At 37.1% G+C, this 66,111-nt stretch overlaps 2 protein-coding genes and 1 long non-coding RNA gene across 4 annotated transcripts; all 3 read right to left on the bottom strand.

Moving 5' to 3' along the window:
- Positions 1 to 4,306: 4,306 nt before the first annotated feature.
- LOC129426153 (C-C chemokine receptor type 3) lies at positions 4,307 to 5,893 on the bottom strand. Its single transcript, XM_073863812.1, has one exon. The coding sequence runs from the start codon at positions 5,811 to 5,813 to the stop codon at positions 4,743 to 4,745; it is 1,071 nt and encodes a 356-aa protein (XP_073719913.1). The 5' UTR covers positions 5,814 to 5,893; the 3' UTR covers positions 4,307 to 4,742.
- Positions 5,894 to 15,458: 9,565 nt separating this feature from the next.
- Positions 15,459 to 55,725, bottom strand: LOC129425573 (uncharacterized). Of its 2 annotated transcripts, XM_055181615.2 has the most exons (21): positions 55,603 to 55,725; positions 53,436 to 53,489; positions 53,172 to 53,225; positions 53,025 to 53,078; positions 52,726 to 52,779; positions 51,884 to 51,937; positions 50,880 to 50,933; positions 39,469 to 39,522; positions 33,627 to 33,671; positions 32,516 to 32,569; positions 31,749 to 31,802; positions 31,342 to 31,395; positions 31,140 to 31,211; positions 30,182 to 30,217; positions 28,326 to 28,370; positions 21,051 to 21,083; positions 17,625 to 17,771; positions 17,352 to 17,406; positions 16,465 to 16,650; positions 16,307 to 16,384; positions 15,459 to 15,855 (listed from the first exon to the last, which is right to left on the bottom strand). In XM_055181615.2, the coding sequence occupies exons 1-21, from the start codon at positions 55,708 to 55,710 to the stop codon at positions 15,722 to 15,724; spliced, it is 1,479 nt and encodes a 492-aa protein (XP_055037590.2). In that variant the 5' UTR covers positions 55,711 to 55,725; the 3' UTR covers positions 15,459 to 15,721. The 2 variants fall into 2 exon arrangements, with proteins under 2 accessions (XP_055037590.2, XP_055037591.2); XM_055181616.2 differs by lacking the exon at positions 21,051 to 21,083.
- A 501-nt stretch (positions 55,726 to 56,226) lies between these two features.
- On the bottom strand, positions 56,227 to 60,559 carry LOC129425736 (uncharacterized). The gene is made up of 4 exons (XR_012368146.1): positions 60,434 to 60,559; positions 57,663 to 58,274; positions 56,588 to 56,761; positions 56,227 to 56,290 (listed from the first exon to the last, which is right to left on the bottom strand). It is a non-coding gene; the product is annotated as an uncharacterized lncRNA (long non-coding RNA).
- Positions 60,560 to 66,111: the final 5,552 nt, after the last annotated feature.

Genomic DNA, 66,111 nt, shown 5'->3' on the forward strand with positions numbered 1-66,111 from the left:
GGTGTGTATTAGTAACCAAAAGGTACAAACCCCAAGGTAAACGATGATGCGGGTTATACGTAAATCTCTTTCTTGGACTACTGTACAACAAACACACAGATTTTTCGTGGGCCTGTTGATGTAGACTAAACTGACATTATCATAAATCTTTGTGCTTGCACTTACACCCTGTAAGTTAACTCCTGTTAGCATTGCATTTTGGGCGAATCTTTCAAACATGGTAAGGAGGGCACATTTCCAGCTGACGTCAGAGCTATTCAGCCAATCACAACGTACAGATTAGTTTGCCAATCAGGGACTCTGCGCTTTCAGATCGATACGTTTTGTACAAAATCAATACGTTTAAGGAAGGCATGATATATGGAGCTACAAAAATGTGCAAATAATGTTTTTTAACCATAAACCACACATAACACATTGTATTTTATCAAATACACAAAATAACGTGTTTAATAACAAAATAGGTGCTCTTAAATTTATAACCCAGTGGTTGAGTTTGACTCTTTTTGGGCCTGAAAAAAAAACACAGGGTTTCCTGGAGTTTAGGGTGCGGAGGGATTGGTGCACTTTAGATTTAAGGTCAGTAGTGATATTACAAAATTTAATTTGCAAATGCATACATCAAATACCAGTCTGTACCAAAACATCTCACATAATTTTTTTTTTGTATGAAAACGGTTGCTATTTATTTTTTATTTGGGTTTTGGTAACTCTTTTTTATGTTTCATGCACTAACTGTTGTTATACTGTAATGTACAGTACATGCATTAGAGCTATAGCAGAAACCTAAATACTTATATTAAATATTTTATTAATTTAAGAGATTAAACATTCATTGTGTGGTTTGTTTTGAAATATGTCAAAAATAAGAATAATATTTAAAATCTATCTATGCATTATTAAATCCTTGTTCTTTATTCACCAATTAAACAAGGAATTCTTTTTAAAGTACCATAGACCTTGTACACTTTTATACTCCAGCCCCATATTAGTCCTCATTTATTTTAATATTTCTTGATCATAGACATTTTACCTTTGTCTTATTTTTTCTTGCCTAGAGGACAACTTAATAAGAAACAAAAGAAATGGCTTCATCTTCCCACACTCACCCCCACACTAATTTCCAGCTCATACAGTAAATGACTATGTGTCATTTGGTGCTGTATTTTAACCAGTGACTCACTCTGATCTTCTTCTCTTTTCTCTCCACAGCATTCCCATCATGCTCGCAGATCCTGACTCTTTGGTTCTCTGCAAACAGGCCGAAAGCTCCTCGGGCTCTGTATGCAATCACACACTGCGGCGTGTTTGGACACCCCCAGGAACCCGCTGATAATCGCATTATCGGGTTTCCTCAGCATCTGCAATACAAGGCAGCTAGATGCCCGATGAAGGGGAGAGGTTAGCACTTGTTAAAATGGTAACTTGAGGTTTTAGCCATATTTACAGCGATTTTTATTTAAAGGGACACTCCACTTTTTTTGAAAATCTCCCCTAGAGTTAAACACTGATTTTGGAATCCATTCAGCTGATCTCCGGTTCTGGCATTTTTAGCATAGCTTAGCATAATCCATTGAATTCAATTAAACCATTAGTATCATGCTCAAAAATAACCAATGATATTATGCAGTGCTCAAAAACAGTCCCCTTGGTTACTTTCAATAGCAGGGGACTATTTTTGGGTGCTGTGTTATATCATTGCACATCCTGCAGCCATGTTACAGCAGCAAAGTCCTTGATTATTATGCCAGAATGATATATAGTATTAGCCATTTCTCCCTAATAAATAGCAACTTTTAATTTTCCGTCGGTCTTAGTACACGATGTAACTACAGAAGAGTCAAGTTTTAAATAGAAAAAATATCGAAAGTCTTTGGTTATTTTTGAGTATGATGCTAATGATCTAATCAGATTCAATAGATTGTGCTAAGCTATGCTAAAAGTGGTAGCGCCAGACGGGAGATCAGCTTAATGGATTCCAAAACAATAAAAATCAAACGTAAACCCTGTAAAGCTCTCGTTGTAATAGTACAACATCAGTTTAAGATCTAATAAAATATACCTGTACATGTTTTTTTTCTCTTTAAAACCATATTAACACAACCAAAACGTCATATTGTTTAATCCTACAATGATTTTGAATGGTAGACTTTGTAAATATGTATGTTTTCCTGGCCTTGAACTTACAAAACTTGCAAACCTGCCTTTAAGAACATGACCTTTTTTAACTGAACTAAATAAATCAACAATCATGTAAGTAAAATGCCTAATTTTTTTTCTGTGATTGGTTATGTGTCTAGATCATGTAGATTTTAATATACAGCTGAATGTTTTGATTATATAAGTTTTTGAGCTTATGATGTCAAGTTGTAATATTACAACGTTGGGTCTGTAGGGTAGCAAACTTGACCTGTGCACCTTGCACATTACATGAATTAGCTGTACTTCTAAACTCTTAAAATCTACTTTTTTAATAATTTTTTGGTATCAACAAAATATAATATTTATTTTAAATATCTTTGATACTATTTTGAGTTTTAATCAAAGTTTTAAGATTATTAAATATGTTTTTAGGAATTGAATTATTTATTTGAGAATTTGAAAGTATTTATGTAGCAATATTTTAAACTACCTGTATCTTTTTATTTATAAAATATACTTTACTGATCCTGTTTTCTTGTCTGGCCTTTGTTTGCACAACAATCTGTTTTCTGTATGAGGGCCAGGTAATAATGTTCTGGAATGTGGGTTGGGGGTATAGGTGATATTAGCATTATAAATGGAGGCCAATGGCAGGCATTATTGTGTGAATTCTGTGGAATGGGTGAGTCATTTGAAATGTATAAATGGGATTGGAATTGATTTGCATCGAGATTAATAAACATCTAAATAATCAGTGTGTTTTTTTATTCCAGAATACTACTAGCCAGGACTGTCTTATCTACAATGCGTAAGGTGTCACATATACATATACATATACATATACATATACATATACATATATATATATATATATATATATATATATATATATATATATATAATCCAAATTTGGAAAAACTGACTTTATAGGCTAATGTTATTGGGGTAAATAAGCAGTACACCCTGCAGATGAACTCTTAGATGTCATAAACATTTGTTCAGAAAGTAAGAGAAATCACAGCAATTCTGCTACTTCATTTCTGCATTAGAGGACTCCTACAACAACATATAAAAGGTTAAACTTTTTTTTCAAAGTTTTTTTTCTATATTTGGGTCTTACTCCAAGGGAGATGGAAAATTAGCGATTTATTTTTAAGAATGTCCCTTTAACGGTTGACATGCACTGAGAAAAATGTGGAAATGCATTTCGGGGTTTAAAAAAAGGAAACGAATGTTTAAGTTGTATGAGAAGTATTTATTATGATATTTAATTCGCATACATTATCTCCAAAAGCAGCTGACCTCAGATGTGATGTTGATGTAGATTTCATCCACATCAAAGATATGCAAATAAGACATGGGTATGCAGTCCAAGATAACCATTGAATTCATTCATTTTCACAGTAGTCATGATCACAAAAACATACACTCAGAAGAAGAATTTGAAGCGAAGGAGGCAGTGTGAGTCATTCATTTGTGCAATAGCAAGCAATGAAGCAATACAGTCCATAACACAGGAACTTAAAAAATGATTGCCCAATACTTTCAAACAAGGTGCTCTGACATTATTCAATAATACTTCCACTCTATTTTCTTCCTGTATTTTGGTGAATAAAACAGACAAAGAACTTAGTTTGTTGAATAGTCTTAATATATCAGAAAATGTGTACAACAAAAATGCATGCGTACATACAGTACAGTATGAATTAAAACGATATCACACTGCTTTTCGAATATATACATTTATAAGCATCATTTTAAACATATATGTGACCATGCTGGCAAAATGCCAATTTTCTCTATTTTAAAAGCTCATTGATCATTACATCCATACCTTTAAATCACTGATAAAGCAAACAGATTTAGCACACACACAGTCGAAAACAATATCTATTAGAAAAAAATATGTCCAACTTTTTTTCTTTCTTTTATTATTTGACTGACATTGAGACAGACAGCTTTAAGATCAACTGCAAGGATCTAATATAATGTTACACATCAAATATTTTTTTTCTCAACAGTTAACCAAACAATCACTTAAGACATTAACAGATTATATATGGGTGAATTATTTTTAAAACTGTAATAATGTGTTTTTGTATATATATATATATATATATATATATATATATATATATATATATATATATATATATATATATATATATATATATATATATATACATCAGAGTTGTGAGCTTGTGCATGCCTCGGATCTGTCAGTCAGTGCGAGGAAGTTTGTTTTCATGTCTTATCGCCCTTAATAACTCTTTTAACATCAATCAGGTCCCAAACTTTATCTCTCTTAACAGCTATTTTCTATTCCTGCATACAAATGCATACAAATAAAGATTATTTGATATTTTTGTAAAAGTTCAATAAACAGATTTAACATAAAAAGATTATTTGAGATGTTTAATGACTATTAATTAATGTACTTATTTCTATGAAAACCTCAAATTTGACCAGAATCGACATTTATATTTTCTTTTGCCTCTAGCTCAGAATTAAACGGTGCACATTGTGACTCAATTAACCATCACAGATTTACATGATTTTTTTTACATTGACCAACACTAGTTTGTCTAAGCACTTTTGTCCTAATGTACTCTTTGATTGAAGGAACATGGTGTATTGTCTGTCCGACCGGTTATCTTTAATGAACTGTTTTGCTGCTCTGCACTGGATGATTCATATTGCGTTAAACACACAAATTTATTCGCTAACACTCGTCTCACATGGTTCTGAAACTTCTTCCCCAGAAAGGTGTAGAAGAAAGGGTTAATACAAAAGTATAAGCGGGCAATATTGTTAGTAATGCGCAATGGATATTCAAGACTGTCGTCACACTCTTTAGGATTTTTGTTACTATGTATCAGCAATATGATATTATACGGGCTCCAGAATGCAAAAAACATCAAGACAATAATAAAAATAAGCCTCACCGTTCTGTGTTTACCTACTATTCGTGTGGAGATGACTGTTATTATTATCCTAGAGTAGCAGTATACAAACACAGCCAATGGGAAGAGAAAAAAAAGCACAAATTGTTTGTAAAGTGCAAACATTTTCCAATGACTTTCCCTCGGGTCTTCACAAACCAATCCGCCCATCTGATTATCCTCGTTAACGGTGAAGTGGACGAAGAGGTCGAGGCTCGCAGCGAGACTTACGCACCAGACGATTACAGACAACAAAACAGCATAGCAGCTCCTGCGTTGTCTGTTGGCTACTACGCTGTGGACCACAGCCAGGTAGCGATCAAATGTCATGAGAGTGAGGAAGAGGATGGAGCTGTAGAAACCGAGATAGGAGCAACCATTCACCAACTTGCAGAGCATCTCACCGAAGATCCATTCATCGGAATGAGAAACGGCTTGGAATGGGAGCGTGAAGGTAAAAACTATGTTGGAAGCTATCAGGTTGAGGAGAAAGATATTTGTGACCGTGTTGAGCTTTTCAAACTTGTACATGATACACAGAACTACTCCATTGCCGACCAGGCTAATGATGAAGATGATGTAGTACAAGGGAGGAAGATACGTTTTGGAGAAATCATTCAAGTCAATGATGTTGCACATAGTTGAGTCATCGTAGTCTGGTGTTGTAAGTGTTTCCATCCTGCTGGTCATCTTTAACCTGCAAGATAAAACTGTTTTATAAATTAACATAAAACTGATTTAAATTATGATTTGTTCAAAGTTTTTTTCACTTACCCCAATGCACTTCCAGGAGCAGTGCAAAACTGATGTGTCGCTGATGAAGTGTGAATCATATCTTAAAACAATCTCTTACTTCCTACTTGATGACCTTAACATTTTCTTACCCACCCTTCTTTCATGCGTATGTATTCACACCTCAACATAAAAATCTGTCTTCATGTAACCACAGAGAAAAACACCAGCAAGAAGTTTAATTGTATTGTTTTGTCGAACAAAACAATCATTATAGCAAATTATAAAGCGTATGATACATTAGTCAAAACATCAAAATCATTAATAATAATATTATTTCCCAGAAGCAACTTTTTGATCAGCAATTGCAGTTGGTGACCAACACAAACAATGTACCAAAAATTATATGAAAAAGAAATACAAAGCATATATTTAGCTTTAATAAAAAAGTTAGAAATTGTATAAAGCTAGAAAATAAATCATATTTCAATCCTTACAAAGCTTTCATTTCATATTTCATACTATTACACTTTTACAAAGTGTATTACATTACTAGTAGGGGTGCGCGGTGCAAAAACCAACGCGGGGTTAGTTGTTACAAGGACCGTTTACATTTTTGCACAGGGTTGAATGTTTTCATGCTGCCAAAAGATGATCTCCCACAAATTATTGGAAATGTATAATGTTTTTCCATAGAGTTATTGATGAAATAGTGTTTTGGTGGCAGGTAAGTACATTTTTTCATCATATGTTATTTTTTGTGGTTTCTAAGTTGAGTGTGTAAGATACCAAATCCAATGTTATGTTATCCTAATCAGTGTCTTGTTGACTAAAACATAGCATCATTTTGAAATATGTCTGCAGCAACTTTTTTGGTAGGCTTGAAAATATTTTGACCCAGCGCGGTTAATTGTAACACTGTGTTACAACCAGGGACGGATTATGGCGATGATGTGCCCTGGGCACGGATGTCTCAAAGGCCCCCCTTTACCAATTTTTTGGGCAACAGCGTTGCACCTGTATGCACAGGGCTCAAGTGTTGGTTCGCCTCTGCCTGTATGCCCCATTTTACAGGATTAACAATGGCACTAATACGCGGGGAGAGAATGCACACAATATTCTGTACTTTCACACCACAAATTGGTTTATTTATATCTCATCTGACAGCATACTGTACAACATACTCAATCAAAAAGCCCGGTTGCATGAAAGTCCTTAAGATAAGAAATCCCTTAAATATAAGGTTAAGGGTGATCTTAATAAAGAATGGGTTGCAAGAAAAAACCTTAAGTGAACCTTAAGGCTGTCAATAAGTATTTACCCTTAAATGCTAAAGTATTACCTTAAGTTCTGTTATGCGTTGCTACAAAGTCCTTAAGGGAATATAACAGGTCCCTTAACCTCACACGCGATGGCTGATTTTATGGTTATTTAAGAAAATGAAGTACCAAAGCGCATTTCTAACGTTTGGAATAATCCCTTAGAGAAAAGTGATGCGCATTTATTAGGAGAATAGCGGTTTGATCGTCCGTCAATCTAAACAGTTTCCAGTTTGAATTACTTTCAGGTTTTAACCCAGCCAACATTGCAAGGTGGGGCCCATGTGGGCCCCATATGGGCTTCCTATGTGGGCCCTATATGGGTTTGTCCATGGGTTCCACTATGGCCCCACGTGGGTTGCCCACATGAATTTGATATAGAAACTGAGTGGGGCTTATGTGGGGCCCAGCTGGGCAACACACATGGGGCCTATATGGGCCCCATATGGGCTTCCAATGTGGGCTGTACATGGGTTTGTCCATGGGTTCCACTGTGGCCCCACCTGGGTTGCCCACATGAATTTGATATAGAAACTGAGTGGGGCCTATGTGGGGCCCACGTGGGCAACACACATAGGGCCCATATTGCACCCACGTAATGAAGCCCACGTTACATATCAGGGCCCAGAATGGATTTTTAATGGGTACTGGACTGGTCTCTTATTATGAAATAATTATACTTTTAATGCTTAATTGTAATTTAGTTAAATAATATATTTGTTTTAAATTGAAAACCGATAAAAGCAAATAATTTTAGTTCGGTAAATATCAGATTTCAGCATAAATATTCAACAGTTCATTCATCTGTAACATCACAAAACATGAAGGAGGTGCAATATGAGAAATCAAATTAAAAAACTGTAAAGGTTCAATATATCAAAATACTTTATTGTCAATTTATAACAATACAATGCTAAAATAATCATGAACATTTCAAAACTGCTAAGGCAGGTAATGACTAACAATTTAACATAACACTTAAAATAAGCATTGAAAGAAGTCAAACTCTTAAAATACTTCGAACTCAAAAACAACACAAACATTGCTCACTTTTCTGGAGATGGTCTTCTGATCATCAATTAATCTTTGCTCAAACGTTTTATGAAGAACTTCCAAAGCATCCACAGCCAAACTCATTAAATGTCCTTGCACGTTTGCTTTGATTCATCCCTGTGCAGTCTGTGAACTTGTACCGTAGTATTACATTTTCTAAAAACACAACTCAGGATAAATTACAAGTGTAACAGTTGTGAGAGACTCCTGCTGCTCCGATAGAAACCGTATCCTTGCGCCTGAGCGGAAATTCTTGTAGTTTAAATGTTTATCATCTTTATAGTTGTAATTTTAAAAGTCTGCCTATTTTAGCAAAGATTATTTAAAATATGATATTATATTATGTGATAAAAATCACAATTAAAAACATTTGAAGCAGCACTACTTTGTCAAGCGTAATGTGTCGTTGCAGTGAGCAGATCGTAATGAGGTCTCCTTATATGAAACACCTGACTCCACTAATCAGACTCCTTTCAGAATGTTTGAAACATTTCTTTAATTAACACACTTATCAAACTGATGAACTTTCTGACATTTCTTATTTTCACTCATGCTCAGCTGTGCAAATTAAAATTAATAATTGTCAGGTAAACATTACAAATATCACAAATAAATGTTAACAATAATGCATTTTTATTTAAAATGTTTTATACTGATGATATCCTATCTGTGATATTATTTGCTCTTTGTATAAAAGTGACTATAAACCAAAAGGTATAATTTTAAGAGTTTAAATGTATATAAAATGTATTTTAAGCATAAAATGTTTTGCCCACATAGGTGCCATGAGGGCCCCACATTATTATCCCACATGGGCAAACCTATATGGGGCCCACATAGGGAAACCCACATGGGACCCACATAGTCAACCCACATGGGACCCATATATATTGCCCATGTTAAGCCCATGGCCACATAAAACCCATGTTGCCCATATGGGACCCATGTGGGGCCCACATATCAATGTTAATTAAATGTAAAAAATAATGCATTTTTATTTAAAATGTTTATACTGATCAAATCATATCTGTTATATTATTTGCTATTTGTTTAAAAGTAACAATCAACCAAAAGTTATTATTTTAAGATTGTAAATGTATAAAGATATATTTCAAGAATTTTTTTGCCCACATAGGTGCCATGAGGGCCCCACATTATTATCCCACATGGGCAAACCTATATGGGGCCCACATAGGGAAACCCACATGGGATCCACACATAGTCAACCCACATCGGACCCATATATATTGCCCATGTTAAGCCCATGGCCACATGAAACCCATGTTGCCCATATGGGACCCATATGGGGCCCACATATCAATGTTAATTAAATGTAAAAAATAATGAATTTTTATTGAAAATGTTTTATACTGATCAAATCATATCTGTTATATTATTTGCTATTTGTTTAAAAGTGACAATCAACCAAAAGTTATTATTTTAAGATTGTAAATGTATAAAGATGTATTTCAAGCATAAAAATGTTTGCCCACATAGGTGCCATGAGGGGCCCACATTATTATCCCACATGGGCAAACCCATATGGGGCCCACATAGGAAACCCACATGGGACCCACATATATTGCCCATGTGAAGCCCATGCCCACATGTAACCCATGCTGCCCAGATGGGACCCATGTGGGGCCCACATGTCAATGTTGGCTGGGAAACATGCGGCACTTTACAGTCTGTTATTTACGATGTTTCATTGTACACAAATCCGCAGTCTGTTGAGCTGCGTGGCACGCAGTGCGTGCGTTGATTTGTTTACGCTGTGAGATTTTGTAATTATAGCAACCGCTCCTTCTCTGCTGTCTTTTGGCAGAGCCTATTGTAAAATACTTAGAATAGACACAAGGGTGACAGTTAAGACCTTTGTTGCAACGCTCTTAAATAAATGCCTTACCTCAGAGATTTTTTTCTCCCTCAGGGAAACCCTCACTTAAGGAGTTTCATGCAACCGGGCAGGCACACCTCTCCAAATCATATCACAGGAGAAAATTCTTATTTGAAAAATTGGAATCAATTGAAAACATGCGCTGGCCGCGAGTGTAAAAGCTTTGTGTGTCCAGCCCCTTAAATCTTAGAATAAAAAGTTGGTTTAAATTTACCTTAGCTTCCACAACATCATCAAAATCCAGTTCCCTCACAAGATCGCATTCAATGGCCATTAAAGACAGTGAATTTAGACGTCCTTGACACATTTTGCTTCTTAGTTCGTTTTTTACTCTTGCCATTAGAGAAAATGAACGTTCTACTTCACAGTTGCTGACTGGCAAGGTGATGAAAAGCTGTCCTTTTTGTGCTTTCTTATCACTCATCCACTTGGTTGTGGTTTTAAACTCATTTTTGTTTTGGTTTTTGAGTAACCGTCTTCTACGCGTGACTTTTATATTACGCAATGCTTTTCACTCGCCTCTAGATGTCCCTCTCAACAGCGCAGCAATACATAAAAATTATTTATTTGATTTATTTACTAGTTAATACTTTGCAACTGCAAAAAACACATTCCTCAATATTTAACACAATTTTACTGAAAATAAAATTAAAATAAAAATATTTATTTGAAAAGAATAGACACAGTAAATTTGACAGGGCCCCCTGGTGGCCAGTGCCCTGGGCAAGTGCCCAGTAGGCCCGTGCGTTAATCCGTGCCTGGTTACAACTAACCCCTCAGCACTTATGATATGAAAACAGCTAACATTAGCATAATTCTTGCAGTTGTTTTAAATAGGCTACACACGCATGATTGCTGGCTGCCAACAAAATAAATGAGCCTGTCTTATCAAAAATCATTTATTTTTGTTCATATCTTTAATATTGATTGAATAAGGTCACGTCAAAGATTGAAATCATAATAAAATGAATGGCTAAAATCAGACTTTGATGCTCATTATCTCAGAATTTGATTTTAAAACTTTAGTATGGTTTTTACAGCCTGGGTCACATATAAAAATGTTTTTCATCATAATTGTGCTGCTTTTTCTCAGATATAGACATTTGTATCTATTTATCATTGTTAGATGAGAGATAAATAGTATAAATGCCTGTCTATAGACCCCTTCAAAGTTTGTAAACATTGAATGACTATCGAGTGCGCGCGCAGCATGGGGTCAAACTGTTCATACCATCCAGGCTTTATAATGTAATCTAACAGGGCTGAAAAACTATGACTTACCTCAAATGAAGTGAACACAACAATACACAAGCCTCTGTGATATTTGCATTGTTCCAGTCTGCACGTTAATTGCTTGCAGCTGCAGATGTTGTATTTTGTTTGTTTTTGAGGTTCTGCATGAATTGCGAAAACTTAACGAAAGACCTGGTGCGATTTTCACAACCCACGACGTAAGTAGGCATTTTTGACGATACCGAATAATACGCAACTCTATCTGCAGTAATGGCTTTTCTGACCCTGACATGCGCAGTGGAAACTGCCTGTGACGTGAACCGTGAAGGGGTCTATTATAGACAGATATATAAACAATATCCACTTCAAGTATATAGACAAAAAAGTTTTGAAATATTTGCCTGCAAACTTAATTTTTAGCAAGTGTTACAACTAACCCCCTGCCTGTTACAATGAACCCCACCTATTTGCACTTCTGTCACGTTTGGTGTAATTGTCCAAGAATGGTAAGTAATAGAAACAAACTTCAAATGTTCATTTGTAGCAGAGATGTGTGTATTGCTTGTGTAAAATATAATAAATCAAACTAATTTTTTTTTTTAATGATTGAGCAAAAACTAAAAAGCGTTAGGGTGTTCCCCGCGCTCCCCTACAGAAAAACAAATTCACAAGTTCCCGAATATACACCATGGAATAAATACTGTACTTTATAATTGGTCCTATTTTCATATTATTTGAAATATAACAAACATAAGTAGTAATCGAGGAGTTCAGATGCAAAACCCTTTAAGTGCGTCGCACATGTTTTTTTTTGTTTTTTTTGCAATTTTTTTTTATCAGATTCTTATGTTTAAGTTCAGCAATTCCATTTTAATGCAATAAAAAAGGTTATTAGTCAGTAATAAAAAATACCCTATTTTCACAAATGTCACTTGAGTCATTTCATTGCTAGCAAACAAATCTGACTGTCTTTGAACTGCATGCATGCAAAAACTTCTAAAAAAAAAATCCACTTATTTTGGCAAGACATAGTAAACAGTTCAATAAAGATGCAACTATGTGTTAAAACAACACATTAGTGTTGACCCTGGGAAAACACACACTGTAAAAAATGCTTTGCTGCCTTAAAATTTTTTGTTGAATCAACTCCGATTTACAAGTCATTTCAACTAACTATTATTTATCTTGACTAGAGATGAGTTGTTATAACTACAGGTGAGTTGTTATAACTTATAAAATTAAGTTGACTTTTCTCAACTATATTTTATAAGTTGTGACAACTCATCTCTGTTGACATGACTTGTAAATCTGAGTTGATTTAACAAAATATTTTAAGGCAGCAAAGTTTTTTTTACAGTGCACTAAATGCGTTGTCCCAGAATCCACCCATCTCTGTGTTATTATTGAAACAACACATTTTAACACAACTTGTGTTATATTTTAACACAAAATCAACACAAAATTACACATAATGTGTTAAAAGCTTAACACACAAAGATGTGTAAAGCTTTTCTAAGAGTGTAGAAACATTGCAAATGATAAAAGTCAAAGTATAAAAGTGAAAAAACTGAACCACAGATTAAGGGGCGCTGTGATGCACGTGGCTGCCACATTTGGGTCTAAGTAATAATAAGTGAGAGCAAAGTTAACAAAAAAAAAAAACAATTTAAAAAGGCAATTTTTGAGACCGAGATATATTTTTGCTCTGGTCAGTAACTCACAAGTGTGCTTTATCAATATCAGGTGGAATTTTGAACAAATGTAAAACAACTTTAGTATAATTTTACTTTGAACATAAGTAGCGCATTGTTACTTTTGACCCTGTTAGCTGGGATGAAAGTAACACACAGGTGGGTCAAAAGTAACACAAAAAACAAGATAGATTTTTGTGTTACACGTTTTTAGTAAATATACATCACTATTACCTTGTTAATATGTAACTGCAAACATATTTTGTCATTTCTCTTTGTAAAAAATAATGAAATTACATTTTTATTTTAAATTTCAGTTTTATTAAATGATTCAAAAGCAACAGACCGTACAAACTTGAATTGTTGAGAATAAAAAACAGTATGACCACTATGAAAATGAAATTAAAATTAGAATAATATCATTTTTTCAACATATACAACAATATTAGCAGCGGGACAAAAGAAACAATTGTTACTTTCGTCCCGACAGGATCTCCACACATTTAAATTCAATTTACTTTTTTTTTTAACTCTGAGAGGTCAAAAACCTATGGATTGATCAGTATTTTAACACATAAAACCAGAAACACAACGCATTGTAAGACAAAAATTAACTTTACTTATGATGGTTGAAAAACGCATTCTGACACTCTTAGAACAGATGTGTTAAAAACAACACATTAGTGTTGATTCTGGGACAACACACTAAATGCGTTGTCCCAGAATCCACCCATCTTTGTGTTATTATTGAAACAACACATTTTGTGTTACTTTTAACACAACTTGTGTATTATTTTAACACAAATCAACAGAAAATGACAAATAATGTGTTATAATTACTTATTACACGGCTCTCTTGAATGCTTGATTCTGATTGGTCAGTGAGACATTTGCATGTTCGTTCTTTTCAAATAATAACCGCTCCAAAGTAATAACGCATAGCCGGTACTACTTGCACGATTAAAATCGCTCCGCGCCAATAAAGATTACTGTTTGGCGCCATCTTGTGACAAACACTGGACAACCACAATTAAGAATGGAAAATTTTGACATTAATTTTAACATGTACGGAAAAAAACAAAACATTTAAACAGTGGATAGAAGAACGAACAACGACAAGACACAGAGAGCTTACTGAGACTGAACTTGACAAAATAAAGAATGACAGCTACGAGGCCAACACTCAAAAAAAAACAGAATGGGCATTAAAACTTCTCAAAGACTGGCTAAAAGAGAAAAAATGGAGACAGACAAGTATGAAGCAGAGGATCTTAATAAGGTATTACGATCATTTTATGCATCTGTGCAAAGTTTCGCGGAAGGATAAAAATTTTAATTTTAAACAAATATGCCAATAAAATGTTTCAAATTCATATTCATGTCCAGTTTTTTTCTTATGTGGCAAGTAGCCGTGTAATAAGCGGGATCCTGATCACACTGTCGGGGCTTATATCCCGATAACTACCGGCTGCCTCTACATTATCCCTTACACATAATGTGTTTGTTTATTTTTGATTGTTTGTTTGTTTTATTTATAATTAACATTAATTTAATTATAATTAATTTATAAATAATAACATTACTGTAAATTTGCCAGTGTTAGCCAGCGGGCTAATTTTCAACTGCAGTCCTTTGGCGAGATTTTAAAAGCTTAACACAAAAAGACGTGAAAAAAATTAACACATCCTTTCTAAAGGTGTACACGCAGAAAAGGATGAGTAAATAATGCGATATTTGTCAGGTCTGTCAAGGGTTGCGTGCTAAATATGCTGTCATAGTTTGGGATACAAATGTACAGTAATCAGTGCTCGGAGAAAATCGCTTTGTTACTTTCATCCCACGTTACTTTCCCCCGCTTCACCCCTATTTCTAAATGGCCCAAAATTGAAGCGAAGGTATTTGATTAACATAAAATGCGTACTGCGAGCATTTGGTTAATATTATTATCCCATGTTTGACGTAGGTGGTGTTTAGCGGCCACTAAATTGTTGTTTTAGATCTAACCAACACTGTTAATAATTCAGTTCAATAAGAAACTATGATTGTTGTTGTGACTTAGTTATTCAGTCTAAATCTTTCCAGACAAATCACAAGGAACCCATACAGGAACTTCCTGCAAACAAATGGAAATGTATAGATTTTTTTCCATGTTATTTTTAATGCATGTCATTGAAGTAATAAATGAAATTTGTTACTTCAATTAACTGCCAAAATATGCACTACCTATTTTTTTTTGCGAATTTAAAGGTTTGGTAATTTTTTGTTATTGCACACATACAGGAAACTGCAAAAGTAATACAATGAAAGGTTTCAAAATTAAGCTATGATAAATTTGCCCGGTCTCTGATAATTGTTCACATCAATTATGCAATTATTTGGTATTAATAAGTCATACTAATACATATGTGAATTGATGGTAATATGCCATAAATGTGTCGGGAACATGCATATTACCATACCTGACATATTTTACATCTATTCTAATTGTTAACGCAAACTCTATTAAAAGTTTCTCTTCTTGAAATGTTAATATAATTTTATCTGAAGAATGCTGATATAACACTGCATCATGTCAGTGCGCAGAAAAAAGTCCAGAAGCATGTCAATCAATTCCTGTGGATTTACTGTGACGCTTCTTGTGACCTGCAAGCTGAGCCCATGTGTTTCCTGAGTGTGGGTTGGAAATCAGGCCCTTTTCTGTAGATTGTAGGATTAGGGGCAGATGGACATGTCGCACACACCAGGTGACCCAGGAGGACCTTGCGTCCCTGGAAAACCTGGATTTCCGGATTTACCCGGTGGACCTGGTATACCACTACCATCACTACCGCGAGGACCCTGGATCCCTGTGGTTTTCAAAAGAAAATGCAAAAGTCTTAAAATAACAACAATCTTTTATCACATGCTGAATACCCATCTATGCAAATCGGATTTGTAATTTAATTTAAATTGTTATCTTTTAATATACTCTATATTATAAAACTGTCTGCCGTCTGTAATTTATATTTTATGCATTTGGCAGACACTTTTATCCAAAGCAACTTACAGTGCATTAAATATATAAATTTTTTTTCAGCATTTGTGTTCCCAATGCAATGCTCTACCAATTAAGCTACAGAAACAGTAAAGTTATTGGAAATACAGAGGGTAAACAAAATCCGAATGTCCTAGTCTCAAACCCGTGGCCCTTCGTGTGAGCTCAAGGGCTCTAATGTGTTTTGACAGAGCCTCTTAACACCCATGCTCTTGAAAGCGAATCAGATGCCTCAGCTATCTTATATAATAATGGCACTGTACCTGTGTCCCCTGGAGGTCCTGGGTGTCCTGGCCTGCTCTCTCCTTTACTGCCATTAATTCCACGCAGACCTCTGTCTCCTAAAAGAATGCCAATCACAGTATTGAAGTAAAATTCAAAGTCAAATTCCAATGCTTTGCACAACTCGCATCTTTGTCACCTTTGAGTCCTGGGGGCCCTTGGATACCCGAGGCTCCTGGGTAGCCCTGAGAGCCAGTCCTGCCGGAATGACCAGGAGGCCCACAGGAACCTTTAGGCCCTGGTTGTCCCGGGGGTCCTTTAACAATTTCAGAGGGATCGCAACAAAACTGTGGCACCATTACCTTCAGTAGCGGGGTCAGCTGATCTGGAAAAAAAGTTGGAGGTTATTGGACACTCCAAGATGCCATAGAATGCATTGAAAATACATTGATCCTTAACTGATTTTAAGACATTTTTGTATGTTTCTGGAGAAGGCAAAAGTGACCCTGTCTGTCCAGGATAAAGTCTTATAATCCAATGATGAGCTTAGTTGCATCAAATTTAGATTTAACATTGATTTCATTCTTTGACATGACCTCACTCGATCTATATATACAGTATAAAGATATCAAGGTTATATTTTCACAGGATTATGTAGGATAATTTTATGTAGAATTTTTTTAGAGTTTTTTACAAACAGGGTCAACACATTTTGGGTTTTGCTATTGTGGTTTCATTGTTATGATGTTGTGTATGCAGGCGATTAAGTTCTGAAGCAAAGCCTGTAAGTAGACCACAGGGAAAAAATACAATGATAAAAGAATGTATGATATGACCCCTTTAATACAAAGCAAACTGCAAAAAAATGTGAAAGCTCAGCAAATGTGCTTAAAAATAGCTACTTTATAACACACTTGGGTTTTATCAGCGATAACAGCTTTAATTGGTTGTCTCATATCAAGTTCTTTATGCATTAAACTTATAAAAATACATCTGACGTCATATCAACGTTATATTATAAATAGAACAAGAGGAACTGCCATGGACATTCACAAGTATCGACCTTAAACAAGGTCGTATACTTACTTCTCAAAACGTCCTCACAGAGTTTAATCAAATGCTCATCAGACGGCGGTATACCCTGGAACACAGATTCAGTGACTCATTACATTGTGTCTGTACATGAAGCTTTTAAAGACAAGGTTTCGTAGATAATAGCAGAAGAAAGTCTGTGTAGGCGAAATTGCGCAGTCTGTACTCTAGCCCCATCCCACGCCAGACTTTGTGTTTATTATTTGGATATTTGTTGTCAAAGAAAATACATGATGAGTATATTATAAATTTACTAGATGGACTTACAGGTTCTCCTTTATTGCCTATAGTTCCAGGTTGCCCCTTTGATCCATCATGACCCGGATTCCCACACGGGCCAGTTGCGCCAGTGCGCCCCATGTCCCCCTTCTGTCCATCTGTACCTGGTACTCCACCGTCACCTGACATACCTTTCTAAAAGATAAAAACATATTTGAGATGAATGGATTCCAGTATGTGAGGTTAGATACATAAGATGTATTTAAAACTTACTACAGTTTATATGAACTCAGTTATTACATTACATGGCAACAATAGAGGCCAATATAAAATGTATGAATACTTTTACGAATTAAACATTTTACAATGTATCCGATATTTCATAATAACTAAACAATTTTGTGAAAAATAAAAATTTATATAATTTAATGCAATTAGATTCATCTTTCTTAAAGAGATACTCCAGCCAAAATATTAAAATTACCCATTAATGTACTCACCCTCAAGCAATCCGATATACACATGTCCATCATCAACACATTTGGAGTAATTTTAGGGGTTGTTTACATTTGGTATTAAGATGTGTTTTCGTTCAATCGGATCACAAGTGGACGAGAGAGACACATTACGTTTACACCTGGTATTTATATCCGTCACTTTTGACCACTTCTGTCCTGAATACTGTGCGGTCTGTCGAGACTTTGGGTGAGTCTCTCCGCTGTCATTTAAACGCGAGCAGGAGTAATGATGAGTTTATATGGACGCGAACTAATATTATGTCGGAGTCTGCGTGTATGTCTAGCAAGTAAACATGCTGCACAGTGTTTTGTACATGTATATGTTAGAGCTTTCTCTGATATTTCAGCGCAATTGATGAAATAGGATCGCACAACTTTCGCATACTTGCAAAATGAAACTGCGGAGATAAGCCGCTTTAGTTTTATCAATGAAAAGCTAAAAATAGCGCTGTACCCCATGTTCACACCAGAAGTCAGAAAAGACATACCTCAGTACCTCAGATTAGATAAATGGGCGGAGAGAAGGCGGTCCGTGTGGCTGTTCGAACACATTTCAACCACATGTGTGTTTACACTACAAAAGTGTTTTGAATGTGGTTGAAACTGGACAAGCTCAAAACATTTTGAACACCATTTACGCCTGGCATTAACGTCATCCACTTGTGATCCAATTGATGACCAGTGTTGGGCAAGTTACTGAAATTTAGTAATTAGTTACAGTTACTAGTTACTTCTTTTAAAAGTAATTGAATTACTTTACCAGTTACTGTATATCAAAAGTAATTAGTTACTAGGGAAAGTAACTTTTAAGTAACTTTTATGTCTGCTTTTTAAATGTAAATATGAACAGTACTGAACAGTCAAACAATAAATTGATATGAATGGGCTATTTTACATACTGTAGGAGCCTATTTGAGCGTTTGAATATTTTTGTTAGAAATTATTTTAATATGTAAGCTTTATTTATGTATATCATTTAGACCATTTAGACAAAAATTCTGTATGTTAACATTGAAAATATAAAATGTTTTAAAATTGTGTACTGTCTCTTTAAGAATTTGGAGTCAATTGTGTCAATGTGTCATATTTTCTCAAATAAATTATAATTTTTCTGATTCCATATTTATTTTAATAAGCCAGAAACGTCTCCGCGATGTGGCCGTGCAGCAGCTGACGCAAATTATGGGTCCTCCGAAGGTTAGACCATTTTATTTCAGTTCTTTTCGCAGACTTCTGAGGCTTCCACCTTGAAATACCGAGTGCTCACTTTTAAGGTCGCGTGCTTAGAAGGTCGCAGCCCTTGAATTGGGACACAGCTTGTGAAGCTTGCGGCGGGTAGTGCGCTCTTTGGTCATTTATTGTTTGTATATGTTTTATGTTTGATTTAAATGATACACAAGATTAAAGGCGGAGTCCACGATGTTTGAAAAACGCTTTGGAAAAGACGACGGGCCGACTACCAAAACACACTTATAGCCAATCAAATCAAATCAAATGCCGGGTTGCGCATGTGTGGGGCGGGTCTATCAACAGAAGGTCCAGAGTCTATTGGGGTAGGGGCGTGTTTGTTTAGGTGATTTCAAATATCAACATTGGCTTTCAAACATCATGGACTCCACCTTTAAAGGAAGATATTTAATCAGAAAATGGAGTACGTGAATTGTTTTGTCGGATGGACACAGAGCGAGTGGATTGTTTTGTCGGATACGGAGCGAGTGAAACCAAAACTAAATGCGCACTCTCATACTGTGGAGTTTTAACAGTTGTACAGCGTAGTGTGAATATGTGTAATCGCTGATCATTCTCTTCCATGAAGGCCGATGTAAACATCTAAGAATATATTAAGATTTCTCAGATTTATTGCTTTTGTGGACTACAAATGCAAGTTGATGTCATACTGGGATTGCTTGGCAAAGATAATTTACAAACCAGATGGATTATGACTTGCACACAATTTTTAAACAAAGGTATGTAGTCCCGTTTAGATTTTTCATGTTCATTCTATACGCACTGTCAGCCATGATGAAGTTTAATGATTCATTGCGCCGCCTACAACGGTCCTGCGACGTTAGATCAGAAATGTCCTGTCTGCTGTTATTTTTTTACAAAATAGAGTAACGCGAGTAATGAACTCATTTAAATTTCAGTAATTGTAATTGTGTTACTTTATTTAAAAAAATACTTCGTTACATGCTTGTTACTGCTAAAAGTAGTGGAATTACAGTAACGCGTTACTTTAATTACTGTTGATGACAACGCATTTTAATGCCAAGTGTAAATAGCCTCTTGGTAAATGCTTATAATAGGGGAAATAGGAAACATCTGACTTTAAAGTCCAAAAAGTGCATTCATCCTTCACAGAAGTAATCCACACGGCTCCCATGGGTTAATAAATGTCTTTTGTGGGTAATCAATGTAATATTGTATGAAAAATATCCATATTTTAAACTTTATAAACTATGGTAACTAGCTTCCGATCACTACATGATCATGGGGTAACTTTGATATTTGGCTGGAGTATCGCTTTAAATACTTGATGGGTCACTGTATTATGTACACTGCACTGTACTTGTAAATCTATTGCATCTATATGCATAGTAAATATATTGCATGGAAAATGTAACAAGCGTGTGTTAATTTTCTCTTTAGTAGTAAAAATTTGTGTAATTTACTGTAAACAGTTTTTTTGCATATGTCAGGTTTTACAAAAGCATAAAATGACTGTCCTCTAGTTTACACAATAATATCCAGTTTGCCTGTGGGGTTTGACTCCATGCAACCAGCTTTGTATAACTGTCAAGTTGTCAAATGTAAATGCTTTGTGGTCATGCTTCAAATGGCTTTCAAGCTCTCTGCCGTCCGATGTCACTCTCTTAGCAGGCGGAGACGATTTTGTTTGTTGTGTAAAATACGGTGGAATGGTTTAAATGTGATGGAGCTCTGCAATTTTACAAACCTCTCCTTGGTTACCTCTGGGTCCAACATCGCCCTGGTTTAAAAAGAAATAGAGACAGCAGAAATAACTTTTATGACAATATTAGGGAGAAGAGACTACTTTAAACATAGTGGCTCAATATTCACAGTGTGTGACAGGAGAGAAAGACAATGATTCCACTTCAAACTGATGCTCCCCCTGGCTAAAGGAAGACCCTGGAAATGATTTTTTAAATCCTGCATGTGTTTGCCAATGGACTAAAGATATAAAGCACATGCTGATGGATGTCTAACTTTGAAGTTATTTATTATTCACAAAATCTTTAAGGAGGATAATGCTTCAAGGGGCAAAGCTAGTTCAGGTTCGTATGCAAGCATTGTGGAGGGATCACTAAATAAAAGTAGACACTTTTAACTTTTTTAAAAAAGGTTGTTGTAGTACATCCTCGAAATGTGACCTCTATATTTAACCCATCCAGTGCGTAGTGAACACACACACACACACACACACGCGCACGCACGGAGCAGTGGGCAGCTATCAATGCAGGGACTTAATCCAGGAACTTTTGGGTTACAAGCCCGACTCTCTAACCATAAGGCCACAATTGTAGTACAGTTAGCTCCAAAATAATGCCACCCTTGGTAAATATAAGCAAAGAAGGCTGTGAAACTAAATCTGCATTGTTTATCCTTTTGATCATATATTCAAACATTTAAATAAGAATTATTTAAATATGAATGGGATTATGCTCCAGAACCATTTTAGTCATAAGAATTTTTAGAGGTGCCAATTAGTTCCAGCCAAAATTTCTTGGAGAACAAAATGTATTTTATAACTTACATTTTTTCTGAATGTTGGATTTGTGTGTGGTTTTTATTTTTAATTATAGATCAGATGGATACCCAATGCAGATTTATTTTCACAGCTGCGTGCCAATTATTTTGGAGATGACCGTACATCATGTTGTGTTGCATGATGTACGGTCATGATGTACAACAGCAGAGCAAGGTGAAGAAATGATGAAATGCTGTCCTCCACAATGTCCCGTATCAAATTGATTCAAGTAAATTGGTGAACAAATGGTGCATCCAGTAAACTGGTTCACATCTGGACTCTTCGTGTTAATGAACCAGCTAAAAATGATTCAGTGATTCATTTTGTGCCTTCAGAGAAGTCGATGTGTGCCATTTAGCACCATTTTTTTATGCAGCTCATTATGTTTTCGACCCAGATGTATAAACGTCCAATGCTATCTCTCATGTCAATTTGTATGTATTTTACGAGGTGGCTAATTCGTATTAATTTATACGACCACATTCCTACATTTTTGTACGATTTGCCTTTGCCCCCGTGGCGTTGGGGTTAGGGGTGGGGTTTCGTGGTTGTTGTTTTTATAAAGGTGCAGTGTGTGATTTTTAGAAGGATCTTTTGACAGAAATGCAAAATAATATACAAAATTATATTATCAGGGGTGTATAAAGACCTTTCATAATGAACCGTAATGTGTTTATTACCTTAGAACCAGACCTTTTTATCTACATACACAGAGGGTCCCCTTACATGGAAGGCGCCATTTTGTGCTGCCATTTTTCTACAGAAGCCCTTAAAGGACAATTTTTTTCTAAGTTGTCTCTGACGATGACATGTTTGTCCAGTGGCGGCTATCGTAGCTTCTCTATGTGTTTCAAAAGCGAGAGTTGAGCAGTGGACTGAGCTGTTGGTTGCAATTCGCAACCGCACCACTAGATGCCACTAAAATTTACACACTGCACCTTTAATGATAATCGAACAAAAAATTACAGAGCACCGTTTACCTCGTCTAGTACAAACCTTATTAACATAAAATTAGAACACAATACATTAACAGATGAAACTCAAATGTTAAAATTTGGCCTTCTTAACATTAGATCGCTTACCAATAAAGAACCTATTATCAATGAAATAATTACAGACCAAAACTTAGATGTGCTCTGTTTAACAGAGACCTGGCTTAAAGCAGATGACTACATCAGTTTAAACGAATCCACCCAACAAGGCTATTATTATAAACACGTACCTCGTTTGAAGGGGAGAGGGGGTGGTGTAGCTACAATATACAACAAAACATTTAAAGTAAACCATAAATCCGAATTAAAATTTAATTCATTTGAAATTATACTGTTAAATATGGAAATAAATGATCGTAACAACAAACAGCTTTCATTCGTTTAGCTACCATCTACAGGCCTCCGGGCCACCACACAGATTTTCTTAAAGAAATAGAAGATTTCATGTCTGAGCTTACAGTCACTGTAGATAAAGCTCTTATCGTTGGTGATTTTAATATCCATGTGGATAACCCAAAAGATGCATTAGGACGTGCGTTTATGGATGTTCTACATTCTCTCGGCATTATACAAAACGCGTCAGGGCCCACGCATACTCGTAATCACACACTAGACTTAATTCTGTCACTCGGACTAAATATTAATGACATCGAAATATCACCCCAGAGCGATGCAGTTTTTAGACCATTACCTTGTGTCATACACGATACTTCAGGATAGGATCGCTCAGTCTACAACATGCTACAAATTAGCCAGAACACTAATTTCCACCACTAAAGATAGCTTTATTAGCACTCTTCCAGACCTGTCTCAAATGAAGCATGTAGCAGATAACTGTGAAGATCTGGATATTGTAATAGACAGCTTGAACAACGTTTGTTCTAGCACGCTGGATACCGCTGCTCCCATTCAAAAAAAGAGAATCAAAGAAAAAACGCCAGCTCCATGGTATGACCATCATACTGCAGCCCTTAAAAAAGTAGCTAGAAAAATGGAACGAAACTACCGAAGCACAAATTTAGAGGTATGGCGTGCAGCTTGGAAAGAGACTGTTCAACACTACAGACGGGCTATAAAAACCGCCAGATCTACCTATCTTAGTACGCTTATTAAAGAAAATCATAACAACCCTCGTTTCATATTTAACACAGTTGCGAAACTGACTAGAAACAAAGAAACAAACAGAAACCAATAGTAAACTCCAACACAATAGTAATGACTTCATGAACTTCTTTACTAACAAAATTACGGTTATTAGGGGAAACATAGAAGCTACGCAAGCAGCCACCACTCGACCCAATAGTACATTTAACACTAGATTACCATATGAACATCTTGACTCATTTAAACCTACTACAATAGAAGAGCTCTTTAAATTAGTAACATCATCTAAATCATCATCCTGTATATTAGACCCCGTTCCCACAAAACTACTTAAACGAGATATTTCATGTACTGTCAGACCCATTACTAAATATCTTTAACTCATCGCTAGAATTAGGATACGTTCCAACAGCTTTCAAACTAGCAGTTATTAGACCGCTCATTAAAAAAACTAACTTTAAACCAGAGAGATCTTAATAACTTTAGACCAATCTCAAACCTACCTTTTCTTTCTAAAATATTAGAAAAAGTAGTGGCAAGCCAGCTACGCACATTCATAGTGAATAATAGTACATATGAAAAGTTCCAATCAGGATTCAGGCCCCAACATAGCACAGAGACAGCTCTGCTTAGAGTTACAAATGACCTCCTTTTAACATCCGATCATGGTGAAATCTCAATCCCTATATTACTAGACTTTAGTGCAGCTTTTGACACAATAGATCACAGAATCTTACTTAATAGACTAGAAAAGTATGTTGACATCAGTGGTCAGGCATTAGCCTGGTTTAAATCATATCTAACCAATTGCTATCACTTTGTTTATGTAAATGAGGAAGAGTCATATCGCTTCCCGGTTTAATACGGCGTACCACAGGGATCAGTTTTAGGCCCTATCCTATTCTCGTTATATATGCTACCTCTAGGAGACATTATCAGGAAACATAACATAAGTTTTCACTGCTATGCGGATGATACCCAGCTGTACATCTCGTCACATCCTAGCGAAACCCACCAGTTTTCTAAGCTAACAGACTGCATTAGTGATATTAGTGACTGGATGGCACATAACTTTCTTATGCTAAACTCCAATAAGACAGAGATACTTATTATTGAACCAAATCGCTCCAAACATAATATGTCAGACTACAAGTTGCCCATAGAAGGCTGCACAGTGGTGCCATCTTCCACTGTTAAGAACTTAGGAGTGATGTTCGACAGCAATTTATCTTTCGATAGTCATATCTCCAATGTCTGCCGCACAGCATTCTTCCATCTTAGAAATATCTCGAAAATACGCCATATGCTGTCTGCATCAGATGCAGAAAAGCTTATTCACGCATTTATGACCTCTAGAATAGACTATTGTAATTCGTTACTCGGGGGATGTCACGCAAATCAGGTAAACAATGTACAGCTGGTTCAAAACGCTGCCGCAAGAGTGCTTACTCAATCAAAAAAGTATGACCACATAAGTCCAATTCTGGCATCTCTACACTGGCTGCCAGTTAAATATCGCATACAATTTAAATTATTACTAATCACCTTAAAGCCTTAAATGGCCTAGCGCCCTCGTATATTAAAGAATTACTGTCAGAATACAATCCATCACGTACACTGCGATCACAAAACTCTGGCCACTTAATTATCCCTAGAACATCAAAAGTGTCTAAAGGTGGTAGATCCTTCTCCTACTTAGCCCCTAAGCTCTGGAATGATTTACCAAATAATGTTCGAGTGTCAGACACAGTCGATCAATTTAAAACTAAACTTAAGACATTCTTCTTTAAAAAAGCATTCACACAAAATGTCCAGTAAATATACTTATCCCGCAATAGTTAGTTTGTCTAGAACAAAGCACTCACATACCTCATATTGGGTAATATACTTATGCCGCAATAGCCTGTCTGGAACCGAGCTGACTTAAACCACTATACTGTATGACACTTGCATTACATGTGAACAGCCCCTACGCTAAAAAGATTCTGTTTCTCTCTCCCTGTCTCGTCCTCGACCCTGAGGACAATGAGACAAACAGACCCAGTTCCTGCAACCGTGAAGGTCATCACACTGTTGATCTACCAGGCCCGGATTGGCCATAGGGAGAACCGGGAGGATTCCCGCTGGGCTGGTCTGTTTTTTTTGGCCACGAGGGCCGGTGTTGTCATGCCACCGGGATGATGCGTATTTGCGGGTGAGAGATGTCCTCGCTGCTTTATGCACAAGTTGATTGTGTCCCGAGTCCCGACCACTTATTGGAAGAATTCTTGCATTAGGGTTCATTGACATCTAAAACGCATGGGAAAGGCAGGACGTGCCGCTGTCTTCTGGTTTTCAAAGCGCTTACTTGAACACGAGTTTTGTTTCAGACGCGTCTATATTGAGTGCGCTTGCCGGCCGCGCGTCTATATTTAAAATAAACTTGAGTGCGTCTTTTGAGTGCACTTGCCGGCCGCGCGTCTATTATATTTTAAATAAACTTGAGCGCGTCTTTTGAGTGCGCTTGCCGGCCGCGCGTCTATATTTTTAATAAACTTGAGTGCGTCCGGCCGCGCGTCTATTATATTTTAAATAAACTTGAGCGCGTCTTAATACAAACGGGCTGGCCTCTAAAAGGAAAAGAATTTACAAAACGTATTTTTTTATCCAAGTCATAGATGAATTCTCTATGAATAGTCATTATTCATCGTTTATTGCAAGAGGAACAAAAATCTATTTGATGCAAAACTCATTAGTTTCAAAAGTATATCCATGATGTTTCCTTTTTTTAACACAATGTAGGCCTACGTTATTTAGCAATAGACATGATCTAAGTTCTAAAAAAAGATACAGATTTTTTCCATTTGTTTCCAATGCATACTTGATAAATCTTGCTTGTGTATTGTATATCAGGGGTTTCCAAACGTTATCAACCCAACAGTTAATCTCAAGACTCACCATTTTTTAGAAATAGAAATATAGAGGAAAACACAAACACATTTGTTTCCTTTAGTTTTTGAATAAGTTTACTTTAGTAATATTATGGTCTTATGGTAGGGCTGCATGATTATGGCAAAAATTATAATTGTTTACTGCATTTGCACGGAATATGAAATTATATATTTGAAAAATACAGTGAATTGCAAGGCTGCAGAGAACAGTGCACTACTGCAGACTTATACTACTGAGGGTTTAAAGATATTATTTTAATAGTCAGTCGTGAACTAAAGTGGGCTGGTCTAAGGCATGAAACTCCAGGGCTGAAAATGAGTCCCACTCCGGCCCTGTGATCTACTGACCGTCCTTCTACGAGATGCCCAGCCGGTCCTGACCAGCGACCACCGTCGGAACCAGTTTAATTCGCTTACCCATTCACATACCCTGATATTCTATGCTTTTCTATGCTTTTTCTACATCTATTAATGTAAAGCTGCTTTGAAACAATTAACTATTGTGAAAAGCGCTATATAAATAAAAATGAATTGAATTTAATTGATTGTTAAAATAATAATCATGTAATATGAAAGTTATTCTCACTTAAAAAGGTTAAAAGTTAAGATAAGTACTATTTTTTGATAGTAGTGTGGCTATTTAATTTCATTGGATAAATAACTTCAGCAGTTACAAAATGGTAAGCCACTGTTCATGAAAACTACAAATGATATTTTATCTTATTTACACGTTTCCTAAGTTGCGAGTGATGAAAGAGCTACTGTACAGTGTCGTTTTGGAAATCAATGTCTGTGAGTCAGATTTCTTTGAAGATGTGCTAAGCAGTAATTCCAAGAAATTAGGACCACATCCTCTCCAAATTTACTTTATACTGTATTTCAGGAGAAGTGATGAAAATAGGAGTTGAGGTTAAATCTCCCTTCACTGAGCCAATACACATATTGGGTAACCGGTTTGAGTTTAATTTTGATCTTGAGATGGCAAATTTGATCCATAACTCTAATATGATTATGAATTAAAGATTGCTTTGTAGTGGGTCGCTTTGGATCTAAATGTAAAGTTTGACAGAATTCAATAGAATGCTAAAAAACGAATAGTTTTTTTTTTATTTAAGCTATATACAATATAATTATTTATCATATAAAATATACAAACTGCACCTTTATAAACATATTATTTACTTTATATTATTGTTTAATTATTGCATACTGTATAATACTGCACGAAACAAACCAAAGCGATGTTCATTTTGTGCTAAATGTAAATATTAAAGTACATTTTAATGGGTTAAGAAATTGAAAGTACTTGTTATTGATATATCTAACTGGTTTATCAGAAAAATATACTGCAAAAAATAAATAGGCAAAATTATCAATGTTGAGGGCAGTGCCATAACAAGAGCCCCCTAATGGATGTTAGGTGTATGTGCACTTACTGAAGAACCAGTTGCTCCAGGTAACCCATTGTTGCCATGCTGACCCTGCAAAGTTAAAGGTGTTCTGTGTTAGCTAGGGTGTCAAATGTTATCATTAGCATTCAATATCAACAGGAGGTTCCCTAAACCTAGGCTTTGGCACTTCTGTATAGATGGTTTCATCAGTAACAACATAAACAAGCCGCTGTCGCGGTCCGCACGTAACTTCCGGTAAACTCCGCTAATAATAAATAACAACAAAGTACTTTAAACGTAGTTTATTTATATAACAATCAAAAAAACAACACATAGATTACATAGGAAACCAAAACATTTGTTATTTTCGACGAGGAATTTTTTTCTAGAGATCAGTTTAGCAACTATTCTACAAAAAAAACGAAACCGGAAGTAAAGTTCAAATCCAGATGTGTATCACGTGCGTCCGATCAAACCACCTGTAACTGGGCGTAGGACTGAACTGACTCAGTCGGGGTTATGCAACCCACAGGGATTGTCACGATAAAGTACACAAATCATAGCAGTAGCAGCTGGCCGTGTAGTTTAACAAAGCAAAACTCATTAATATTCAGTTATTAAAGTGGGCAGCGCTGGATCACTATACAAACATGTTATGTTTACTAAAGCTATTAGCTGATAGCAGACATTAGTCCCTTTCACACAGTATTTACTGGTAATTTACTGGTAAATTGCAGTTAACATCAGTGCTCCCAATTTACCAGTAAGACAGGTTGTAAAATTACTAGTAATTTACCAGTAAGCGCTATGTGTGAACGAAAAATATAGGATTACCGGCATTTAGAACGGACGATATCAGATCGCGCTGACACCTTCGGGCCAATCAAAATGTTTTAATACAGGTGACGCGTTTACCCCCGCACTGTTTTACGGACGTTTCCACACACACATGCTGCTTGAAAGTCGAGCACACCTGAAGATTACGTCCACACTTGTTCTTAAAACAGCTTATGCCGAATTGCCGACGTCCTTAGCACGCCCTCTGTGAAGCCTAAAGTGCAAACAGTACTGTTGTTTAAAACGCATTTTCGGTTTGACGTCGCCTCATGCAATGTTGTTTGGTCATGAGCAACTTCGCGACTGTCAGAGTTTACCACAAACGTGAAATCAACAAAATACGGACCGACCGTGGATATAAACTACGTGGAGTATACGTACACCGGCGCCGCCCAGCTGTGACTCAGGAAGTTGTTCAAATCCCTATCGCGCCACACAGCGCCACTCACATAGTTTAACATTAAATAACATCATATGTGTCCCAAATCATTAATGATTAACATTGGCTGCTAACGTATATTTTGCATTTTGAAGTAGATGCTATCTGATGAAGCTCGCGCTATTTAATGTGCACTTCTGGTTTACAATACCTCCGAGTTGTCCTATACGCGACTCGACGCGGCGTGGTGCTGAGCTGCGTGGCCGGTGTGCGATCCCCTTTAGGGGGCGTTTAAAGAGGACACAATCTTGCATGCATCTGTGCTTTATTGAAATTATTGCTCTGTGTAAATTTGCACAGGATTGATGTTGCAAAATGCCTATTTTACTTGTTTATTTTACTTCATCTAGTTGCTGTATCAATGTGAATGTCTCTTGTGTGATGACCCAAACAATGTGCTTTTGATGCTTTGGAAGCACACAGATTGCCATTAGACAAAGCAAATATATAGTTATGATATTTGTAATATTTAGCAACATTATTTTATCTTTAATGGTTGGTAAAGTTTTGAGATCTGAGATAGATTTGAATTTGAGTTGAAGTCTCAATCATTTTTATATAGCTCTGAACAGTTTTAATCATTACAGAGATCATAAAAAGCACTGAAGGAAATGCAGGGTTTTACCTGATTGCCTTTGCAACCAGCTTCTCCTCTCCCTCCCTGAAAAAAAAAACACATAGACATCAACTCACCCTTACTCCTCAGTAACAGAGGAAGATGGTGTTATGTAGCGTGTCAATCAAAGGCTAAGTGTCAGATATGAGCTGCAAAATCACAGTTATAGATCAGATATTTTTCACACAAGCAGTTATTACCAAACATACTCAGACATATTAATAAAATGCATTTGTTCCAAAAACATCCCTCCTGAATAAACCTGGGATTATGTATATTCACACAAGAACAATAGCATAGATGATCACGTCTTACTGTCGATCTTACCGCTTTCTGCCAAGATATTTGATATCCTATTACTGTCTATCACATGTGTGTCTTTAATTAAACTAAAACTTTCCTAGTTAAAAGGCAGACTATGTTTTAAAACCCAGCTGCCATCATAAAACTGGATTTTTTCATTTGGGGATTATCATGTACCTCTCCAGATTATGAAGTCCAATATGATCAAACAGATGCTAAATATACATTAATTTATTCATCAGATGCTTTTATCTAAAGCAACTTATGAAAAATTCAAGGTAGCCTTATACGTCTTCATAAGATGGTGTGTTATCTTTGAATTAATGGCTTTGGCATTGTTAGCAATATATCTTTAGCTTTAAGTCAGTTGGTTAAAGGCGGGGTGCATGATTAAAAAAAAAACACTTTGGAATACGTAGTCAGGCCAAGTACCAAAACACACTTGTAGCCAATCAGCAGTAAGGGGTATCTCTACTAACCGACATTGTTGCCTGGGTTGCGTATGTCTGAGGCAGGTCTATCAAAAGAAGGTCCAGATTCTATTGGGGTAGGGGCGTGTTTGTTTAGGTGATTTTAAATGTCAACATTCGCTTTCAGAGATCATGCACCATGCCTTTAACTCACTAAGCTTGTTATGTTTTCATTGATCATTCATCAGAATTACCTTGTGTCCTTTAAATCCAGGAAGGCCCACAGGACCTTGACGTCCTGGAAATCCTAATCCACCCTCGTCACCCTGTAAAAGTCAGAATACCTCAAAAAATGTATCTCATCATCCTAATTACATTTATGTAGGATATTAATTGGCAATTGTGTAAAAACTGTCAAATAAACCAGTGAAAAGAACCATAAAACTTAACTATTACCTTTAGACCTGGAGCACCAGAAGAACCCGTACCTCCCTTATCACCTGCACAACCCTGAGCACAGACAGAAAAGTGTGTGAATTTAGAAACAAACGCACACACGCATGCATAAAACAACAGACTATTTCTCTATTTTAACTCGACCAGAGGCACCCATTGGTTTCCAGACACTGATAAAAGACTATTACTCACATTAAACATTAATGAAGCCATAACGAAAAAACTATAAGCTATTACAAAACCAGCAAGCTTGGGTGAAATGGTTTCTTAAGCATTCTTTCATAATCCATTAGATAAGAGCAGAATTCCAGGAAAAGAGCAAATGCAATCTCGGCCCGGCTATTCCCAACAGAATCAGGTCGATGTATTAGCATAATTGCTAAAGGTGATGTTTGAATCAGACCAACCTTGGGGCCGACAGGTCCATCAGCTCCGGAGGGCCCTACGAGTCCTGGCGTGCCCTAAAGGATTTAAGCAGAAAGGATGCAGAATTAAATAACAGCTGACTGAAGTAGCAAAAACTGATAGCATGGCCTCCTCTGTGGACTACAAATAGAGTTTCCTGAAAAATAAACAAGGGTCACTTCAATATCAAAGTCTAAGCACTCCAAAGGATCACTTACAACACCTGTCTGATTGAGTTTTTCTGAATTTCTGGGGGTTTATTATTGTTGGTTGAATATGCTAAATGGGGAACATCATCAGTCTTCACCTCGACTAATTGTTGCATCTGTTTTATGTGCTATGTTAGAAAAAAAAAACTTATTCAAGAAGATTTAAGTGAATGTGGATCCTTCATTTTAAAAATTTTCAAAAGTGTCATTTCCTTACCTCTGTGACTCTCAATATCTAATGCACCACCAGGTGGCAGCAACACATCCTGTGAAACAGATTACAGAAGAAAGCCAGCCAAATATTTGTCTCTCACCAACAGAGGTCAGCCTAACATTGTTTACCCCACTGCTCTGTTATACAGTTTCTGCACTGATCACTGGTTAACTTTTGCCCTTTTTCCTTTTTCACTCCATAGCTGCAGATCTGATGAGCGGCTCTACAGCTGCACTGGATACGTTCCAATCCAATTTCTCTGAAGTATCCAATTTTACCGGGTCAGTTGACACAATAAAGAGGTAGAAAGGTAAGCTTGAAGTATCCCAGAGAGACATTTACTCACTGAAGATCCTTTTGGTCCAGGTAAACCTTTTACGCCGAAAGGTCCTCTTAGCCCCTAAACCCCCACAAGATAAAACCAATAAAATCAGTGTAATGCATTGTGTTATGATTAAAGATACAATGTGTGTAGACATAGCTTTTTGTCTCTTACCTTTGTAGAGTAGTTATAGGGTTGCTTGTTGTTTAAGTTTATGGTGTTTATTGTATTTATTTGATTGCTAATTTCATATACATTTTAAGTGATTGTTTTTGAGAAAATTATATATATTTTACATTGAAAGTGCTTATGGTGATTCATTGTTTTCTATATAAAATCATTGTACATAATGTAAAAAATTAAGATAAAAACTAACCTTGATATCTTTAAAGGAAAACTTATCATACCTATCTTTTATCAATGCCCGCACTTTTAATCCCTGCACAGCACTTCCCAAACGTGCCAGCATTCAGCCCAGCCCCATCCATTCCAAAAGTTTAATTTTGTGCCACCATACTTACTCGTACTTACTACCACTAAATGTTTTCTCTATTTACTCATGTAACAGTATTTAAATAGGGAAAACATGAAAGTGTTTGGTGGCTTCTAAATTCATCCCTGTTTGGATCCTAAAGAATGAATGGGGCTAGGCTAAATGCCAACACGTTCACAACGCGCTGCGCAACGACCAAGTGCACACACCGAAAAAAGCTAGGTATGTATTAATTCGTCTAAGTTGAGGTACAAACATAGTAAAATATTGAAAAGCGTGGTATTTTCCTTTAATATTGACTGAGTAAGGCCATGTCAATGATGGAAATTTATGTGAAATCAAACTTTGATTCTCCAATCTCATAATTAGATTATAAGACATTAGCCGGGATTTATCCCATATTATAACAATTGTCCTAAAAACACCAACATCGAAATTTATAGAGCATTGTGCAAGATAATCTAAGGTCCTGGGTAACAAAGTGATTCAATATGTAGCAAGACTGCACTGTAAGCCATTGAGGATAAAAGCGCCTACCAAATGCATCAATGTATATGCAATTTATTCTGTAAAGTGTTATTCTGGTTAAACTTATAAACAAAAATGTACGTTATACACAATGTGTGAGAGTTCATACAGTACCTGTAGTCCGCTTGGCCCCACCTCACCAGGAAGCCCATGGATACCCTGGAGAAGACAATATACGTCATCGGCATGGTTCACATAGCTACGCTTTGATTGACAGGACAAGTGGAGTTAATGACCTTGTGTTGTATTCAGTACACAGAGTGAGGTTCATGGACCCATTGAAATGCCATCATTTATCATGTTCTTCTTCTCCAATTACTGTTATTACACCATTACCAAAATGCCACTCAATTAATCCTATGCTTTGGCAAAGCTATAGCTAAAATGGTAGCCTGCCAAGACCGAGACACAATTGACTTTCTGACATTCACACATTTTCACTGTCTGTTTTTCTAGTCTACTAAATGACTTTAATTGAGATCCATTAAGGACTTCCTCCACACATCTGCTACCTCTGAGGGTCTATTAAGTGGCAGCGATGCACCTCATATACTGTAATGCTAGAGGAAACGATAAGGTTACTCACGTAACCCTGGTTCCCTCAAATAACGGGAACGAGCATTGCGTCAGCAATTGAAGCCTATTGGTTAACATCCAAATTACAGACCTATGGCGTTCGAGCCCGCGAAAGGGCGCCATAAGCTCACTTGCATTCGACCGAAGCGCGTAGCTGAATAAAGTTTGCTGCATAGGCGTTTGTAGCACCGCCAGCTACGCAATGCTCGTTCCTGTCATTTCAGGGAACCGGGGTTGCGTGAGCAACCTAAGTGTTCCCTTTCAATACGGTTCACTTCGCATTGCGTCAGTTGCTGACGCTATGGGGGAAAGTAATCCCATCACACCGTGCATACACAACGGACTGAGGTGCCTTACCGGAGAGACACTGTATGTGGCCCTATATCCAGCATATTCACAGCTTTAGTAAACAAAGTGTAAAGCACCATATAAAATGTTAACGCGCATACGGTGGGGTTTAATGCACCAGGAAGCACATAACATAACACAGGAGGACGAGATCACCGAGCACACCGCGGGTATGCGAGAATTAAGTAAGTTCAGAGTCACGTTGGTGAGCTCACTGAGCGCACCGCGATGTAAAAGGCGCCCAGTAGAGGGGCCCTAGCTTCCATCAATGTGTCTAAAACTCGTTCTGAAAGGAGTGGAGATTGCCGTTTAGATACCATACGTGGAGGTTCCATAACTCTGGCTGCGGATGCCAAATCGTCCCTCTCGCTTGAGAGAGGAGGTCTTTCCTCAGCAGAACTTTCGCTTTTAACCAAAACTGAAGCCGTCTCATGTACAGCATTCCCAATGGTATGGGGGGGATGCTGCTGCCATAAGACCCAGCATTTTCTGAAATCGTTTAAGGGGGAAACATGTGCCCGCTTTGAACGATGACGCTGCGCGTTTGACCATGAGCGCGGGTTCCGGTGTTAGCCACCCTTGCGTCTGTACAGAGTCGAGTGTCATGCCTAAGAACGCAATCCGCTGTGTAGGGGGGAGGAAACTCTTTTGGAGGTTGATTTTAAACCCTAAATTCTCCAAATGCTGGAGTAGTACGGATCTGTGACCAAGAATTTCTATCTCCGACTGGGCTAGAATAAGCCAATCGTCGAGGTAATTCAGTGTGCGGATGCCGCTCTGTCTCAGAGGGGTGAGCGCAGCATCTGCACATTTGGTAAACGTGCATGGTGCCAGAGATAATCCGAAGGGCAGAACTTTGTGTTGGTATTCTGTCCCATCGAACGCAAATCTTAAAAGCTGCCTGTGACGAGGGGTTATCAGGATGTGAAAGTATGCGCCATGAAACCAGGGTGGTCTGCGAGCGAACTGTAGCGAATAACCTCACGTTTAGAATCCAGTCCGGCATGCTGGGAGTGAATTGCCAAGCGTGAAGTTTGACGGCGAGCGTCGACATGCTTATGGACGTTGAGCCGTGTGTGTGGTGCATAGAGGAGGAAATTTGCTCTTTTTGTGAAAAGTAAAAAATGTGTTGCAGCAAAGGGGTGTCCAGCGCCCGAAGGGACTGAAACACGAGAGACTTTTGGGGGCAGGCCGGCCGAGGCGTAACCTGAGCCTCTGTTCCTCCTCGGACTCTCTTCAGGGAGGTGGCGCTTGGTCCAGCATAATCCTAGGGCGGGGACCACGGCGCAGAGGGGCGCTAGCCGAGCATGCAGGGCGTTGGCGCTTAACCTCCGGTTCGTCTCTTTGCTGCTGGGGTTGCGCTGACGTCGGTTTAGAGCGCTGAGCAGGCGGCGGTTTCGGACGGCCGGTTTCAGGTGTAGAGGCAGCTCGTTTCAGCAGGAAATGACGCATGGCTTGAAACGATTTCTGTGCTTCAGTGAAGCGCTGGGTGAAGCCTTCCACCGCAGAGCTGAAGAGTCCCGACAGTGACACAGGAGAGTCAAGAAGGGCAACTCGATCAGTGTTCTTGATGTCAGTCAGCGTGAGCCACAGATGTCTCTCCAAGATGACCAGGCTGGCCATAGCTCTTCCTACCGCCTGGGTAGCAGCCTTGGTGGCACGAAGGGCCAGATCAGTTGCGCTGCACAGGTCCTTGAAGGACGGCGGGTATGGACCCGCCTCATCCATGTCTGGGAGGAGCTTGGCCTGGTAGACCTTCAGCACTGCCATTGTGTGGAGAGCAGATGCGCCATGGCCATCAGTGGTGTAAGACTTTGACGCCAATGAAGACGTCAGGCGGCAAGGCTTGGACGGGCAGAGGTGGGAAGCAAAAGACTCTTCGAGTGACGGCATCTTGGAATAGCTGTGTTCATCAGCACCGTCCACCACTCAAAGGACCTGGGAGACGGCGCTCTGAACTCCAGTGGAGTGAGGGGCGCTCCAAGATTTTGTGAGCTCCTCGTGTTCCTCTGGGAAGAACGTAGCTTGCTGTTGGTGAGCTGGTTGACGGCGCCCGGGTTGCAGAAACCATTCATCAAACCTGCTGAGTGCAGGCTCCAACGGCGGCGACCACTGAAGACTGAGTTCCGCAGTAGCTTTTGAAAGGATGTGGTCGAGCCGCGAGTTATGAAAGGGGCGTGACTCGCTGGGTTCCTCAGTAGCGTGGGCATCTTCGTCCGAAGCCGCCCAATCCTCCAACTTGTCAGAGAATGACATCATCTCGACAGTGTCACCGGACCCAAAGGAAACCATGCGGCTAGCACTCGGTAGGGGGTGTTGCTCCTTTTGGACAAATGTCACGGGTTGACGACGAGGAGAAAGAGCCCGAGGGGGGTGAACCAGCGTGGACTCGGTCTCAGGACGCTTTCTGGCTTCACGGCTCCACTGCTGCTCAAGCACGGGCAGCCTTCCTCTTGAAAGTGGCAAGGCGAGCGTGCAGCACTGCGAGGGGAAGAAGCTCACAGTGGGCGCAACTCGTCTCGTTGAGCACAGCTTTAGCGTGGGCAGGACCCAGGCAGAGGACCCACGCTCTCATCGTGGAAATCATCCACGGGCAAAGGGGCTCGTCATGAACCACAGTGCCGAAGCGACATTATCTCAATGCGCTACTGCTCTTTTAGATAATTTGGAATCTCAACAGGAAAGCGGCAGGGGAATACGCCAGGCGTTGAATCGACTGCGAGTAAGGCTTCTTTTTGTTCTTTGGAGCAGCGAGAGGTTCGCACTGAAGGAGAATGCAAGTGAGCTTATGGTGCTCTCTCCCAGCCACTTTCTCGGCTCGAACGCCATAGGTCTGTAATTTTTACAGACGTTAATCAATAGGCTTCAATGGCGGAGTAAACAGGAGTTTCCCCCGTAGCGTCAGCAACTGACGCAATGCGAAGTGAACAATATTGAAAGGGAACTAAACTTTAATGAAGAGTGAAGAAACTGCGCTTCGGTTTTAACTGTGTTATTTAAAATCAGATTCAAGATCATGTGTCCATTTTGATCCTGAAAATGGAAAAACAAATATTAACAGATATTAACAGATACAGAGAGGGTTTCAAAACCTTAATCCGCCATTCCTACCTGTCACAAATTGAATAATAACTTCCCACACCAAGTCTGACACCCTGATGAGGACCTAAGACAGGCTACAATGTGTCAAACCAAAAAACATCTACGCATGGGTGCAAAGTCTGATTGTTTCAGAGGCCATTCGTAGAAGAGGGTCCCACATCGGAGCAGCTCTGCAACACACTAATCATTTCAACACCTGCTGCTGTTTGCCCAGATATTTACTGTAAAGAGTCAATGTGCTCTAGCGGCTTTCATTCTGAGAAACAGCAAACCGGATACACGTGGACTCGTGTGAAAATCTCTATTCACATGTTAATAAAGCACCTACAGCAGCTTGCTGAGAGACTTGCAGATGCGTGGAAAACATCAAGGGTCGTGTTTGATTCCAGCACCCCTACAGACCGATGAAACCAAGAGTTTAAAAAAACAAGAATAGTTGCACACCTTTGAAATGAAGATGCCTGTATATTACTCGGCGTTAATGAATAATTTGGCAGTGAGAGACCCCCATCGATTCATTTTCGGTTGAAGGTTCTTCTTTTAGTAAGGCTGAGTTACATCAAAAAGCAAGAAAATTCAGATGTCTTTAACGGGATTTAATTTGAGAGGTAACACACTGCAGAAATGTAAAATTGTAAATGTAATTACATGAAAGAGGAAAGATGTCAAACCTGATGAGGAAAATGAGGCAAGCATCAATTTGCCACTTTAAAACCGAAAGATTAGTGGCAGGAAATGACTTATTAGCAAATCACAGTCAAGCTTTCAAGTACTGTGCAATATTGTCTAAATATGCTGATTTCTGACATAGTGATTTAGTCGAACCTGCTTATTATCTGTGAAGAATAGTTATCAACTTTATAAAATAGAAATTAGTAATTTTACTACATGCTGTCATGTAGATATACATTCCTCAATAAGAATTTAAAGGAACAGTTCGCAAAAAAAATATAATTTCAGTCAAAAGACGTTTCAGAATATAATGCACGTCATGAGTCATGGGCTGCTTTTATAAAACTGGAAACTATTTCCACACTGGAAATAGTTAACGACGGTTTATTCTAAACCCCGGGTTAACAGATTCCTGGGTTATATGTTTCAAGTTTCACACTGTTCATACTTAACCAGGGCTTAAGAGATAACCCTGGGTATTTATATTCTGAAGTTTCACACTGCAAGGCGGTTAACCAAATAGGGTTAACTATTTCCAGTGTGAAAAGAATGTCTTGCCGCAAAGTCAATAAGACAAATTGCCCTAAATTAACGTGTGTTAATGTTGGCAAAATCTCAGGGTTGGCTCAACATAGCACGTCAGTTAAAGTATCAAAAGACACGTTATTGTCTACTCTATTTTGTGTAAAAAGGATAATTTTTAACATTCATACCTAACAAAGTTGTATTGCATAAAATGTAAAGTGCCCATTTTTTTTACTTTTAAGCCAAAAAATAAGAAACTTGTGCTACTGTCAGATTAGAATAATCTTGACCACATGTGAACACGAAGTTGACTATGAAAAAAGTCGTCACACAAAGTGGCTATTTGATTTATCAGATAGTGCCTCTAGTGTTGGAGTTATGAACAGTGTGACAACTTACCCCGCTCTCCCCTATTTCAAAATCATTTTGGACTCCATGGAAAAAGTGCAAGTAAGTGTATATTAGTTCGGACTGACATAAATTAGGGTTTTTTGTTGTTGTTGTTGTTTTGCAGGAGTGAACTGTAAATATTACTTTATGGTCTACCATGACAAGTCACAACCTGACATGATGCAAAATGGCTGAATGCCACATTTAGCACTTGTCAACCTACCATCTTTAGCATAGAAACTTTGATAGCATATATGCTTGAGGCACCTTTAAATGGGTTTGTGTCCCAGCAAACATCTCAAACAAATGCAACCATAGAATATAAAAGATAAAATTGACTCACTTGCACTCCTTTTGGTCCATCTGTACCTGGCAATCCACCACATCCTTTTTCTCCCTGAATTAGAGAAACAAGAAATAAGTCGATCATTATTTTCAGATTTTAAACTGTTTAAAGTTGTGGAACTCAGCATTGCTTTTAAATGTGCCTTCATGACATACTCTAAAAGAAATAAAAATGCAAAGCACTATGTGGGGTTTGAAACAAGAAGTATATACTTCACAGTACAGACAAGTATATGGAAAATAAGTGGCTTTGCAGTGTTTCCCACAGGATTTTGAGAGACTGTGGTGGTGATGACGTCACCCGCTAATTAGCATATATGTGACGTCATCATGTCGTGTTTGCATTTGATCTAGTGTTGGCACCTGAAATATGTTTCACTTCTTCTCTTTGATCTGTATCTGTATTTGATCTGTATTATATTTCAAATTATATTTTAAGCCAAATTAAGCTGATTTAAATAGTAAAATAAAAATGTAAATGGGAATCATGAAAATTCTATTTGTGGGGGCCAGTGTTGATTCTGTGGTGGGCCACCACAAATAAATCAATGTATGGGAAACACTGGGCTTTGTGTTGTTTTGCTGTAGAGTACTTGGTCTCACTGGACACATAAACTAAAGCGAAGAAAGCCAGCAAATTAGTAAATGAAACAATCCAAAATGTATATTATTCCATCATAAAACAACACTTTGTCCCATTTTCTTTGTACTCCTAGAATTTACGCAATGCACAACACATTTTATTGTAATTTGACTTTGTAGATTATTAAAACTAATCCAGACACGTTTTACAAATATGCACTTCAGTATCTCATTCCAATTCGTAAATCATTAGAGGCAGAAATCATGTTTTTGTTGTTGTTTTTGTGGGAACCATTAGAGAAACTATAAATATGTTTGAAAAATGATCATCTAACATAAAATTAACCTAGCATGAAAATGAGCTTGTGTTATTCTCGGTTCTGTCTAAAAATGAATTTAAATGTGCAGTATTAACTGTTAAGAATCCATACAACAAATAAAGTCCTACAGCTTCATAATTGTAACATAATATTTTTAATATATAGTATTTTTATTCATTCTTGACTAATTATAAAAAACAATGTTTAGTTTGCTAATGTTTTCAGATTAACCTTATCAATATTCCCTTTTAAAAAATGTAATTAAATGTACACTATAAAAATGCACCAAGAAGTTTAAACAATTTTGAGGTGGTTTCCCGGACAGGGATTATCTTAAGCCTAAATTAAATTAGGATATTTAAGTCATTTTTTAAAAGCATAACGCCGCTGTCAGATGAAAACCACGTATGTCCATTTTGCCGATTTTTAGACTTTTCGACGGATTGAATGTCCAGGTTCATTTCCGTATACAGTATGCTTCACATATCTAAATGGCCAATGAAAAGTTGTGAAATCATGTCATCTGATTTTCACGTATTTGGTGTCAAAGCTGTCAATCACGCCGCATATCTTCCGTCCTGTGGAAGCATCTCGCCTGTCTCGTAAAGTTTCATCGAAGCTCTGCACTGGATAGCCGAATAAACAAACATTTTGGTCAAATGTGGATTATATCATTTCACCTGCAAGACGCCATACCAAGTATGACAACGCTTCAACTGCTTTTGAAATACAGTGTTTTTTCACTTCCTGAAAAGTAACCATTTTGGACATACGTGAGTTTCATCGGGCAGAGACGATAATTTATGAATAAACATTACAGGTATGCATCTTCAGTCACAGCACTCGCACTGATATATTTTAAGATATGTCAGAGCAAGTTGTTTTCGATAAAGACAACACTATTTAAGTTAGTCTGTGAAACCAACTCTTAATTTTGCAAGTCAGTTCAACCTAACTTTTTTAAGATTTGACTTGTGATAAGTTGACATAACATAGAAAAAGAAGTTGAAATTGTTTAACTTAATTTTTTTAAGTTAAAATAACATAACAACTGTACACTTTCCCCAAAAAAAAAATTGGGATATGTTTAAGCCATAGCTGGGTCAAAAAGGGATGAACACCAACCATTAGGCGATAAATTATATCAATAAAAAATAATATTTAAATATCAATGTTGGCAGCGGGTTGCAAAAATTGGGAACTTTATGATAAATTAATATTATTATTATTATTATTAAATTGGTAGAAAATGAAACTACTTAAATATAATTTAGCTTGAATTTCCAATGATGCTGATCTGGATTCTCAGAAGGTTGAACAGTAATCAATGATTTTTTTTTTTTATTAATCGATTTTTTTATGTGGTCGATTCAGAATCGATTCTCAAAGAGCAGAATCTATTTTTTTCTTCTTTTTTTCTGCAAACATTAAAGGTAAGATTAATGTTAATCAAATTCTTCTTCACTAGATGTCACCCTCTTTTTTGCCTTAGCGCTACTGTATGTTCAAGGCCGTAGCCAGGATTTTTCAAATACCGAGGACATTTTTTTATTATTTACATTTTTTCCATATTACAGAATAATAATAAACATGTCCAAACTACGACATAGCACAAATGTAACTGTGTCTGTGAGAATTTTGTTGGTGACTAAAAGCATCCAAAATAAATCAATGGTTACATTTCATCATCTGAAGTGCAAGTCACCCTTTGCCTCGAAACTGCAAAACTGTGTCATTTTTTCAAGAAGCATCTTAAATTTTCAATTTAGGATGAATTTTTAAGAGTATAGAAGGAGTTTGTATATAATAAGGGCTCTTAGTGGCTGCTTTTTCTTCAATATTCAGTGTAAGTCATCTATTTCAAAAAATATATTTTTTGGTTTCTAATAACAAACATTAATCTGTTTGGCACAGCTATATTTTGTCTACAAAAGTAATTTCAAGCATTTAACCATAAGCCTTCAGATTTAATGATTTTAAGACCATAGTTAACATTTAAGTTAAGTGACCTTAAACTTTTGAGCAGTAGTGTAGGTTTTAATCTCATTGGTAGCCGTATTGCATCCCATATTGTAGGCTATTTGCTGCATAACCTTTAACTTTCTCATCTTCCCTTCTTCTCTGCTCATCTTTTGCTGGCTTTCCAAATGATAGTTAAGTTTGTTACAGCCTTTTAATTTTCATTTGCTTTATTAGATTAGAATTACAGACGTGGGCAGACTTTTTCTTACGTTGCATGTTACACAAACATTCTTGCCTTTCTTGCATACTATTCTTGTGAAGAAGCAGTGCTTATTATACTTTGTGTTTGCGACCGCTACCTTTGAGCTTGTTGTACTTCCATCGCTCTGTCGTTGTGGTTGTGAGGGACTCAGGCGGACTGCACGTGAGGACCGGGCTGCTTGTGATTGTCTAGCAGCACCTGCTGCTCGTTGAGTGTAGAGAATGATACATGCTCTCGCGTCAGTCTCCAACCACGACAGAAAAGATCGCTAGATTTGTCCTTTTTCGCTTTTTTTAAGTTGTTAAATCTAGCGACAAAGTCATCAACAAGTTGGCAACACGACTCTGCTCGGACTGTGCATGTATATAGTGTATGAGCTAATCCTGCTTCTGGTTGGCTAACGATGGAAATTCAGCCAATCATCATTGATTATGTGGTTGTCCCACCCCCTCTAACATCCACGGGCAAAAAAACATTGCCTGTCTAATGATGAGAGTTTACTCGCTTCAGTGAGATTAATTATACTAATGCGCAGCATTTTAATGTCAGTAACGCTGTGGAAACGACGTTTATATATAACGCCGTTATTTCCATCACTGCACGTGATGGTCCGTAGATGCAAGGATTGTCTCGTCGGGTATTTTCACATCAAAATGAAACGAAACTTCAAGAAAAAACTACCGAGGACATGACCTCGGTGTCCTCAATGGTAGCTACGGCCATGTGTATGTTACCAAGGAGCCTGTCATTCTTTTATTCAGTGCTTAAAATGGCGGTTTCAGGTGCTTCATTGACATTGATGCCACCTTCACATATAAAGTAAGAGGTATGGAAGCATTTTAGATTTCGCAAGCAAGACGACAATAATAGTGTTGTGGCTTTTAATTTCGTTTTATTAATTACCCACTTGTAAACTTCTGATCACTGTTATTTTTTATTTAATATAATATTTGTATTAAATCTATATTCATTGAGTTGAATCGAAAATCGAGTATAAAAAAAACGACCGGAGAACCGGAATTGAAAACTGAATCAAGAATCGAAATTGAATCGATTTAATAGCTTGTGAATCGAAATTGAATCGATCTGTAACATCTGAATCGATACCCAGCGCTATCTATGATCATTTTAAAAACATAGATAATAGCTGACTTAACCTACAATGCATCTGAGAATTTTATGTCACCGTGAAGAAGACTTTGAGCTGAGCCATTTTGCTATATCACATGTGAAGGGGATTCAGGCATTATGTTCAAGTGTGTATCTTGTAAGCAAAGAAACACAAAGCATCAAGTACACATACTAACACTTTGTCAAGCAGTTTAAAAGGCTGACCAGAAGGAGAAACTAGACTTTTGTAAAGAGTTTGTCCTTCCATGACACATAAAACATTTAAGCAAGCAAGTCTCTCATTATAGAGCACAGAGTCTGTTAGAGGAACAATATAAATGTGAACTGTCTTGGCACGTGTTACCGCTTTGAAATGGGCCTGACATCTGTATGTGTGTTTGGCTACACAGATGTCTTTTATAGTGTGCTAACAATCACAGCACATATTTAGTATAATCCTGTCTGAATGAAAACCAGGCAGCCATAGCAGCAATGTACAGTACAGTATGTCTGGTGGTAATCCAAGCAGAAGCAAAAACCAAGAAACTATTGACAGTCATGTATAGAGCATGTACTGTATAGGAACCATGTCTGTTGTCATGGTAACCTTTTCGGGTCAATGAATTGCTGTTCACGAAAGTGACACTGGACCAGAAAATAGTTACAGGTATATTTATAGCAATAGCTAACAATGCATTGTATGATGATCGCCAGAAATCATTAGGATATAAGGATGTTACATGAAGATATTTTTGTAAATTTCTGTAAAATATATATATATATATATATATATATGGAAGAATTTAACAGCGATTTTTTCAATATTTTGAATTTTTTGCCTCCTTGGATTCCAGCCTTTCAATATTGTCCAATCCTAACAAACCCTTTTTATTGACCTTGGTTTTGTGGTCAATTGTAGTCAAATATTTGTAGCTGTCACTGGGACAGTACCCTTTAAAAAGGTCCTAATATGTACTATTAGTTAGTTCTTTGAGGTACTACTATGAACTCTGAACTTTCAAACACTCTGGCCTGTTTTCCTGCTAGTCTCACTGTAAACATGTTTTTCATTCAAATAGTTTGACTTATTGATGAATGCCCTCCATTAAGTTAAAATGTTCCTCCTCACAGCTGCCCATGATCCACCCTTCACTTGAACTTCCACAGATGTGCTCTTTCTCATGTGTAAAGTCCTGTTTGTTTATTTCCTCCTTTTGCTAAATGCCTTGGTCAGTCGGTGATTTGGACACGAAATCGCTTCCTGTGTATTAACATTCCTGTGGTCCGAAACATTTAATTGTAAGGATTCATACAGTACATTGATTTTGGCCAATGATTTGTTCCATTCCATAACACTTATGTCCAAAGAACCAATGTTAAAATTAAAAAAAAACTTATTTCCAAAACATTGCATCCTTTGTCTTAACTTCCATGATGTCCAAAACTTTTATTTGCAAGGATTCATACAGTACACTGTAAAAAAATTCCGTAGAAATTTGCAGCTGGGTTGCCGGTAATTTACCGTGGATTTGAATGTGTGTTATTTGCTGGCAAGATTTTGTTCAAAGTTGAATAAACATGAAACATTTACAAGTATTTGTCTTTACAGAATAAAACTAGAAAAACAGCATCAAGCAAAACATTCTGGGAAACAAAATCTGAAGCGAAAAAACAGAAAAAGGTTGATGATGATTTCTGGTTCCCAGAATGCTTTGCATGAGGCTGTTATTGTATAGTTTTATTCTGTAAAGATAAAGACTTGTTAATATTTAAAATTTATTTAACTTTGAACAAACTCTTGCCAGTAAATAACATACATTTAAATCTACGGTAATTTACCGGCAACCCAGCTGCATAACATTGTAATTTCTACTGATTTTTTAACAGTGTACGGTATATATTTGTGATTTGAGAACAAGCAATGACTTAACCAGCTGCTTTTAGAGAGATGCGTTGCTAGGTCTTTTTAGCACATTATGAAGCGCACAAGTACTACAATAAAAGTTTTCGCAACTAATGAGAACATATAAATCAATCATTAGTGATCGCAGACACAGCTCTTCTGTATTGTGACAGTGCATCATTTGATTTCCATCAAACTGAGTTATGTACAATAAAGAGTGCACTTTCTGCCACCAATCATTGGCACAGATTATCAATGTGGATGCAATGTTTTGTAAAATAGTTTTGTTTTGTTTTAGAGTGGTTCCTTGGACAACCAGTGTTATGGAATGAAACAAAATCATTGGCCAAAATCAATGTACACTGTAAAAAAATTCAGTAGAAATTTGCAGCTGGGTTGCCGGTGACTTGCTGTAGATTTGAATTTATGTTATTGCTGGCAACATTTTGTTCAAGGTTGAGTGAACATTAAACATTTGCAGGTCTTTGTCTTTACAGAATAAAACTAGAAAAACAGCATCAAGCAAAACATTCTGGGAAACAAAATCTGAAGCAAAAAACTGAAAAAGCTTGATGATGATTTTTGGTTCCCAGAATGCTTTGCATGAGGCTGTTATTGTATAGTTTTATTCTGTAAAGATAAAGACTTGTTAATATTTAAAATGTATTCAATTTTGAACAAACTCTTGCCAGTAAATAACATACATTTAAATCTACGGTAAATTACCGGCAACCCAGCTGCAATATCATTGTAATTTCTACTTGGGTTCAGTTCAGTTTGACTGAAACCCTGTTAGTTACTGGAAATTGCTCATGTGAGACGCACATGATTATCCCAAAGCAAACATTAAGAAATATCTAAACTGCTTCATAGAAGTTGTTTACTAAAATGAAAACATTTAAAACATCTGTTTTCATCTCTACAGTATTTAGGTGGGTCAAATTTTGCACACAGAAAATAATGGCTTGAATCATTTCCAATAAAAATAATGTAACTTGGCATCATCTTACAAACTTCAATCCTACCCTGTTTAAACAGAACTAATATTTAGGACCATTTGTCAGCCCAATGGAAAAATGTGCTAACAATTTCCTTTTTACGCAAGTCTTGTCCATCAGATTAAAAAGGGGATTAAAGCAAAGGACATTATTGGGGTTGCATGCCAGGCCACATACTAAAAAGCTGACAACATTGACACTGACTCTATGTTTGGAGAATTGAGGCTAGAAATCAATAATGCAGATTTCATGTGAACAACCAAAAACTACAACTAGCACTATAAGCACAGACAAGCTGTCTGGGCAATGATGCATCTCTACCTGGGTGGGGCCCTTGGTGGAAATAAATCTCATGCGATTTTAGTGATCTAAACGAAAACATTACACATTGCATCATCATAACACTGAAAGCCACACCACATAGCAAAGCACATGCTTATGCATGTTACATAAATAGGTTACAAAACATTAGGTTTACAAAAATGTTTTTGTTAAAGTGTGGTAAGCCAAGTGCGTAGGATAAAAATTACATGGCAGTAAAATGTGACTGTGAGCAAAGATTTAACTAAACAACAGATTTAACTAAACAGCATTAATTACCGACAGCATTACCAACAGAAATGCAAACAGAAACATGAGTTTTAAAGATGATGTCCAAAATGCATTGGCCAGGCAAACCAATTGTCTAACGATAAACTCATACTTTAGTCAATGTTGCTACAGTACGTGTTATAATGCACCAATGTGATTGCATGAGAATACATGTCTATTTTTACGTAAAGTGTGGTTACACGTACATTTACGTACGTTGTAGCCTCTTATGGAACGGCTGAAATTCCACAAGGGGGCGTATTTGTTTCTCAGACCTTGCATAATAAACGTGACATCCGAATATATTCATTATAAATCGTAAATAAAAAGTGAGATTCGAACAAATGTCCGTTAGTGAACTAATTGTATACACTATTTATATTGTAATTCGGTCAGAAACGTCAAGATTGTGAGATGAACAAATCGTTTTGGATAAAAGGCTTGGATATTCAATTTGCTTGGACTTTTGGGGATTTATGAACAATTTGTTTTGGACAATTTCACCGAAGCGGATAAAGGGAAGATTTTGAAGGTAAGTAAATATCCTAAATCGGCGCCGCCCGGTTCAGGGAACTAACAACTAGATTACAGTTTTATGACTGCTAAAAATCATATTATGCTTTGTGTGTGCGCTTAATGGAATCCCGAAAGTCTAAGCTTTCCAACGATGTGCCGCATGACCGTATATTTTGAAGATTTAATGCTTCAAAGTTACAATGACGTAATGCTGACTCACGTGCAAGGGAGGGGGTGTACCGTGTACGGCACAGTGTTCCTTATCAGGTTAAAGCACACTGAAATCTATAATATCCACATGTTGACAGGACTAATAATGTATATTAATTATTTACGTATTAACAGCTTTACAGACATACAAATTTGTACATATTCATATTCATAAAAATTAAAAACACGGGCACTGGTGTTTCTTACTTATATTAATGACATGTTTTCATTCAGATTTTCTAACTTATTTATTTAATACAGTTTACTCATTTACCTAATGGAATCTAATGGAATGGTCTGTGATATTCAGAGAATTTACAATATTAACCAAGACTACATTTTAAAACCTTAAAATGAATAACATTTCTGTAATCATTTAACCATTTTGTAATATTTAGTTAGTTTGCCATGACACATATTTTCTCCTATACTGTCTTTTTCTATGCAATGATAATTACACCAAAACACAACATAAGAAAGTCACACTGCTTCACAATGCTGCTATGTGTTTCATTGTGTTTGGTAAGTAATACGAGTGATGTATCCTCGAAAATCATGTATAATTATATTAACATTTAATGTGTATTATAAATACAATTAAATATGAATTTTGTGTGTTTCTGTTATGCTTCACTGTTACAATAACCACGTTGGCGATCTTTTTTTGTGATTTTAATATAGTAAAAGTATAGGAATTATGTTTTTAGCAGATTGATAGCCATTTATATAGCCATATTTTTGCTATAAAAATAAAAGATAAACTGTGTTGCTATAGTTGGTATAGATAACCACAGTTATCTTTGGGTCACAATTAGCTGTTTATCTTTATTAACTTATTTACTGTATTTCCATCACTCCCTAGTAAAAAAACGTTATAAACATAGTAAGTATAGTGATCAATTCACATTACAAGCTAATATTTACCTAAAATAGCTGAAAACCTATGCAAACAGATTGACAGCCCTGCTTGGTTTGGAACTGTAGAACGTTACACGAATCACGTGACCGCGCGGCGGTGAGATCAAAGCGTTTCGTAACTCTCTTATTATACGACTCTGGGTTTATGTTGCCAACAGACAAATCAAGCAGAAAAGTATCACTAATAAGTACACTACAGGAGAAGAAACTCATGACACACAATGATTCCAGAGTAAATTGTGATGTAGCAGTCTCTACAATACATTCGTTTTCCCTGGACAATACTAACATATTCCCGTTATAAAACATTTTCAAACGCATTATTTTCACAAATGACAGAAATTTACACCCGGCGGGGGATGTATACTGCTTGTGGGCCGCGTGCTTATTGCTAGAAGCTAGCAGGAGGTCCGGACCATAAAGTTATAAGAGACTCGGGGGTACGTTGGCCTCATCAGAAAAGCCGGATCGGTAAGGCCCGGTCTCGGTTAGTTTGGCAAAACACTTTTAGTTTGGCAAAGCACTATTACTTAGTTCAAAGCCGGATCGGTAAGGCCTGGTCTCGGTTAGTTTGGCAAAGCACTATTACTTAGTTCATGTAGAATTGTAAAATAAAGCCGTTAAATATTTTTTTTTACTTTCGAAATCACGCTGCAAACTATATAGCCTGCAAAAAATATCTATATAGCCTAACGTTACTGTCTACAAACAATAACATATACATTTAAAAGGTATAATTTACGGCATTAGCATCAATGTATGATCTCTGTTTTGAGATACAGATGCTCTAGCATCATAAATGTAGTATTTTTGTGACAGAAGATGACAACATGCAAAATATAACGTGACTTCTTATCTTTTGTGTTGATATAAAGATCGCGAATCGAATCAAGTCTGTTTCAGATGTGTGAATGATACATGAAAGTCCAATAAAATACATCCAATGACCATTTTTGTCCACAAATGCGTATAATCCGTGAAATATAGATACATAGTCTGTTGTTTACATCAGATTTCGCATGAATGTCTTATCGCCTATAATCTGAGGACAATTTGCATCGTAACACACTGTATATGAGATCACATTTAAGGTTTAAATAAACACGCGTTTAAACTTTGTTTTTAAAAGTAGGCGAGAGTATAATCCATAATATCCAAATAGCGCTGTTATTTCCGTGAGACATGATATCAGCATAGAGGGTATCAGCGAAGTGACTGCTCTGTGCTCTCTCTAGCTCCCTGGTGGGTGTAGACCTGCGAGTGGGGTGGTGGGCGGGAAAATTCAAAGGGAATGTGACGAAACAGCTAGTTACGTCACTTCGGAGCTGAGTTTGAACTCGCGCAATCTGAGACTCAAGGCAGAGGACATTCAGAAACCTGTATCTCACTCAAAACAGCATGGATGGATTTTTTCCAAGTTTGTATGCATGTGGAAGCATCAGAGACACAAAATAACACTCCAAAACACAGAAAAAGTGAGTTTTTCATAATATGGGCACTTTAAGAATTTGAATTCAAATATTGCACCTCAAGAACTTTTAAAACACATTGCTTTACGGCAGTGATAACAAACGCTCTTTGGCTCTTTAATGCTACATCACAGATTTGCGACATTTCTGTCTTTCAGTGGCTGTAGGTTTGAAATTTGAAATGCTCACCTTGACAGAAAGAAGCTGGATTAACGTTCTTGTGGATTAATAACTTTAATATTTCTTTGTACTTCATACTCCAGAGAGGACCGCGGTTGCAGCACATCGTCATTTTAATTACTTTTGGTACTGCTTTAGAAATTTCATAATAAATAAGTTATTGTGATTAGAGTTCTCAACGGGCCTAAAAATTACAAACCGACCCGGCCCGTGGCTTTTAAAGCCCGGACCTGATGTAACCCCACACATCAACGTGAATTATTTGTCCGACCCAGCTCATTTGCTTATATTTTTGACCCGAACCCGTTGAGAACTGTCTGAAAATACAGTCATGTACTCTGTTTTACACTATTACACCTTATTAAAATACTTTTTAAAGTAGACTGACCTTTGGTCCCATGAAGCCAGGTGGTCCTTCACTGCCGGGGTTTCCAGATTCCCCCTGAAGGAACATGACAGTATTTTAGGTCCCATTGAAGAGACTTTTGGAGTTTAAATGTCATTGATGAGAGGAATAAGTTAAGGAGCTATTTAATTGGTCTAAGGAGTTAATTGAAGTGTTAGGATTTAACTAGCACTACCCTCGGTCATGCATACACAGCACTTGACACCAGATACGAAGGGTCATGGGAAATAATAGCAGTAATTCTATTGAACATTTCCAGAATTAACACAACGATGTGACAAATACACTGGTCATGTTGAAATATTGAAACTCTTCAATGGCAATGTTTACATGCACATAATTTTGTCAATACGATTGAAGGTTATGACAAATACCGTTTACATGCACCCCAAACATTGCAATCTGATTAAAATTTTCGTTTACATTCGAATCGAATGTCTGCGCAAGCGAACAGCCAGGGTTGCCAGATTCGTGTATCAAAGCCATCCCAATGAACATTCAAAACTAGCCCAAAAGCATCCCAATGACTATTCACAGCCCAAATACCAATAACTAATCAACAAAATCCTTTCATCTGTAATCCACAGAAAAAGACTATTGGTGGAAACAGTTAAAAAAGCAGAGGACTTGGCAACCCCACACTGCGCATAGCATTTTTTCATCGAGTTCATGCTTTATCTCTGGATAAAACTCAAATCTGAGTTGATCAAATCAAATCAAAGCTTAAGAAGCTTGCATCCGATCAACCTCAATCGTATTGATTAAGATGTTTACATGAAGGCTTTTTAATACGATTGAGCTATCAATACGATTACAAACTGATTATTTGGTTGCATGTAAACGTAGCTTGTGACACCTTTCTCGTGTAGGTAACTTAGTGAATCTATGAAAAGCTATTAAAGAACTAGTAGTCAAGTCTAGTCACATGTCTGGGTACCTGCGGTAACAAGGGCACACAATTTTTGGCACATAATGTTTAATCTTACCTTTGGACCAGGCCCCCCAGGAGATCCTTGTCCACCTTTCTTCCCGTCCTCTCCCTATTAAACCACACAAATGAAAGAGCTGTTAATAACCATGAAAAATGTGTCATAAGGCACTGCAAGAGGTCATATTAGTACCTGAGAGGTACATATTGGCAGTGTTTGGGAAAGTTACTTTTAAAAGTAATTTCATTACAATATTAAGTTACTTCTCAAAAAAGTAACTAATTGTGTTACTTGGTTACTTTTCATGAAAAGTAACACTTATGTTACTTTTGCGTTGATCTCTTTCAGGCCTTGTAGTGTTTTTCATGACTGAGAAGTTCTGCATTCAGAAATTCGTATTTCCATCGCAAAATGTCAAGTTCTGGTCTCCATTTCTGACTCAAACTGTTCCTGCTCAGGCATGCACGCATTAATTGCATAATTCTAAGTGACTACATTCCGTTTAATTCAGTACATTATTATATTTTTTTAATCAAATTAATTAAACTGAAAAGTAACTCGCATTACTTTTTTAAAAAAGTAACTCAAATATTAATATGTACATTTATAAAGTAATGCGTTACTTTACTCGTTTCACAAAATAAGTGTTGCTAAAGTTGTCGTATTTTTATCAACATTATATTGTTTAAGTCCCTCCACTTGCTATGTCTATATATCTCTTACATCCATGCATTTTTATAAATTGCTATTTTTCTTCTGTTATCTTTTTCTATGCAGGTCCACCCAACATCTGGTACAGTGACCATGCATAAAAGAAACCATTGACACATTCAGACCATACTGTTCACAGGCCTGGCAAAGGGATTGGAAATTGGCTCCAATTATTTGATTTTACTTACCATAAGTCCTGGCATGCCTTGTTTCCCTGACAACCCTTGTCTTCCACATTCACCCTGGATAAATAAAATAGACTGAATATGACTTCTAATATTGGAAAAGACAAGCTCGTTGAATTACATCCAGGAACCAGGAATTACAGTAGGATCCTGAGAACATTGAGGTTCACCATTGTGGGAAGAAGCTTTGTTTCTGCCAAACAAATGTTTCATCTAAATTTGAGAATGAGCAAACAGCATCTGCTTCATTCCCAAAAAGAATCACTTTGTAGTCAATTTATTTATCCTGATACAAGACTTACTCTCAAACCTTTCAATCCTCGTACACCCTCTAGCCCTGGTGGACCTTCGTCACCCTGTGATAAAAAGAAAGCAGACCATACAGAGTTTTGCTCATGTAAAGATACAACAATATTGTTAAACAGCATTATAATGTAAGAACATATTACCTTCTGTCCAAGTTTGCCCTGCTCTCCAGGCTCTCCTATTTTCCCGTGGCGTCCCTTTATTGAGAAGATGTATAAACTTCAGAACCTAATCACAGATCAGCTGAGGTTGTAAACATCTAAACGCAAGTACATCAATGCAAAGTTTTCCATCTTCACAGACCCAATTTTACTACTGTACAGTATGTAACGCCATGAAATATCCTGAAAAGCCATGAAATATCCTGAAAGGCCATGAAATATCCTGAAAACATGGGGTTTACTCACAGTCTTACCATCTTGACCCGGATACCCTTCCTGTCCCTTCTCACCATCAGAACCCTGTCGAGAAGCCATCAGACATCAGACTTTCATTGTAAATCAGTCCAGTTCACCTAGCCTGATCTTACCATAATTCCTACATGTTTTATGAGTAGGCTAATTTGTATGAATTTGTACGAAGTTAATTACGTACGATTATCATAAACAATAATAAAGAAACTCCATCCCTAACCCCAATGTCACAGGGGCAAAGGCAGGTATTAGCCACCTCGTAAAATATGCCCAAATTGCCATGAGATAGGGATGGTTCACTCCAGATTAGACATTAGCCAATATTTTACTCAACCTCAAGCAACCTCAAGACTTTCTTCTTTTAGCCAAACACAAACAAGTTATATTAAGGACCAATGAGTGTCTTACATTCCAACTTGTTGTCGACATGTCAACAATTTTATGAGTTTACAATCCAGGGCTTTATCTTACACACGGCGCAAAGCAGGGCAATGCGCGACCCAAGTGTCTTTTGCTAGTTTTCACCCTGCGCAATTATAATTTTCACGTTTAGCGCCGCGTTGTTTAAATAGCAAATGAATTTGCACCCAATTTTGCGCCCATGGGCATTCTGGTCTAAAAGCGAGGAGTGTTCAGGCACATTTTTAGCACGTTGCTATTTTGAGGCAACTAAAATAGATTACGCCATTGACCAACAAAAACCTGCTCTAAAGTCTAAAGTCAATGGTGCAATATGTTTTTTTGTTATTTAAAGAGCGCATTAGTAATATGCGCCTATAAACGGGAGGACAACGCGGGTTTGCTTATCACACACATGAATGCGGAGCAGCACAAAAACGTTTTTAAATATGAAAGATTACAGGATTAAATGTAAAAGATTATTATTGAATCTCTTGGACATAAATGAGGACCGATTATGAGACGTTAGAAGGCGCAAAGAGCTGCTTTACCTGTAGCCTGGTAAGTGCTTTAAACAAATGCATCTGTTTTTAAATGTTTTTAAATGCTACCTCACGGATTTATTGTATATGATGACTCTGTACCTGTGGATATGATGAGAAGAGAAACATTATTAAGTAATGCTTAAAAAAAACTGACGCTGTCCAAGTGCTGAAACGTGCGGAGAGCTGTTTGTAAATTCTTTATCTCCTGTTTGTAACAAATAAAGTATTTTTAGAGTACAAACCTTTTCTTACAAACTTGTAAATGATTTTTTGATGATATTGGAAAGCCATTTAAAGCAATTAAAAGCCTGCGTTTTTACTTCCATGACTACATGAAAACGGGTTTTAAAGGTTTTAATGAAAAAATAACAATTTCAATACAAGTGAAAAACAACACAATTATTTAACATTATTCTTAAACTGGGGATCTTCTTCCTCCGCTTAGTTTTTCAGTTTACAAAGTCCGTCATCTAAATAGGTATTAGACATAGCGCCAGCGCAACAGGCTTTTAAAGGGGATGAGAGTTGAGACTCTCATTGGTTTATTGCACGTTACGCCCAAAATACTCCCATTAATCATTAAAAAAATAGGACCAACCCATGCGCTCGGTGCACAAACCATTTTTCCCGTCGTTAAATTAGCAAAAGTGAATTCGGACACGCCCATTTAGAAGTTGCGCTGTGCGCTTTAGACAATGCGCTTAGATCGTTAAAATAGGGCCCTTAATGTTTCGTATTGATTGCTAACTCAAAATATTAATAATTTTCTTTACAAATGTAACGTTTCACTTCAAAAGATACATATTAACCCACCAGAGTCATTAGATGGATTATTTATTCTGATAATTAATGGGCTTTAAACAAGCAGCTATTATCTAGTTTGTCTATGAAATAATTTTGAATTTGGTGGTTACATGCCGTTTTTGCCAAAATAACTTATGAGATGTTTGATATTCCATCAACAGTGATAACAAGGTGTTTGGTTTTATTTATTTAATTTATTTTTGGGCTATCCTTAGACAATATGGTTGCCTTGTTTTAGCCTAGATGCTGTGTTTGGACACCTATTAGATATCTATGCTGGGAAGTCATATACACCTAGGATGGCTTGAGGGTGAGTAAAATATAGGCTGTTTTTAATCTTTGATTAATTATTCCTTAATAGATACTGTGTTTACAACTAAGCAAGATTTTTAGTGATGCAAAACTTGATTGACCGTTTGTCCTGGAGGTCCGGCTGGACCAGGTGGCCCTTGAATGCAGTCAGGTTTTTTGGGGATCTTACAATTCGTAGGGCACTGCAGAGGTAAACAAACTACTTTCATGTGAACCTTATTGACATGACTGTTGATCCATAACAATAATATTAAAAATCTAACTCACCCTTTCATCATCCTGTAAAACAGCAAAAAGGATAGGAGAGAAACATTTAGATTCCAACGACAAAAACAAAAGTGTTTATGTGCAAAAGTTTTATATGCAATACAGGTATTTTTAGCTTTAGTTTAAGGGAATATATTCCCCATTCATTTTATTCATAGACGTACCAGTTTTTCAGTGAATACCCACTTCTGGTTTAAGTGTAAGATGTTAACTACAAAAAATGTCAACTAAAAAATTATATATAAAAGCATATATCGTGACTTAACAACATTATTAATTGTAGGTCAATCTGTAAGTTTATATGTTAAGACTAAACCCGACTCCACCTGATCTTGAAAATTCTGAGAATAGCATACTATATCAACTTACTTTACTAAATTGATTTGATTGATTATAGTAAAAAAGTATTGGATCAAAAGCACTCATAACATGACCAGTCTATACTCCAATTAGATTGCTTACCACACAGATGATTTCACATTGCTGTGGATCACAATAAAGTCTCAGTTTCTGGATTTCTATCTGCAAGGAATTGGAAAGAAAAAAATCTAAACATAGCTCATAAATTGCAATACAAAGAGAACTAAACTTATATTGTATATTGTTATATACTTATATTGTGAATGTGATATTCCCAGTATCATATTGTGAATGGGATATTTGCAATATATTTGTATAATAGCAAGACACAACTGCAATAGATCAGTGTAGGATCATAAAAATAACCATACAAGATGATTTTGATTACCAATGCTGTAGTTAACTTGGCATACAGAAATTTTTATGTGGTTGGTTAGCGATCTGGTCAATGCCACTTACAGAAAGTGTAGCATCAGACCCAAAGCGTTTGGAAATCTGAGTCTTCCCATTAATGTAGATGGGCACAACAGTTTCCAGAGCTTTGCCCTCAATCTGCTGGTCATCTAGGAAAAAGGTGACATTTTGGGGCCTAACCAAAACCTTCAACTGGTGCCAGCTTCCATCAAAAAGTGTCTGTAAGATTTCAGATACTGAGAATTTAGTACATGGTGCTACAGTATGATAAATGAGTTGTTAAACCTTAACTCTTTCCTCGCCATTGACGAGTTAACTCGTCAATTAAGAGAAAACGCTCCCCTGCCAATGATGAGTATTTCTGGCAATCCGCAATACCGCTATTATCCACCAGGTGGCTCAAGTTATACAACACGGAAATAATGCCTCACGTGAAGGCATTAGATACATTCTATGTTTATATTTTTAAAAAAGAACATTTTCTGGAAGGCATTAAACTTTTGTGAAAATCATGAAAAATGCTGACGCTGGCTGGCAACTTAAAAAAAAAAAACGCTGGCGAGAAAAGAGTTAATAAAGAGTTAAACAAGGATTGTTTACTCACTCTTAAGTTATTACAAACCTGTATAATATTCATTTTTCTGCTAAACACAAAGGAAGATATTTTGAACAATGTTGTTACCAAACAGTTTTGGAGCACTATTGACTTTCATAGTATTATTTACTATAATGGAAATCAATAGTGCTCATGCTTTCTGCTTGATTACAAATATTTGACAAATATTCTGTTCAGCAGAACAAAATAAAAAGGAATACAGGTTTGGAACAACTTCAATGTGAGTAAAGGATGACAATATTTTCATTTTTGGGTGAACTATCCCTTTAAGAGTTGGATGTCCATCGACTCAGTTATGCAAGAAACAACAACACACTTATTATGAAAGTAAGAAAACATTAAAGTGATAAAGATGACCGTTGCTGCAACATCAAAAGATGAAAAAAGTCTTTTTATCACAAATATAGACAGAAGTAATGAGTAATTTTTACATTCAGTCCTCCACACATTCTGGTCTCGGTAAGGAGCCTTGTTATGGTAGTGTACTGTGAAAGTTTTACTAACCTCAATGTCTCTATCAAAAGTAATGATCTGTTGGCCATTAAGCGTGTTGGTGGTTGTGAAGCTGACAGATTTGTCATTTCCACTTAGTGTGACAGCAACCTGAACCTGTCCATCTTTAGACAGCACCCTCCACACATCAAACTTTTCCGTGTTTGAGGGCTCTATCAACCTTACAGTTGCCACAAACACATAGGATGGTGGAAGACCTTCTGGAAAGACTTCCCTTTAAAACAATTTGCAAACCTACACATTTAGCTCTATTGGGATTTAGTGAGAAATCATTGACTTAAAATACTGTCAACTCGATTAAGATTAAAAACATTTTATACACATTTCAATGAGTGACGATTTTGTACCGACTGCCAAATAGCCAGTAATTACATATTAAATGGATCTGCCTTAAAAATCATTTGAATGAACAAATTAACATTCATTTTAAAACCGACTTTGTGTTTTCTGTAACATCAATGTTTTTGTCTAGCAGATAGGCTGTCTCGGACATTAATGAGCTCTGTATCTTCTTTGCCTTCTCATGGATCTTCATTCCCAACATCAGCTCAAAGCCTTTTACATCCCGGGAAGCCACAGGAATACGTGTGGGACATACAGATTCTGGGTCAGGAAACAATGTCAATTATCAAGATGATCGTGGTACCACACAGAAATGGTGTCTTATTCATTTTCTAAATCTTGCCTCACATCTAATTGAATCAATATGTTATGTGCTTTTTGATAACCATGCTAACTTTCATAAAGAATGATTAAAAGCATATCTCAAAGCATAAAGCCCTCCATGGTGCCGAATATGATTTAGATTAAAGAAGTACTTCTGGCAAAATTAAAAATTTTGCCATTGTTCGTGTTATTTCAATCTGTTATTTCTTTATCAGAAAAATGCTGGGATATTTTTTAAATGGCACTGGGTCAAAAAGGGACGAGCCCAGACCCTTGGATAGTAATTTAACCAGGGCCAGCCCTTTGGGGTTATGGGGCCCTATAGGCGAGACCTTGAAAATGGGCACAACTGGTGTAAAAAATTTCATAGCAATGCAATTTGACAAGTGAAATTAAAACAGACAAAAATGAAAATGTATATATTTAAGTGTAGAAATTTTTATTTTAGTAATTTTTTATCAGAAATGCAGAAACAGCTTGTGTTATCTTAGATCTTGTATAGACGGCATTGCTTGACTTAAAGTCTTTATAACTTATGATTTTGTATTTCGTAATGTGACGGTTTTTACCTGCTCTGAGACACATCAAACACAACAGTGTATTCGCGTCCAGCGGTAGACTGAACAGAGGCATAAAACTCCTGCAATGTCTCATTTAAAAGAGAAGCAGAGATCTCGAAATTACAATTGTTCCGTCTTTGTCGTAAAAAGTCCCGGAAAGTGTTAACTGCCCATTTACTTGTCTTTTTCGTATTTACCTCATCTATGTCGTAGACTTTAAAGAAGAGACGCACACAGGTAACTCGCACACGCATCTCTCTCTCTCTCATTGATCTTATTTAGCTCTGCCAGTGTTAATTCTTTCTTTGTGCGTTTTTTGTCATTCAACATCTTGTCAAAGTCTTCTATTTCGTCTCGTGCCTGGGCCCATTTCTCAAAATTGCCATATTCACCATACAAATTAAACAATATGCAAAAATCATCCATTTAGCCAACTTAAATAAACATACGTGTCTCTAAATCAAGTGTAGAGAACTCTCACGCAAGTGTAACTGTGTTACTATGGTTACCAATGTTTACAGTAGCGGATTAATATCGAACTGTAATCCAGCCAATCATAATCAAGTATTTAAACAGCCCGTGTTATAAACCTGAATATACATGGCACACACAGTAAATGGTAAAATAATTCACAGTTTTTCAATATTTTACTATGTTCTTACTTAACTTAGATGAATTAATACATACCTATCTTTCTTTAATGCGGGCACTTAATCTTTGTACAGCGCGTCATGAATGTGTTAGCATTTAGCCTAGCCCCATTCATTCATTGGGATCCAAACAGGGATGAATTAAGAAGCCACCAAACACTTTAAAGACACTAACAGTCTTCAAATAGGGAAAACATGGAAGTGTTTAGTGGCTTCTAAATTCATCCCTGTTTGGATCCTTATGAATGAATGAGGCTAGGCCAAATGCTAACACATTCACGATGCATGGTAAAAAACTGTGGTGTTTTCCTACTGTATTTGCAATGCCTTTCAATCACCTACGTTTCTCTTAATTCGTCTGCCATCTGTATTGATTTTATTCACTGCATTAATAATGATTTTATTCCATCACAATGCATTATGGGATTGCTTTTTCTGTGAGGGACACAAGCGTGAAGGACAAAAGAAGTTCTTATCTACCCTTCAGAAAAGCTTTCACACTAGAATTTACAAAGGCAAGGCTAGGGTTTGAAACAAAGTGTTATTTTGACTGATACGTCTGTTGGTGCTTAAAGGAATAGTTCATCCAAAAATTAAAATTAGGTAATCATTTACACACCCTGAAGTGTATTTGTTCTGTTAAACACAAAGACACTTATTTGTAATCAAGCAAGAAACAGCACTATTGACTTGTATAGTAAGAAAAAAATACTATAGAAGTCAAAGGTGCTTAAAGATTTTCCTTAGCGTTCAGCAGATCAAAGAACAACCTGAGGTGATAACAGAATTTTAATTTTTGTGTGATTTATCCCTTTAACAACAAAACAAAGTGTCAAATGGTGCATCACAGAAACTACTATAGTCGAATACAAGAAATAGCCCGTACCAGCTCGAATATCATCATCATCTTCCGCTTGTGAATAGGCGAGAAAGAGCAGTGCTGTAAAAGGCCTCAAAATCCACAACATTTTAAACTTAGGTTTTAGTCCTTGTCAGTCTTTAGGGCCCTGAGAAAAGAAAAAGATTAAAATATGTTTGTTTTGGATGCATAGCCTCACTGCAGTTTGTAATTATTTTAAATGGTTGAGAATCAGTTTGCTTACATGATTACCGAAAGATGGCGGTTTCATTTGATTATAGCTGTAATGTTATACAATCACTTAAGCTAATCAGATCACTACACACATTTGCACGCAGGGTGTTTAGTTGGCTCCTCCGAAACAAAATCAAGTAATTACATCTGGGATTGAACATCTAGTATAATATAAAAAACACTGCTAAGTATTGCATGAGTAAATAACCACAATTGAGGCTCTTGACCCATATTCTCAAATTAAACATACTGTGGCACAAAATGGATAACAGTATCTAACCAACAAAGAATGATGATTTTTGCAGACAGCTATCATCAAATAATCATAAAGGCAGGCCTCACAATTGGTCATTGTTATAGACTTGATACAAAACCATTAAATACAATATAACTGGGGTAAAGTCCAATATAACGTGTGTTTTTTGACTTGGACTAGTAAGCAATCACCTAATAACCACCCAGAAAAAACTACCAAACTGCATATCAATGCCCAACCAACAGCCACAACACGCTAGCATCATAAAGACAAATTTTGCACTGCACCCTGCATGTTTTTTGTGCTTTTACTCATATTGGCTTACTTATATTTAACTTACAACTCTCCCCAAACTTTTACATTCCCTGATAGTTGTTTACGTTTGCATTGGCAGAGAAACAAACTCTCCTTAAGTTCACAGACTACAGTAAGACTATTGCCCCTTTTATTCAACCTTGTAAAAGTCTCCTCGGTCAGAGGGACGTTTTGCACAGAACCGTACTACATGTGGTCTTATTTTCTCACTTCGGTGATGTCTACGAGCTTTCGTTTAGCGTGAAAAGCTGCCCAGCTGAACCACAAGCTGCAGCCAAACAAAATAACATTGTAAGCAAAAAGCCAAAGAACACAACATGGAAATACACATGGCATGCTGCCGTTTACTCGTAGGCGTTTTCTGAGATATGTCAATGCAGTACACACAGCCACATGTACTGCTGAGGTCTGTTGTGTACAGTATGTATTGTGCTGTATAAAAGTCTTATGCCACCATTAGATTTTGTTTTTGCAATGGTTTAGTGACCATATTTAATTATTTCTAAGTCTCTTTATTAGAATACAAATAGAAAATACATGAAATTTGAATGCAGTAAAATACAGAATAAAATTATAAGCTAAAGTGTCAGTGCCAGGTTGCATGAAAGTCCTTAAGCTAAGAAATCCCTTAAATATAAGGTTAAGTGTACCCTTAATAAAAATGGGTTGCAAGAAAAACCCTTAAGTGTTCACTTAGGGAACCATAAGGCTGTCAATACGTATTTACCCCTAAATGCTAAAGTATTACCTTAAGTTCTGCTATGCTTTGCTACAAAGTCCTTAAGTCCCATTTTCCCTTGAAAATTTAAGGGACTATAAGAGTTCCCTTAAAGCAACACTATGTAGTTTTTTACCTTTAAATAATGTCTCTAAAATTATTTCAGTGATAGAACAACTTTTAACTGGACAAATTGTACTGTTACTGCAACCTGAGCAGCCTCCTAGCTGCTACAAGCACACTCAAAAAGTGGCGGTGGAGGGTAGAGCACACAGCCCCGCCCCTCCCTCTGCCTGCAGAAGAGTGTCTGATACCAGGCACTGTTGCGCTTTTCAACCACATGGGGGAGCTGTAAGTCATTTTTACATGGAAACTACATAGTGTTGCTTTAATGTCACAGGCGATAGCTGGTTTTATGGTTATTTAAGAAAATGAAGTATTAAAGGACATACATACCGCTGCAAAAGATGCTTTCCAACAGGTTTTATCGTAGTTTTTGTCCAACTCCATTGACTTGTATTAGATGTGCTGTGAGGTATGGTATTACTCCGCCGCCGGGAACGGAAATGGAGTTGTTTGTATTCTTGCGATTGGCAAAGGTGGATTATCGCCACCAACTGGGCTGGAGTGTTTATTATTCAAGCTCTCAACGGAAGAATGTATGGGTTTGAGGCGTTTGGAAAAATAGGTCCAACGAATGGTAAAACACCTGTTGGAAAGCATCTTTTGCAGCAATTTTTGTGTGAGCATATCAGTGAACACCCCTGACCACTCAGTGAGTTTCACGTCTTTGTAAACGAAAGTTTAATGCATTTTAGAAAGGATTGTTCCAGTGGAGCTATGCACCCATTGTAGAGGTGGGGGCTGATACAACAGAACCCGAAAATTCTCGGGCCAGCATCATTTGTCCAAATTTCAGTCAAAACCGTTCTATTTCATCATAAACAATCTGAAAACAGGGCTTTAAGTGTAAAATACCGAACTTGTCCTTTAAAGCTTATTTCTAACGATCGAAATAATCCCTTAGAGAAAAGTGATGCTTCAAGTTTAAATTAGTTCGAGGTTTTATACATGCGGTACTTTACTGTCTGTTACTTGCGACGTTTCATTGTACACAAATTTGCCCTCTGTTGAGCTACATACGTTGATTTGTTTACGCTGTGAGATTTTGACTGAAAGAAATAAAGTAATTTCACAGAAACTACATGGTATCACGGCTGTAAAATACAGTATTGCCTGTACCTACTTAATTTCTCAGCTGTGTTGATATAGATCGTTTCATAGGGCGCACGTGCGGTGACGCAATAAACGTCTGGTCCGAACTTTACTTCTGGTTTCTGTTTGTTTAATGGCCTGATTAGTTGCTGAAACTGAACTCTTAAACAAATACCTCGTCGATATGTAATCTACGTGTCGTTTATTTAGCTTGTTATATAAATAAACTACTTTAAAAGGACTTTGTTGTTATTTATTCGTTGCAGAGTTTACCGCAAGTTACGTGATGACCACGAAAGCCGCGTGTTTATGTTGTTACTGCTGAAACCCTCTATACCCCTACAGTATCCTTCTAGTTATAGTACATGTTCACTTCAATACCATACATTTAAATCAATGCAACTTACATTGTTATTGTCTGGAAACTGCACAGTAATTGTCTGGATATTGGACAGTTCTTACTTGTAATATGTGGTTTAAAATTCCATAACACTACCCAGTTAACTTATTACCGATCTTTATACCGCCGGGCTGTTGAATGCTTTATTCTGATTGGCTGAGAAACGTTCCATGGGTGTTGATTATTTTTCTTTAAACCACGGTGGAAGGCACTCTGCTTCGTGTTATGCCACATTACCACCTAGGGTGTGCATTATTTTTGAATAATTCAAAGGACCGGAATCAATTATTTCTTACATAAATTAGTTTTAGATTTTATTGCATGCTGAATTAGGGGCTACCGCGTAGAGTTTAAGCACTAAACATACATATTTTGAGGTAAAACAAGCTTGACCATGGCCGTGGCTTTGTGTAATGGAAAGAACACATCTGTGGAATCTGTGGTGGAGTGTTGTGTCATAAAACCATAATGAAATGTTAGAGGTATAGTATACATTGTTTACAAGAGGGCATTGAGGATATCTGTCAAAGCATGGGAACTGTCTGACTGTGGCTTTGACTGCAATAACCGTGTCAACACAACGTGCCACCTGACAAGAAGAACATGGGCCATTTCAAGAAACTTCGTGTGTATGCGAGGAATGTTTATTGCTAACTCTGCAAAAAGAAAGCAAAGTGCTTTAGTTCTGAAACTTTACAGGAAGTTTATATTGAACAGAAACCACCAGAAGCCCAGATCACAAAACTGAGTGTTGTACCACATTAAACTGTCAATCATTGAAACCAGCTGAGGTACCTTGGGCACTCTTACATTATTTGAATGATCTACCCATTAATTCTATCAAAAATAATTTTTTTTAGGTTACTAGATTCACATTCAAAATAAATTTTCTAGGTTACTCAATCCATCTATTTTAGGCTTTAACTCGTACTTATAAATCTAATTTCAACCAAAATGCATTGGTGAGGTAAACACTACAGTACCAGAAGCAATGGTTAACTGACTGTATAAGTAGCAAGGAGAGATACTGTTGTCTCTCCTTCGCCCATTGATGAGTCTTTTCATCATTAAAGAGCTTGTGATTGTGGCACAGATTGGGAAGTCTTGGTGTTTGCCTTGACCAGATGTGCTGTGGTATAACAAAAACCTGCATGCTGTTTAAGGAAGAGGCAGTTTTCACAAATAATGATTTAATAAATGAGTTAAATCATGTGTTTGACAAGAGACATATGCTAAAATTATTTTAAAATTTAAAGGACAAGTTCTGTATTTTACACTTAAAGCCCTGTTGTCAGATTGTTTATGATGAAATAGAACGGTTTTGAAACTTCCCCTCCATGAGGAAGCTTTATGCCTTTAAATGAAGAGTTTTTACTTCCTGGTGCAGCAAACACCTGCATGACCCTGTGAACTGCCCAATTGGTACAGTGTTGGAGTTTCTGCGGGAAAAGTTCACCGCAGGGTTATCTCCTTTTACGCTGAAGGTGTATGTGGTGGCCATCTCAGCCTACCATGTCCCTTTGGTCGGGCAGTCTCTTGGGAGAGACCCGCTGGTGGTTCGCTTCCTTCGTGGCACTCGGAGGCTGAGGCCTGTAGTCCGACCCAGGGTTCCAGCTTGGGACCTGGCCGTTGCTGGAGGGTCTGTCCATGGCAGGGACGTACTGGGACTGAAATTCAGCCCGGGACTTTAAGATGGAGAGGCCTTTTACGCGAGTGCCCATGGTGCACGAGCAGGATTTTTTGCACATTTAATTCTAATAGTGTTTTTATGGTATAAAGAGAATCAGATTATGCTGAAGACCTTAAAGAAACTTTAGGATAACACCTGCCTCCTCAGGTTGTATAAGCAAGTCACCACTGAACTAAACACAACCAGGTCAGCAAAACCTAATCTCGAGCACATAAGTCACAGTATACTGCTAACTACCAGCATGTCATGTGTACAGTCAGTCGGAGTGATACAATTGTTACAAATACTCACACATACCCACTCAGATACTCAAAAAATACAATTAAGTCCCATAAATAGAGATTGTGTGTGTACTCACTTACAACTCTCCCTGGCTTAGCTTCCCCTGTGCTGGACCTTGCCTCTGCTGGATCCTGCTCTGCTTACTGATTGTACAGCTACGTATGCATGAGAAGAACATCAGTAATAAATATGACTAAGAATAATTCCTTTTTTAATTCAATCTGTGCTTCAGTCAGGTTATTACCTAGTATGTGAAACTATTGCATTTTATCCTATATGTAAATATGTAATATTGTGCTGTATTTTTTATTTGTGTGTGTCCTTAAAGGTGCAGTGTGTACATTTTAGCCACATCTAGTGGCGAGGTAGCGAATTCCAACCAACAGCTCAGTCCACTGCTCACCCCTTGCTTTTGAAACGCATAGAGAAGCTACAGTAGCCGCCACCAGACAAACATGTCATTGACAGAGACAACTTAGCAAAAAAAGTTGTCCATTAAGGGCTTCTGTAGAAACATGGTGGCACAAAATGGCGACTTCCACGTAAGGGGACCCTCTGTGTTTGTAGATAAAAACGTCACATTCTAAGGTAATAA

This window comes from Misgurnus anguillicaudatus, chromosome 25, assembly GCF_027580225.2.
Source record: "Misgurnus anguillicaudatus chromosome 25, ASM2758022v2, whole genome shotgun sequence".
NCBI lineage: Eukaryota > Metazoa > Chordata > Actinopteri > Cypriniformes > Cobitidae > Misgurnus > Misgurnus anguillicaudatus.

Excerpts from the sequence above, each read along its gene's own strand:
- LOC129426153 (XM_073863812.1), bottom strand. The coding sequence starts at position 5,813 with ATGTTAATTTATAAAACAGTTTTATCTTGCAGGTTAAAGATGACCAGC.
- LOC129425573 (XM_055181615.2), bottom strand. The coding sequence starts at position 55,710 with ATGAAAGTAGTTTGTTTACCTCTGCAGTGCCCTACGAATTGTAAGATC. Across the intron at positions 51,938-52,725 it reads AAGGCATGCCAGGACTTATG|GGAGAGGACGGGAAGAAAGG; the intron begins GTAAGTAAAATC and ends GTGGTTTAATAG. Across the intron at positions 50,934-51,883 it reads CTGGGGGGCCTGGTCCAAAG|GGGGAATCTGGAAACCCCGG; the intron begins GTAAGATTAAAC and ends ATGTTCCTTCAG.